Source organism: Silene latifolia, chromosome 11 (assembly GCF_048544455.1).
Source record: "Silene latifolia isolate original U9 population chromosome 11, ASM4854445v1, whole genome shotgun sequence".
Lineage (NCBI taxonomy): Eukaryota > Viridiplantae > Streptophyta > Magnoliopsida > Caryophyllales > Caryophyllaceae > Silene > Silene latifolia.
The window spans coordinates 7,754,020-7,826,108 of NC_133536.1; the positions used below are offsets into that span (position 1 = coordinate 7,754,020).

The following is a 72,089-nucleotide window of genomic DNA, read 5'->3' on the forward strand; positions in this document are numbered from 1 at the left end:
CCTTGCACTAACTGTTAAGGACACCAACCCCAACAAATACATCTCAAGCATTTACATTCGTAAGCATCGAAGATATTATTCATGCGAATGTCGAAAATGAATACTACATAGGTGAACAAACTCACTACTTTTTTTATTTATCGGAGTTTTAACTCAATTTCCCGAGTTTGAAGAAATTAAGGGATACAAGAAAATGTGCATTGACCTAATGGACAAGCAGTGAGTTTTTATACCATAATTCACTTTTTTAATCTTATAATCTTTAATTATTTAATCATTTCTCATTATTTAAATTACAAACATTTGAAAGAAAAAGGAGACTAAGGGTAACGGTTTGGAAACGATACTTTCCCGAGATAGCTAAACTACAAGAACAATGCAAGTACTTAGAAGAGAAACCAGTTTTGGTCCTCAAATGTGTCCAAAGGAAGGAATGACATGGTAAGTATCAATTAACCCAATTTCCAAACAAACAATCAGCATATATTTACATTTAAATTTATTTCCATATGTCTTATAAATTTCTTATTTACAAGAGGAAACGTGACGCTTTCAACAACAAGAGGGGCGACAAAATTTGAACTCAATCCAAACATTCCGCAAGTAGAGTTCAAAAACAGGTTTACTATTCTGTTTACAAAAAGCTTTACTTTTAAATTTTATCTCCATCCCGATGTGTAATAGTTAGTCGTTACGGATCTAAGGTAGCAAATAAGGACCACTAAACAAAATAAATAAGCTATGTTTTATGCATGTAGGTACCAACGGGTATGCATTTGCAATTTTACTTGCCCATATTTGATTCGCAATCTTTCTTTCTCTGATTTTATGAGAGTTTTTAAATCCCTACAATTTAACTTACTCATTTTGACTTAAAATTACTTTTCATATTTGTTTTGCGTATTTAAATATTAAATGTGTACTAGACTACGTTTTGAACAATTTTTACTCCGTTATTATAATGTTGTTTGTATGTTTGTTTTTACAAGTAGTGTGTGGTTTACGTTGAATTCAGAAAATATTAACGTATAAAGAAGTTTGTACTTATCTTAACAATCTTCAACCGAAGATATGAACTTGCTTTGGTTTAACAATTACGAACAATCTGTAAGAAAAAAACAAAGGACGGTATTAAATTAAAGGATCAATATTAAAAGCTAAACAACGAAAAATGACATACAAATATTGCAAACAACGAAAAAGTGACATAAAAAAGTTCATTAAAAATTCCAAACAAAAAAAACACTATCATTCATACAAGTACGAGTTTTACGGATCGATTTAAGACATGAATTTGTCATCGGTTTCACGGGTGTAAGACCATATTTAATAACTACTTGATTTGGAAGCTAAACAACGAAAAAATGACATAAAATTATTCAAATAACGAAAAAATGACATAAAAAATGGTAGATTTGTCGGTGTCCTGAATTTCAGTTTATGACAGATCAATTTATGACCTGAATTTGCTGTTAGTTACACGGGTTTAAGATCATATTTAATGACCAGATCCGACTTGGCAAGGAGAACACTAATTAAGAGTACCACGGATTGATTTATGACTTGAGTTTGCACGAGTTGCATGGTTTTAAGACCAGATTTAATGACCAGTTCACATATGACAAGGAGACCACGAATTACAAGCAGTTTATATTTTTTCCACGAGTTCAGAAACTGACAGCAGTCAACGTTACTTACTAATTTTGTTGATAAAATAAATAATGCAGTTAACATGATTTTTAAGATTAAAACTGACCACTACTAACAAAACTGACAGCAGTTAACAACATAAATATAAAACAGTATGCCTATTTAAGTTTTGACTGAAAATGTTGAGTGGACAAGACGATTGCGATTACAAAACAGGCTATATAAATTGTAGCATCACAACAAACTAAACATAATTTATAGATGCTAAAACTTCAACTACAAAATTTTTATTTATCCAATTTTAATGTTCATTTTATATTCATGTTACTCACTGCCTAAAACAGAAATCATCACCAAACAAAATTAAGATAGAACAAGGTTTAATAGGATGGAAAACAATGCAAGTCCGAGTTCAAACCACAAATGTAGAAGGCAGACAAGAAGAAGCAGAAGTACAAGCAAGTTATTCTAGATTGTTGTTTAACATTGTCAATATTAATGAAAGAGGAGATAAGGTACTCATCTGTATTGAGAAGAAATACCAGCTTTGAAGAATGGATCCAATTCATTTGGTTTATATAAAAAACCTGCACAACAACAATGTTTATTGTTAGAAAATACCAGCTTTGAAGAATTAATGAAATACTCTCGCAAAATGATTATTTTTCTCAAAAAATTAATAAAATACTTGAATTAATAAGAACAATTTGGAAACTCACATGTTTAGAGATGAATACATATCCAATATTCCATAAAATGAGTGCTTTTCCTGTGTAGTGAAATTTGATTAAAACCATTATTAACATATCGTAAACTTTATTCTTATATCCAAATCAGAAACTTTGACCTTATTAACAAATCAGAAACTTTGACCTTACCAATTTGTACTCTATTGATCTTATATTCAGTAGATCTATTAGTAGAAGATCAAATGAATATGAAAACCAAATGGGATCAAATGAATACATATGCAGTACTCCAAAAAAATGAGTACTTTTTCTGTGTAATCAAATGGGGTGAACACCCTTATTAACAAACAGAAACTTCGAGGTCTTTAAAACGCAAAAAATGAAAAAAAAATCGCCTCATATACCCGTATTTTTCTGAAATTCACTAGATCTAAGGGTATTTTTTAAAATCAATTGCATTTTTAAAATAAACTTTCACAAAATATAGCATTTTTTAAAATCAATTGTTGTCTTATCCACCAGATTAAAATGACAACAAATGAATAACTTATCAAAATTTCTGCACAACATAAAAAATTTAGTGTGATGTGTCGATATGAACTGATGAAAATCTCAGAAAAATGACTATTTTTTCGTTGTATGCGATTTTAAATCCACTAGATCTATAAGTATAAGATCAAATGAATATAAAACCCCATGTTGTATTGTATAAAAATAAAAATAAAAATATTAAAATCTCATAAAAATTAATGAAATAGAAGAATAAATACCGCATAAATAAGAAAACTCAATTAATTCGAGAAGAATACATATGCAATCCGACGAAAAATCAGTACTTTTTTAATGTAATCAAATTAAATAATCACAATTAAACAGATCTCAACATCTTTGACATAATTAAAACACAATTAAAGAAAAAAAAAAGACTCACCGAATCTATGCATGTTACTTTCTACTACTCAACATTGTTATTATCAAAAATACCAAAATATTGACGATGATCCGAATGAAATAGTAAGGTTTGGTTATGTTTGATGAGTAACTAAACCAGAAGATGGTGAGGATGATTGATATTGGTGAGGATGAGAGTAGAGGTAAGTGAGAGCGACGGTAAGGTTGAGTTTAGAGTGAGAGTTTATAAGTGAGGGTAGAGAATATAAGAGCGGCGGTGAGGGTGAGTTTAGAGTGAGAGTGATGAGTGGGTGAGAAATGTAATAGATTTAGGGTTTAGGATTAGGTTTATATATATGGTAGGTTTATTCAGTGTTGTTTGGGCCGGTTAATTGGACTATTTATTTGTCTTTTAAATTTTTGCATTATTGATGGACCATTCTAGCCTTTTAAAGTTTTGCATTACTTAATGGATCATTCAATTGGGCCGAATAAGAGGACGATTATTTCAGTAATTGATTAACCCGTTTCTTTTTATTTTGGGATTCATCTTATCTTTTTAGTGAGTCATTTATTTCGGCCTATTGGGTTTCTAATTTATTTGCGTCCAAACATGTAGCTAATAACAATCGGTCCGAACCTGTATCTAATTCAACGACGCAAGATTCGAGAAATAGAAATCATGTTCCATTGTCCGATATTACCAATGGTAATTTTCTTATTTACCATAATCGTATATTACCTTTTTGTATTTACTGGCTCAATATGAGATAATATGATTTTAATTACATTTGTATATTTCCCGGTACAGTTTGACAGAAGATAATTCCCTGTTGCGGTGTGTTTTGCAATGACAATAAATAAGAGCCAAGGACAGTCACTAGCACATGTTGGGCTTTATCTTCCAAGGTTGGTGTTTACGCATGGTCATCTCTATGTCGCTATTTCAAGAGTGACAAGCAAAAAGGGATTGAAGGTTCTGATTTGCGATAATGATAAACGCATGTCCAATAGAACAAATAGCGTAGTGTATAAAGAAGTTTTTGAGAAGTTATAGTTCAATTAACTTATGATTGTACCCCATAACACCTTTTTGTTGTACTTATTCCTTTCCAATTTGTTTACTTTTGTTAACTTTTAAAATTTCGAGAACTTATTTCTGCATTTCCAGAATTCCTAAATTAATATTACCGTGAAAGAGCATCTCTCCTATTAACAACTCTACTTCTCAACTTTAAACGGCAATCCCGTGCAATTTGCACGGGTATAAAACTAGTAATGTTTTAAAAGCAATCCCGCGCAAAATTGCGTGGGTTAAAAACTAGTGTTTTATGAATGGACAACAGTTGTGTAAGACTGTTTTTCTGTTGTCTCGATACCTCTTCTGTTAATGGTCCTAAACTTTCAACCACAAGATCAATTGACGGTTGTTTCATACTCATTCTCTACTTAGGGGTCGGTATTTTTGGGTGCCAATGTTTCCGACTAATGGCATTTAAGTACAATATTGGTACCCATTTTGTTGCTTGTTTACACCACAACTTCCACATTAGGTTAAGCAAACAGGAAATTATTTGGTTGTCCATACACTATGAGCTACTTGTGGGTAATCTCCCGGACAAGTAACCAATATATAGTGACTACTACTCTACCAACTCTGTTGTTGTCCACATCTTTTTAAAAACGTTAGTATTAGATGTAAAATTGTCGGAATTTTAAAATCGGGTTGATTTACACAAAGTCCCAAACATTTAGGGGTAAATTGCGCATATGAAAATGTTTTGAGGGGTAATTGGGCATAGGAAAATGTTTGATGGGTAAATTGCGCATATGAAAATGTTAAGAGAATTCTCGCATATGAAAATGTTTTGGGTAAATTTCGCATAAGAAAATGTTTGTGCATTTTCCAAGCCAATAATTAAGTACCTTATATTTCTTTGTTCGTTATTTTTTATTTTTTTTATTTTTTTGGTACGAATGAGGGGCAAAGCCCCGAAATTAATTGTTATTAGCTATTACACGGGAAATAGCTACCCCAAAGGTATCTTCCCGAAGGATAGGACGCAACTCATTTAAAGGGATGTCTAAATGTGTGGGAATCGTACAAGAATGAACTCCGTAATTTGCTAATAAATCGGCTGCTCTGTTGGCTTCTCGATAAGTGTGTACCAGCTATTAGCAATTGGAAATTTAGTACAATGCTATTAGCAAATGCCAAAGCATGAAATCTTATCTACTCTCTCTGTTCCAGTCAATACTATTTATTGGAACACTAGTAACCAAAATTTCCAGCATGCAACTATATATTTCTGCTCAGAACATTTTTCCACATGCTAAATTACATGCCGAAAAGAAAACTTTCCAAGCTTCTTTAACATGTTCAGTAACTTCGGTTTCATATACAGTGATTGCTTCAAGAATCATAACCGAAATAACCAGATGAAATACAACACTAAGAACAATGTCACGATGCACAGACTGACTGTGAAGTTCTCTAACATTATCGGAACAACAAGACATCTAACCAACTACTCCGTTATGTGCACAAAATTCCTTCAGAACTTGGGTACACTAGATGCTACACTGTTGTAAGCATCGTTTATTTCATCTTCTGTCATTTCGACTGTTTCATCACTGTCATAATCCCGTGACTCGCTAACTGTGTTCAGTTTATCTTTCCCTTTGTCAAGTCTGCTGGGCTTGGGCTCCTCGCTAATTGAACCATCAGAAAGGTCCCTGTATTTCTCCTCGTATATCTTCTTACAGGTTAATGCTTGTTTGTGAAGATCCTCGTTGGAAGTCGAAGTTCCAATTGCTTGAACTTTGATTATTTCATCCACCACTTGAGGGACCATATTCCATTGTTCAGTCAATAGCTGTAAATCCTGGTACAATAATGTATAGTTGTATTACAGATTTACAGAGAAAAGATGACTCACTAAACTCTATGCACTTCTTATATTTTGAAGCAGCAGCGGATCAATGCGATTACCGACAATTTTCGTTATAGGATGCATCAGAACATTCTATTCCGCTAACAAGAGCATCCGATGCTAGTACATGGTTTGATGTTCTTACTTAACCTCCGTACATATGATAAGAAGTACACCTTATCTTGGTCGAGCAAATCAACAGCATCCTGCAAACACGTTAAGATTCCTTCAGCAGCTACATTCCTTATCTCACAAGGCTCAGGCTGTAAAAAGCAAACACAGTTTTTTAGTTATTCAGAGAAGAATGCTTTTCAGTAAAGACAGCATTTCATTATGAGCTCTTTTCAGACAAGAAAATTTTTCCTGTCATACATCGGAAGGACACGACCAAAGTAAGTGATTCGAATTGAATCATTAGATTAAGGTAAGTTGCTGAGGAGCAGCCACGTAAACAAAATACAATCTGATGACTAGGGATGGCAGTCCCATCCTTACCCTGTGGATATCCATCCACCCGAAATTAAATGGGTGGGATATGGATGACGAAGTTTTTTCGAATTTAGGATAGGATATGGATATGGGTGAAATTAAGGTGGGATATGGATTATCATCTCTCACCCGCTTAACCACCCTGTGGATATCCGAAATTAATATTTATAATTAATTTTTTATTAAGTTAATAATTATTTAGGTCATTAATGATTTCCCTTCAAAAGTATATTTTTTTATCAGAAATTTTACTTAATTTTAATATCATATTGTTATTTAGGAAAAATAAAACTTGTATTTATGTGGATATTGTTATTTTCACTAATTAAAGTAACTTACTTTTGTTAGTTTAATCAATAATATAATGCGTTGGTGGTTTCTTTGTAGTTGGCGTGGAGTATTTGTATGGTCACTTGCTTTGCAAAGACACTTGTTGTTGGATATATACTAGGTTGCTATTTGCTAACGCATATTGTTATTTGAATTATGTATGCCTTTTAGTTTTATCGCCACAATTTTTTACGATATATTATCTTTAAATTTTATACGCTGTGAAAATATCCAACGGGTACCCGCTCCACCCGCTTCACCCGGTGGACATGGATATGGATGGATGAAAAAATATTAAATGGATGAGGGTGGGATATGGATGACCATAAATTAAATGGATATGGATATGGATATGGCTCCACCCCATCCATATCCCACCCATTGCCATCCCTACTGATGACTAGGTTAAAAAAGTGTGAAATCAGGAAATGACAATTAACGGAGTATTTTGCAGCAAATAATCATTCCCATGAATTTTCACAAACACTTATAGCTTCATTAATAATACTCCCTCCGTCCCGGTCATTTGTTGTCCTTTGGTTTTGGCACAAAGACCAAGGAAAGGGGAAAGGGCCAATTACTAAATGACAAGTGGAATAAATTGAGTGTTCTTAAAATAGAAAGGACAACAAATGACTGAGACATCCCAAAATGGAAAAGGACAACAAAGGACCGGGACAGAGGGAGTACCTCTTAGGCAATTAAAGGGTGTACAACATGGAAACAGGGAAATGGGAAGGCAGGGAACCAATGGGAAAGATAAGGCAACCACAGTACCAAACAACTCATAGATTAATTAGTGCCCAATTTCTCTCCATTTCCTAAAAAGAAATGGAGAGACAAGTTCCTATTAATGGTCCGGATCGCATCTTGGCAACATCTAACGGTTCTCAATTTACGCATAAAAGTAAAGGAAAAATGGGAGTGTAAGGGATAATTATTATTAAAATAGATTGTGAGAGGAAATGGAGAGGATCCAAATCCCGAAAATTTTCTTCCCGGGGTCCTTTTAGAAGCTATTTTTACATAAAAATATAAATTTACCTAAAAATTGGACAGAATACACACACAAAATCACATTTCCGGTATCCGGCGAACCCGGAACCTTGTATGTGCATCCGCCAGTATACATACAAGGTTATGAAAATTGCTTCAAGAATCACATAGAATGATTGCTAGTTTGCTACGGAGTACTTCACAATAAAAGGAAAGACAGACAGTTTGGTGAGCCATTTTGCTTTATTCCATCATGATCCAAAAGAAGGATAGCGAGTCCCATCAGTACTCTAATTTAAAGAAATTTAAGCTGTAGAATTTTATTTCTTATGAAAAACTATACCTTCTCTTCCTGACTCTCAAGCCATGCAAGGGTTTTGTTCAAATCATCCATTGCCCATTTTTTCACTTTTGAAGGTGAGAATTTCTCTTTGAGGCCCTTCGCTTTCTCAATACTCATTTCCTGCAGACGTATATCCATTTCACGTATCAGTGGAAATGCAAGAGTCCTACTCACAGGAACTCCAACTTATATGCCATGTAAAATAGGCATTTACATGACGGTCATTTCACAAGTTATGAGGAAACTGTTAAGTCTCACAAAGAATTGTTCGATTAAAGCGATTGACTAAAAATTGACAGAGAATGACTAACCTTTGCTGAACTAGGAGCATTAGATTGCCGTCCAGAACGTTTAACTTCATGCTTGTGAGAAATATTTGGTTGGGGTGTTTCACAAGCTGCAAGCATTCGTAGAGTAAGCATTGTAGCCAAGGAATGAGGGGCAGGACATTACCACCATGTAATTCATGCGAGTTCACAAATATATATATAGATGAGGGGTTTGCGCAACAAATCATAGAAATGCCAGCACAAAAATATCAACACGCCATTTTGGAAAACTAATGCGGAGTATAATCAACATTCAATAAGGAAGAATAGTAGTAGTATTGTACAGAACAATAGAGCCAATGTACAATCCCAACCCTTGAAACTTGAAAGTATGAATACAAAACAAAACACCTGCATATTGCGTATTGGCAACAAGAAAGTATAGGCAGGTATTTCTCTATGACAAACAATCCCATACATGAAAATAACCATAGACTTTTGTAAGCAACATAACTATATCACAAAAAAATTCCATAGAATGATGAAAATAGTTATAGAGCTGCCATAACATTGGAATTAACATTTCAGATTTGGAAATTAGTAAGCTTGAAGTATGAAAGGTGTAAGCAGAAGATTTATGAATCCCATTGAGTTACTTGCTTCTTAATTCCAGTTTCAAATGGGTTAACAAATAAATGGATAGTTTTTTTTTATTAAACAGGCTGATCTAGTATTATATTACAATGAGAGCATCTCTGACTAAGTGTATTTTGTGCAAATTCAACAAAATTCAGTAAGTCAATATACAGGGCCTTTTTCTAACATCCATAATAAACCATTTTATACAAACTAACTAACTAGCTAACGCAAAGACACCCAATATATACATCCACTAACTCAGAAGTCAAATTCCTCAATGAAGATACCTCAACAAGAAAGCAGGGGAAGAGAAGTGGATATATCAGCATAGCAGAAAAACGGTGGCATGTGAACTATGATGATATAAACCAAGTTTGCAACTACACTCTTCGATACTGAGCTATCCATGCCTAAAAAAAAGCACGTGGACAGAGGAGAACTTGAAGAGATAGTGAATGATGTACCTTGGTTTTCTTCAAGAGACACGGAGCTTTTCCTCCAAGGTTTTCCAATGTGCATGAGATAAGTTTCAATATCAACAAGCTTCTTCTGGGTGTAACACTCTTTTATCCAGTCCTAAAAGAAGTACACTGAAAATGTAAGATTAATTTGGGGCTTGATCAATGTGTACATGGCTAACAAGGTAAACTATTAAAGCAACTGTGAGAGTGAAAGAGTTGCAGTTGTTAGACCAATGATTTGGCAAAGCCTGGGCGAAAAATTGCAACAAGAAATAATCTGAATACAGTTTAGGTCATTAAATCATACTCGTAACAAACAATGGACACTGTAACTCAACAGATGCAGCAAGTTGAAACTCAATGGAGAAAACTGTTACTCCTACATAGTACATACAAAAGGGACACACCTTTGAAACAATTGTGCCACCATCTGCTTCAACTTGCCGAAACTTTGGGGTATTTGGAAACGCGCAAACCAAAAGAGTGCAGTCTGGATTCCAGTCTTGTTTATATTCTGCTCCCATTTCTAGGGCTTGGGACCTCAAGTTACCACGCTCAGGGTTTACAAAACCTGACAGAGCGAAAACTACTCCATCCTGATCAAGTTAGCACTGAAATATTATTTTCTATTACTGAATAAGTGAATAGTATATAGAATTTAAGAGCTGAAAGCACGGATTACCAATAACTTTGAAAAATTAAAACTACTGGGGCCAGCTGAAGAGGCTTTCTTCTTGCCTCCAGATCCCTCGCCAATATCCTTCACTTCTTTACCTTGCTCTCTCATTTTTTTATGCACATTCTCCACATGGCTATCATCACCCGTACTTGGTTCATTGCCATCTTTATCATCTCTTGCACTCATCCAAGAAGGTAAAGCACGCTTTGGAGCCTTACCAGCCCTATCATTAGCACTTCCTTTTGAGGCTGACATATTAAACACTTTTCCCCACTGTATGTAGACTTTCTTGCCGGAATCCCTTCTCAAGTGTCGCTAATCAACCAACATGGGCACTAACAAAACCGCAAACCATCACAATAGAGCTACATGCAATGTGAAACAAATTCTTGATCTCATATATAAGAAGCATTTTACACCATCCTTAGTGGGTGAGAGGCGCATTATTTTTCTTGCACAAATTTGGATTGACAATATAATTAATTGTGCAACAATAACTTCTTTATCCATTGTAAGGAGTGCTACCATGTATGATAGGGATAGTTCATAGTGGGATAAAAGGAAGGACAACATGGCAATCAGAAGAAACAAATATGGAATTTGATTAGTATTGCACATCGGTGACTACACCCTAAAAATAAGGCGCACCACCGCGCACCTAAGGCAACATGAGACTTTTTGTGTTTTCAGCTATCAGTTCTTTTCAAAAACAAAAAATGCCCGTTCCAAGATCAGCCTACATGTCAGCTGCGACATATAACAGTCTTGTTTCAACTTACACTGTCACTCAACAAGTACTCAACAGATTCACATAATGTGAATAAAATGTAGGCCTTCGCTAAATCGCCATTCACTAGAGGTATTTATACAAGAGTCTAATCTTTCTAATCAACATCTCTAGCTTGCCTACCTTTACAAAATCCTTACATCAACAAAAGAATAACCTAAATGGGCGAATTTCAACACAGATAAAACCATACAAAACCATTTTAGACACGGGTTTTTGTCTTCAATATTACGACATTAAACCAAAGGCTTAAGCTAATGATTGACCTCCTCCAATTAATTGTTTAATATACTACTCCCTTCGTCTCAATCAGCTATTTACCTTTAACTAAAAATACTCATCGGCATCCCACAGCGGAGGTGAGGTGTCTGGTAAACGGCGGATTGTTAAATTTTCAGCATATTCAAGGCTTTTAGCAATTAGCATGTTTGACTTACCAATCTACTAATTTGAGTGTTTGGTAAACGGCATATTGAAACACTAGATTGAAGCTCAATCTACTATTTTCCAATATGCTGCTCCCCCGCATATTCACATTAGTAGATTGTGAAAAATGAATCCGCCAACCATTTACACATAAATACAACAATCTATTAACCTAAACCCGCTAACTACCAAACACTTCTATTAAATCTGCTAATTGAAATATACTAGTCAAACCTGTCAATCAAATCTGTCATTTATAATCTGCTTCCGCTAATATTAATGTGCTGAGTAGAATAAAAGAGGTAAATAAATGACTGAGACGAGTGAATAATATTTAGTAACCCAACATTGAATTAATCAATTAGGTCCAAAATTCATTAACATCCCACAAAACCCAGTATTTGCAGCAAGAAATACATGCAAAAAAAGTCAAAAATCGTAGATTATAAAAACGTATTCCTATATTACACTACTACAACAACATACGTAATCAAGTAATAATCTATGAATGCTAAAATCACATCATTTGATCAAAAGTTATACAGTATTATCACATTTTCACGAAATTAAATGCATCGATCAACAACATATAAGGTGAATTTAGCAAAGTGGGAAGAAAACCCATTGAAAGAGCAGAAAATCGAGTAAGTTTGTACCTAATTATTTGACGGAGTTAGATGATGCCGTTTCTTTGCTCACGTCGGAGTTAAAACGTGGAAATTTGGTCTAACTTTTGCCGTTTTGGTGGGTGTGTCTATTGTATTCGAGTTTGATTCTAGTCGTTAGAGTTTGCCAGCCGGACGGGTCCGGTCCGGTCAGCCCGTCACTCGACTAGTAAAAACGATTAGATGTGTGTACATTATTCTTTGGATCTGAATTATGATGGAACAAGTCAATAAACCAAATGGGCTACTAAGTTACCGTGTTTCTTCCTATTGTGTGTATTAGGCTCGGCTCATTTGGACTTTCAGCTCATTTCAATTCAGCTTCATTAAGGTTATTTCCGTTCAGTTCAGCTCCATTAAGTTAAGTTCTGCCCTCGGTCATTCAATATAATTTGCGACGCAATTTTCATATTAGGTCATTTTGAAATAGAGTCTTTGTGTTACTAACACAAGGGTAAGACTACATACATCTGATAGACTGATACCCCCCCTCCACAATTCGCGGGAGCCGTTAAGAAAGTTGTTGATGTCTTTAGCAAATCCTTAGCAAAAAAAACCCTTAAAAATAAGAAAAAAAATTGGGTTTTTAATGTCCTTGGTTTCTTACCCATCTATTTCTTCATCTCTTTCTTTATAGAATTTCATTAGTTCTTGATTTTTGTACCTTCTTTAATATTTAACTTTATTCATTCTCCATTTTAACATAGGAGAGTTATATTTAGCCATAAATCGTAAGTATGCAGGTTTAAATTAAGAATTATAAGAGAAACTTTTTTTAGTCTTAATTTCGTTTATTGGCTATAACAGAGCAATGTTAGCCATTGTGTTGAGAGAGTTTGATTTGATGTTTGATTTTTCTTTCTTAAAGATTTTCTCCTAAGTCTAGATCTGTTTCTTGGAAGAGTAGGTCTCCTGAGAGACGGTCTCTTAATAAGCTTTATTGAGAGACCATTGTACAATTTTAAGAAAAGGTGGTACTAAAGGTAATAAAATAGGTACAAATCATGATTAATGATTAAATGAGTACATTTATTATGTAAATAGGTTACGAAATTACTATGTCACGGTCAACAATAAAAGAGGTACGAAATACAAATAAAAGGGTACGAAATATTGGTCTCTCAATAACTTAGTGAGAGACCGTCTCTCCCAAGTTTTAGTGTTCTTGGAATATTAGAGGTGTAAATTATCTTGTTTTTATATGAGAGATTTCTAGTGCAAGTGTAGCAGTGTACATATCATTCTTACATTTCTATTAAGTTTGAATCCGACTTTTGTTTCCTTCCGTCTTTGTATGTGTTATTCTTTTTCTTCTTCTTTTTTGGGTTGTTTTGTTTTAGACTTTTTTTAGAGTCTTTTCTTTGCCCTTGGTTATCAATATTTATTTTGGTAATTTGAAAGTTCTTCGACTTTCTTTTCTTTTACTTATTCCATCCGCGAGAATGTTATAGGTTAATTTCGATTAACCTAGTTTTCTTTCCTTATAAAAAAAAGGTCCGTTAAGAGACCTAATACTCGTTCAATGGCCGACCCATTGTTATCCATTTCAGAATGGTCCAGCTCGTCCGCCTCCGCTCCCCACACCTCATACCATAATATGCACATGATTATCTTACATAGTTACATGGACTCCAAAGCCTTAAAAATACATTAGCATTTTAATGACAATAGTTCAAACTCAAGTTAAACCTCATAATATGCGCAAAATGAATAATGGTCACACCTTGGATAAACCGACTCAAGTAGTTGAAACAAAAAGACAACCACAAAACTTAATCTTAAAAGTAGATTAATTGAGTTAGGTATAAGACTATGCTTATCAGCTTATGAAACCACATTGTACCATTGAAAAACATTTACAAATTTATTTCTCGACTTTAAATGGGTGCTAAATAGATTGGTAACATTTATGTGCATATTATGTAAGTATTATGTGCATATTATGTAAGTTTACACAATTAGAGACCTGATAGATTGAAACAGGTAAAATATATTGGGAGTCTGTGTAGGAATAATGTTATAACTAGTTTAGACCCCGTAAATTATATGCACCGTACTTAAAGTTTAATATTTTTATAAAACTACTTAAGTAATATTGGTACCTTATAATTGTTTACATTTCTCATCATTGTATTTGCTTTGTTAAATAAAAGCTATAATCGAAAATTAGTTAAAAGAATTGATTAATGAGTTGAAATATATTTTAATTAAAATATTTTGATAGCATAGAGTTAATGAGTTTCAATTTTTTCAATATTTTTTGTCACGAAAGTAATAACAACGCTTTCTAGTTTTGGTTTTATATAGAATATGGGTAAACTCTTCATCTAATAATAGGATTAATAATAGATTTAGCAATTTATAATTTTATATCAATATTATTTTATTTTAATTAAAATATTATAATTTAGAGTTTAGTGAAAATAATATAATTTGATGAAAAGATTAATTTTAATGAAAATATAATAGATGAATTAAATTGTAATTGTTAGTTTCCTTATTTAGTGAATGAACATAATTATCATTAGTTTCCTTTTTTGACAATATGTCTTTTGGCGGGAAAATGATAGAAATCATCTATTCATTTAGTAAATAGGGGATGGAAAAAGGTACTTATAAGAAAAAAAGATGATTATAGAAAAACAAAAGTCCACAAAACAAATAAAATAACGTCAACATGGAAGGAAATATTGGCTGTGCAACAACTGAATTAACAACGATCAAACGTGCTCGTTCGAGTAACGTGTGATGTGACAAGGTTCATATGTGTATAGGAGATTAACTTTGATTAGGTTGCAACATCCTATCGAATTTTGGCGATGTTGTCGGGGAGCACGGTTTTGTTTGCTATTAGTTGTTGAATTCTATCTGGTTTTATTTTTGTCTCGGGAAACACTTGTTCCTCGGGATCTTTTCACGGGTTCCTTGTAGTTTTAGTGCCTATTTTGTAGGTAATAAAGTTTGGCCTTTCATAATGAATTACGAATTCGCCCCACAACTCAAAGATGAGTCTTTTCATGACTATCTCGCCCGATTCTACTATTTTTGCGATGGTCTCATCTCCCTTGGGCATGTTCTTGATGGGGATTACTTGGGTCATTTCGTGCTTGGTAGCATGGATTTTGAGACCCTTGAATTGGCTCTAAACTTGAGTAATGGGAGTGTCTACTACAAGATTGGGCCGGAACTTTGGAATTTTTTAGATTTCATGGCTTCCGAAAATCGGGAGTTAGCACGCCAATTCAATGTGTGGCGTATGCAAGAGGAGCTCAAACTAGTGTCTAAGCTCGTTTGGAACAACTTTCTCAAAAGGAAGCGAGCCAATGTGAGCCTATTACCTCTTCTTATGCTCTCCCAACCTCCCAATGTGAGTATTTTTCTCCTAACAATTTTGAATTATTGGATGACGATGACGATAGTTCGACTTTCTTGGTTGAAATCTCCCCTATTGTCGTTCCAATTAACCATTTCGTGGAGGAGGTAGTTAACACACGTGCCATGGATGTGGTTGAGCCCGATTATCATGAAAAGGATAAGGTTTTGGCCGAGTCATTTGACACCTTTAAAAATCCTTTCATTGAGAATGTGGTTGACCCTTTTGATGTTGAGTGGGATGGACCCCTCATTTTTGATGAGTCCTACTACTTAGAGTTTTTATACCACCAATTTGAGACCGTTCATGATTATAATATTTGCACTAACGGTTTATTTTATGGTCTTAAGCATGATACTCCATCTCCTGCTAATGAGTGGAGTACGGTGGTTCTATATGAAATCTCTCATGGGCATTTTGATAAGATTAATCTTTTCTTGCCTTTGATCTTTCATACTTATATATTATCAATTGCTTACATATGCTTGTGTATTGCTCATGCACAGGATTATGATCAACTTCTAAGGGCGTTGACATGCTTTTTAAGGGACGATGGATATTCATTTAGGACAATTTGTTTCATTTATGCTTTTTAAGACAATTTATAGTTTTTGGACATTGCGATTTCCATTTGGTTTTGATGTAATAGTTAGGACAATAAGAAATTTAGCTTGCTTTCGTATGTAGTAGCTTGTCTTTTGCAGGTACTTTGCTACTTGGATTGGACTTTACCCCGTTTTCAAGCTAGCTTGAGGGAACTTCTACGCGCTTGTATGCTTTCTTTCCTTTATTTATTTCCGCATGTGTCATCCCATCTCTCTTGTTGGATGTCCTTCTTTGTTTTACACATTGAGGATAATGTGTTGTTTTAGCTTGGGGGAGAGATTTAGTGAGTCTAGTTATGAGAAATCTGCTAAACTAAAAATTTGAAAAAATTGAAAAATTGCATGAAAAGTGTTTGTTGTGTCCACCTTTTTGTCTTATGCATAATGTATTTCCTCTTTGCATTTTCCATATTGTAGCTTTTTAAAGCTAATGAGTCGCGCTTTTGACGGGTTTTGCATACATGGGGATGTCTTGACATAGTGGGTGGAAGATGAAATTTGAACCGAATATACTTGATCTTGAGTTTTGGCAAGCCACCAGATGGTAAGGTAGAGCCTTCTTGGACCGATTCATCCATTTTCGGTCTCCTTAGACCGATTCATCATCGAAAATAAAAAAGTTAAGGGGCACCCGTGAGGCCTTGACCGTGATAATATTTTTTTTCGCGAAAGTGGTAATTAGGCCCCTTAACTCTGATCAATTGTGAAATTAGGCCCCATAACTTTTATTTGGAGCAATCAAGCGGGGAAGTGGCAAATAAGCCCCAAACGTTTGCCACTATGTGCAAATTAGCCCCATAACATTTTTCTAGTGCGAATTAGCCCCATTAGTTATACCCGACGTGCAAATCAACCCAAGTAGAGATATCCGAGTAAAATTCTCGCCGGAAAATTGTGACTTGGCACCGGAAAAATGACTAGGATGGATTAAATTAAATAATAATTAAAAAAAAACATATTACCAGAATTTAGGTTTTCCATCTAGTTTTATTTCTTACGTCTGTTTATCTTCTTCCCATCTCCTTCATTACTATCTTCATTCTACAATAGTTCTCCTGTAGCAGCTATGGTTATCCCCATGCCAAAAGGTAATTTTTCCAATTGATGTATCGTTGCGAAATTTGTTTAATTTCCAAGCTTAGATCGTGTAAAATTTCGTTTAATTTAATCACAACAACTCCGTTTAATGTATCACAACAATATCAACCTCAACCATCACCATTGTTACAGAACTTCGTTTAATTTCCGAGCTCAAATCGTGTAAAAATGACGGTATATAGTTGTAGTGTGTATAAATTCAGTTTCCCCCCAATTTCATTTTTTTTCGAGTTTTTGTGAATCTTAGTAAATTTTTAATCACAAAGATGGTGATTTACAGGGATAAATGTCGATTACATCAAACAAAATTGAGGTGGAAAAAAATAGAGAAATGGCTAGAGATGTGAGAATTGAAGGAGCTCAAAAACAGTATAAGAGTGAAAGAGATAAGGGAGGACGTAACAGGTGTTTGAGTAGCAACATAATTAGATAGTGACAATTCATCAATATGTTTTTTCTAATTATTATTTAATTTAATCCATCCTAATCATTTTTCCGGTGCCATGTCACAATTTTCCGTCGAGAATTTTACTCGGATATCTCTACTTGGGTTGATTTGCACGTCGGGTATAACTAATGGGGCTAATTCGCACTAGAAAAATGTTATGGGGCTAATTTGCACGTAGTGGCAAACGTTTGGGGGTTATTTGCCACTTCCCCGAGCAATCAAGTCCCTTAAATTTCATCAAAAGTGAAATTCAACCCCATTTTTCAAATTTACACAAGAATTTTAATTAAAAACAATTTATATTGGTATTAAATAATTTATTAAATAACTAAAAATTACTAATTGCAACTTTACGAATTTTTACATAATTTATTAATCATTGAAGAACATTTTTACATACATATTTAGTAAATTATTTATAATTTATATAACATTCATACATATATAATAAATTGTCTATATATTATAAAATTTAAAATAAAATAATTCTCAATATTTAATATAAATATAAAAGTTCTAAAATTATAAAAAATATATTTTATATTTGATAAATTGTATTAAAAGTGATATTAATATAAGAATTTGGTGAAAATTATGAAAATGGGGTTGAATTTCACTTTTGGTGAAACTTAAGGGGTTTGATTGCTCCAAATAAAACTTATGGGGCCTAATTTCACAATTGAACAGAGTTAAGGGACCTAATTACCACTTTCACGGATTTTTTTTTAGGAAAAATAAAGGGAAAAAAACGGTTACTATTAACATACTAACACAGTAACACGTCTCTCCACACTAGTAGCCTAGTACACTCCCCCGCTCTCCCAAAAATTGAAACTCAAATTTCATTGAAATCTCCCAATTAACCGCCGAAAACTGAAACAATCGTACAATCTAGGGTTTCCTTCCACCGGAAAACTCTCTTTCTCCGGCGAAAAATCGCCGGAATTACGTCCCATAGCTACTAACACTATGTCAAATGCTGAAAGCGCCGTCGATAATGATCCACTCGCCGATTACTCATTTTATACCCTCGGTACAACTTCTCTATTTCGTTCAGTTCCAAACACTAATTTCGGATCTCCGCTCTCTCTCTTCAAACATCTGGTAAATTCCTTAATTATAACCATGTATTGTTGTTCATTTTAATTTTTGATTTTTTGGTACTTTTTTTAGGTAATTTGAGGTGAGGTATAAATGTATAATTCAAGTTTGCAAGTATTTTAGAGCTGTAATTATGTTAATTTGATTTGATTTTTCGTTGATAAAACGCTTGTATTAGGCCCCGTTCTTTTGGATTGAAACTGTATAGACTGAACTTAAGTTCGAAAGAATAGGGCCTTCGCAATGCTACCGAGTTTTTCCTGTGATATTGTATTAGGGCTGAATTTTCAAATATAGGAGTTTTGTTACGACTTACGAGTGATTGAAAAGTTAGTTGTTGGATTGATTTAGAGGTCCGTCATTGTGGTAGAGATAATATGAGTTAGTGATGTTTGATAATAAGCGGCTTGGCTTACCATTGACTTTGGCGGACTTGCTTGCAGTTTCTTAGGAATCCCGATTCGCTGTTGGATCAGGTAAAAACGATTCTAGAGAGTGTGGATCATGTAGAGAGTGATAAATCAATGGGTCCTGTTTCTGAAGATAATAGTAATGCGCCTGGTGAAGATAATAGTAAAGCGCCTGGTGTTGTAAATGATAAAAAACCGCGAGAGAGGAGACCTGGACTTGGTCTTACGCCAGCTAAGTTTAAAATGAAGCCAATGACTAGGTATGATCGTTGGTTGTAATTTGCGTCTCTCTACATTGTTCTAGGTATGATCGTCTATAGTATTGTTATCAACTTTGTTACGACTTACCATTTCGCTCTTTCTGTTTTCATGTATTACAGCCAACCTGATCCGTGCCCGGAACCTACTTTAGACATTACTAAAATTACGGACGCAGAGGAATTGTTTGCAGCCTTTGAAAGAATGGAGAGTAAGCTACAGCATTTTTAGGATTTTACTATCTAGTTTACATTTTTATAATAAAGGGAATTTATGGCTCATATGTTTTCTTTCTTGAGTTGTTTTCAGATGCAAAAAGGGAAATTCGAAGACTAAAAGGGCTACCACTTGAAGACATAGATCAAAACAGTGCATTTTTGGAACGAAGGCAGCGAAGGGCTAACCGTGTTGGGTTAGTTCATATCATGTTTTTTTCCAGTGATTAAGAGTGTGAGATGGCTATATCAGCATTTTATTTTTCATCGCATGATAAATATCCATTGACAAAACTAAATTTCTTTGCCTAGGAGAAAAGCCGTCTACAAGCATCGTACGTACTCGTTAACAGGAGTTCCTGACAATGACGAGTCTCTCAAGTCAACCCAAGAGGCGAATGATCACAACATTATACGCCCAACTCTAGAGGATACAATACCAGAAACTAATGCTGTGATTTTTTCTCCACAAACAAGAGTATCTGGTTAGTGATTGTTTTATCTAAAATTTATAAAATTAACGTGGAGCTTACTATATATTGTTCTATATCCGGTAGAAGTTTCAATGCTTCTTACCGTGCCCACATGTGATCTTTTATTATTTTTACAGACGACAAACCGGCAATGAGTAGCAAAGTTAGTGAGCTCGATGAGCTCCTTTCTTATGATTATGAAGGGCTTGATGAGGATGGAGTACAAAATTTCCTGGCAGAGAAACTTAATGTTAAACTCGTAGATATCAGTGAACCTTCTCTTCCTGACATGCCTGCTGTTCGTCGACGTGAATATGCAAGTTTCCTTAAACCCTTACCGGATGTGGAGGATTCTCTGTTACGTGTAACTGACAGCAGTAAAGCCGGTGGCAGCAAGCCTCTTAATTTCAGTACTCAGTATTGGAAGAGCAAGAGCTTGAATATTCAAGTATCTCCGCCTCTTAGTAAAAGTCCTTTGGCTTCCATATCGACACTAAATAAACGCATCTCGAGACTCACCCCATTGAAGGATCCATTTTCACCTGAAGACATTGTATCATCACCAGATGAATGTTATTTCCCACAGCCTCAGAACAAGAAGCAGGATGATCAAATTATCACAAGTTCTCCTGCGAAAGAAGTGATCAATGAATGTGTTACGTCTCCTTGCTCGCCAGTAAACAGTACAAACCCCAATATTGAATATGATGAACGGTTGGATGGGGTTGGTCATAGTGATCAGCTTATGACAAGTAAGGATTCACATGTGTTTGAGAAAGCTTCAGTATGTGGAGAAGAAGATATTGGTGTTTCTGGTGAAAAGCTACTTTTTGAAGAACGGATAGATGAGACAAGAGAAACTTCTCATAGTGGTATAGGGGAGAACTTGTTTGACTTAACATCTCCTACAGATGGAGAAGATAATCCTGCAGTTTTTGGTGAGGCTTCACTGGCTAGTGCAAGAAAGGATGTCGATATGACTACTGCGCCTATAGAGGAGGATCAGGTTTGCCCCACTCTTTAACTTATTGATGTTTTATATTAGGTTTTTATAATGAATCTGGCAGTCTGATTTTGAAGTATTTTAAAATCATGTAGATGGCTGCAAGCCCCAAGTCTGGCGGCAAAGAAGCTTTCAACGAAGTCTCTGCCGTGGAGGTCAATGTTAATGAAGGTAACTGGAAAGCTTTAGTTGCCCTATTGAATCATCAATAGGATTATCTATTCTATGACTAAAAACACTTATCTCATCCTCTTGTATCAATTAACATCCTGAAAATGTCTAGTATTCATGCATACTTAGATATTTCTGTTCAGGCAGTGTTGTCAGCTTCTTCTAGGTGGATATTATAATATTATATGTAGTGGGAACTTATTTGCTTGGTAGCACACACTAGCTTGTACGTGCGTCACTAGTATGACTGTTAGAACTCTTTACACATTTTTCCCATTCTCTGGTTTTGTCTTTCATGTTCTTGAGTCGCATTATGCACTCTTTCTTATTTTGTAGTTACACAAACAAAATCACATTGCAGGTGACGTTGAGATGGCCGAAGCTCTGAATACCCAGTACATTTCAATGATAAAGCCTAGCAAGGTATTTGCTTTCTCATGAGACTATCTTATGCTCATTTTGCTGTTGAAAATTCTCATAGCACATCAATTCTTTTCTTTGTCTGTTCTCATCACGATAGAATCCAATAGCTTTTAGTATGGCTGTATAATATTTTCTGTCAGTTTGCTCTTAAAGCTGTAGGCGTACTTGAGTCTTAATGTAATTGTCGTGGACAAAGCTCAGTTATTGTTTGTTTTGTTGTCGTTCTGTATGCGTTTTCTTTGAATGTTGCAATGTTTTTCTTTTATTGGCTAGTGTTCACGGGTTTTATTGGCAGGTACAACTGGTTTTACTCTCTCTATCCTTATTATTTTTTGTACTTAAAAGTGTTAAGTGATAACTCAAAACACACCATCAAATGCACCTGATCAATTGCTCTCTGATGCAATAGTTTTCTGAATAAGGCATCCTGATTCCTGAGGTACTCCTTGTTACAGAGTATTTATTTAAGGTCTGTTTGAATACCATGTAATTGCACAAGGCTCCTGTGTTCCTTTTCTTCTTTCCTTTTTCGTCAGTATGAGATGTTTTCACCCTTTATCTTGAGATATCTTTGTATAACTAGATTATTCTCTTCCGTTTTCGTGGATAATTTTTGTATGTTTGGCATGCTACATGAGTGATCTTGATTAATTCAGTACCTTACGAGCATCAAGGGCAGCACTTGTATGGTTTTGAAAATGTCTTTTAGACAGTTGGGCTGCTCTCTGCCCAGTGTTCGTGAAGTACTTTAGACAACAATAGTATATGATGAATATTCCTGTCACTTCTCATTTCAGTCTAATAATTTAAAAAATATTCTGCTACAGGAAACAGTTGGATCGCTCAACAGTAAACTTAAAGAGACAGAAAAATCAACTTCTGTATCCCAAGAAAATATTAATGTGGAAACAGTGAACAAAGCAAGGAAAGGGAAGGCAAAATCAAAGGCCACTGTTTTAAAGGATAAACACGAAGAGACAGAAAAAACAGCGCTAGAAACTATCATTGAGGAAACAGTGAACAAATCAAGGACAGGAAAGGCAAGATCGAACGCAACTGATTTAATGGAACCTAAAAACAAGAAGAAGAAAGTGGAAGGCAAGATTGATAGGCAGCTACTTATTTTAAATGGTGATTGCTTATTCCTTCAAATTTTCACGTCTCCTTTGGCCATTGCTTTCTAGTATGCTGTTACATGGTTACTGTACCACTTGTGTTTTTAATTAGTGCTTATATTCCATACAGAGGCTGGTACAAAGTGGGAAGAGGGAGTCAGGCGAAGTACCCGGATAAGGATGAGACCGTTGGAATTTTGGAGAGGCGAACGATTCCTATATGGACGTGTTCATGAAAGTAATTATCTTACCTCTCCCTTAATTTTGCAGAATTTTTTCTTGCTTTATAAAAGGTCATCTAGTAGCGGAACTGTGGAAATCTATGGAACTGGCAGACTGAAAAGAAGTTGATATTCATTCTCTTTTAATTGCGGGAGTTTTTTGAGACCCACAACACCATTTGAAACGTCCTTTCTTAAACTTTAAGATTTAGTTTAAAAACGAGGCATACCTAAGTTCAATGCTTAAGTGAGGCGCTAGTCAGAAGAAGTCGAGGTGCCTTGTAATTAAGGCCAAGCAATTCGCATTGCTATGCGAAATCCATTTTTCATTTATTTCTATTTCTTTTTTGGAAAATGACACACACATTAAAAGACACTGATATGCGCGTGAATTTGTCATAAATTCCTAATTTAATTCCACTTTTGGAAAAGCATTTAGTTCTTATTCACAACCCTAATTCCTTAAGGGTTGTATTTATCAGTACCCTTCTTTTATTCTACCTTCCCTTTAGACCTTTTCTTCCATATTCTTCTTCTTTAAAGTCCAAACAAAGACATTCTTTTTGAGGGAACCAAACAAAGATATTCTTGCATTTTACGGAGTATTTTACTAAGAAATACAATGATTGCAAATCATGCACCTTCTCTTGATGCCTAGCAGCTTAAATTAAATTTTCTGATATAGCTAGTATTTTACTAAGAAATACAGACTTTCCAAGATGTCAATATCGACCCCCTTATGCTTCTATATGCTGGTTAACGTTCAATGTTTGTTTAAAAATATACTATTACAGTTTTAGCTCAAAACTTATGTAAATTGGTTATGCAGGCGTGGTGTCAGTGATAGGAGTTAAATATGCCTCTCCAGCAAAGAACTCAGAAGAGCGATTTGTGAAGGTTAAGTCTTTCGTTCCTGATGAATACAAAAACCTAGTTGACCTAGCCTCATCTTATTGACGTGCTCTCTAGGCTGCCACGGAAAATCTTTTCAGTTTCTATGCCTTGGATCACGTCCTGCAAGACTAAACGGCAGCCAAGCCGATTTTCACAAGCCCGGCCAATGAGGTCATGGCTGAATCTGTAAATTTCTTTGCATCTCTACTTAAATGGTGATTGTGAAATCAAAAACTGGTTATCTCCGTTAAATCTGCTTCTATTTCCGAACTTCTTCCGCCTCAAACTTCATATTGTTATTTAAGAGTGGCTGGCACTTTTCATTGTTCAGGACAGTTGCTCTGCCATGATTTACCCTATCCCATATACTCAATAGTTACTGGCAATACTAACAGTTTCCATTTAATATTAATTTTGTGTTTAGAAGATGCCTTAGATATTGTTCACAAAATAAAATACTCGCTCCATCTCATTCATTTGTTTACCTATTATTAAAATAGCCTTCACAAAGAACAAAAAAAAGGTAAACTAATGAATGAAACGGAATTGTACTAGTCTTGGCCGACTTTTACATCAGACCCTTGTCTTTAATTTCTTCTAGAACCTCATCTTCTCATCTCTGTTTATAAAAAGTTGGAACCATTTAGTTTATGTTCCGTTGTTTATTATACTCCCGAATCCCGATAGCCTAGTTTGATATCATGCTTCCTTAATTTATACGTTTCTTCCTTTAAAACTAGAGAATACTAACACCCTCTAGTTTCACTTTTCTGATTTCCAACTTTGTATCAAAATTATAATTAGTCAAGAAAATTATGAGTCTGATAATTCCAGGATTGATAGACGACTTAGGTCGCGAGGTCTTGATTAGGTTGCTTATCAAGACCTCCCGACAGGGTCGTTGGTGTGGAAGTCATGGAGGGTTGAGATTACGTGCCCTCGGTTCAGCCTGTTACGGAAGGCCATGGGTGTGGCAAGGCCTCTTCTGGTATTAGCACAGGCCCGGACGGATACCACGGTATGTGATTCGGGTGATGGAAGGAAGCAAAATCCAACCCAACCGGCGTACTGTGTACAGCTTAACGTACATGATCCAAGAACTCAGACTTGGACTCGTTTGCCTGTGAACCCTCGTATGCTTTATGGCTTACCTTTGTATTGTGGGTTGGTTGGATTTGGGTCGGATTTATTGGTATTAGGCGGGTTGGATCCAGTGACGTGGCGGCAGCAAGTGCTGTGTATATTTATAGCTTTTTAACTGGGAAACGGAGGAAGGGTGCTGATATGCCAGGTGTACGACGATCCTTTTTCGGATGTACGTCGTCAGATCACCATTGGACGGTTCTTGTTGCAGGTGGACATGACGAGGACAAGAACGCCTTGGGATCAGCTATGTTATACTACTTGGACAAAGACGAGTGGGCCATACTTCCCGATATGGCAGTAGCACGTGATGAGTGTAAGGCCGTCTTCCACCGTGGCAAGTTCCACATCATCAGTGGTTACCCTACCGACAAGCAAGGGTGTTTTGAGAGGACTGCTGAAATGTTCGATACGTCCACGTGGCAGTGGGGTCCGGTGGTCGAGAATTTTCTTGAAACAAGCGCGAGCCCAAGTTCATGTGTGGTGGCTTCTAATGGGATGATTTATGCTTGTCTGGGTCGTCGTAGTAGTGATGCGGCGGTTCAGCTTGGCGATAAGTGGCAGGTGCTCGTAAAAGTCCCTGCTGACGTGTGAAGCTCTCGTTGGGTATCGGCTTACGAAGCTGAGAAGTTGATGGTTATAGGGTCATCAAAAATTGGAGAAGCTAAGAGAGGTTACACTTGGGATTTGAAGAGTTATGAATGGAACAAAGTTGATGTACCGAAGGAGTTTTGTGGACATGTTCTAAGTGGTTGTGTTTTAGATATTTGAGTTTTGATGCCGAACAAGCCGCGACGGAGCCAAGAATTGCCACCAGTGGAGCTAGGTTGCACGGACACTCCTCCTAATCGGCGTTCCCGTGTCGGACACCCGTGTCGGACACGACACTCGTCGGACACGACACTCGTCGGACACATGTCAAAACGTGTCGGACACTTGTAAAGCCGTGTCTAACATTCATCTTTTATTTCGGGACGTGTCCGACACGTGTCCATGATATTTTGAGCCGTGTCCTTGGTATTTGGACACACCTGGCCTCCAAATGGAATCACGTGGAATTTAAGTTAAATGGCGAGAATTGTTATATGGTTAAATTTGGTGGGGAAATAAGTTGAATTGAAGACAAATGATGTTATTTAGACTAGTAATGAGATGTCGAAATAGATTGATTATAAATTTAATATTCAATACTTTTTCAAAAATAAAATCACACATATATAACTATAGAATATATATTTTATTAAATTTAAATGTCGTGTCCCGTGTCCTAAATTTCATGGGATGCCGTATCACGTGTCCGTGTCGTGTCCGTGTCCGTTTTGGTGCAACCTAGCAGTGGAGGCGATCTCAACGAGGGTGAATGGGTGATAGTATAAGGGAAACTCGAAAAAAGTTAGAAAATTTTAACTAGAAACGTTGAAAAGGGCGAGCGTCCCAGCTAGCCCCCTAAATTCACCAATGCAAACAAGGGAATTAAGGAAAAGACGTGAAAATACCTCCTCTATTCAACCGATTTTTTATGTTTCATAAAAATACTTCTCATTGCTCTAAAAAGAATAAAAAGTACACTAATTGTTAGATAAGACGGTCTCTTACCATGAGACAAACCCAACAACTAAAAGCCCAACTAATTTTAAAAAAAAGAAAAAGAAAATTCATGTAAAACAAAAGAAACCAACTACGAGTATATCGTGCTACCATTGTACTACATTCTACATTTTTCTTCTTTCAGCCACTGAACTTGTTTTCCCTTCTACTGCACCCTTACTCTGGCCTCATAGTCTCATACATTGACTATACTATTCCTCCACAGACGGCAGCCCACATAAATATCTGTTGGAAGGCCATGAATTTGTTAGTTAAAACACTTGGTTTCCAAACTAAAATTGACAGTCATTACTCTAAAAACCTTACTTGACAAAAATAAAGCAATTTCCTAATTTTATAACAGAAAAAAAGCAATATAGAAACTTAAGTTTTCAACATAGTTATATACTTCAACATAGTTATATACTTAAGTTTTCAACATAGTTATATACTTCTATGGGGTTTTCAAGTAAAAATTGGGAGTATTGAAGTTAAAACCTTTAAATGCTTAACTATGTACGTGAGTCAGTTAAAATGGTGAGTTAACTATATTTTATGTAAAGGCTTTAAGTTAACTTGAGAACTGATAATTTTCAACTTAAAATTCAAAGTTTTTGTTAGAACACATTTGTTGATGATGACATGCCTATGTTTAACCATGTTTTAAGATGTTCCATTTCAGGATTTAGTCCTCTTTCCCAATCAAGAATTAATCAATGTTCAAGGTCAAGAAGTGTTGATGAAGCTACCCAAGAATTGTGTTGTAATTATGAGTCACTTATGTAAGGGTAAGAGAGTATAGTACTAAGGCAACGATAAGCAAGACCGTTGTTGAAAACGATTTGCTTACTAAGGCAACAATGATCAGTTGGACTGTTGCTTCAACTCGTGTCACTTGGAAGAGGTCTTCATTTTCAAAATATTCATATTTCGAAAATACTAACTTCTATTTTGAAATACAAATTTCTGATATTTGAATCTTGTAAAAGGTTATTGTTTAAGAAAAGGATATTCTATTGGCATCTTTCAAAAGGTCTTAACTCAAAGTGGCAATATTTTTTATCATGACTTTTAGAAAGAAGAACTTGTTTCTTTCCAAATTTGTTTCTCTAAAATGTCCTCACTTGATTGTCCATCTTACCTTGACTGATTTTCAAAGGCCCTTTCAAGATAGTAACAAAGCTCCTTTTCTTATTTAACCTTTGGAAGAATGCTCCATTTTGTGCAAACTTGGTTAAGTCAAAATTATTTGTTTTCTACCTCATGTCTTGACCTCTAAACCCTAGTTTGCTTCTCTATAAAAGGAGCACTCCTCTTCTACATTTCCTTAAGACTTTTCCGAAGAGAATTTCAAAGTGTTTTGCAAACTTGTTTTTAAGAACTCGAGTTTTTACTTCCTTTGCAAAATAATTCTAAGTCTTCCAGTGGCAACAGTCTTCACTACCGTTGCCTTAAGTATTACTTTCTCTTGCCTAGAATCGATTGATCTATAAGTTGTCCTTATCAATTCTTTCATAGAATCAGTTTGAGGAAGCTTGATCTTTGTAATCATTCTGTAAGAGTCTTAAGTTTCTAGACGGAGTAGTCTTGAGACTTGTGTCGCAACCGGAGTAGGTTGTTGGTCCTTTTATTGTAAGTGTTTAAGTAGTCGGAGTAGATCACTTCACTTATTAATAAAAGAAGATTGGACGTAGGCCCTTAGAGTGTTGGCCGAACCAATTCAAAAATATCGTGTTGATCTCTCGTTACTTTTATTTCCGCTGCATTTTCATTACTCGATTGTTAATCCACGTTTTATTTAACAACGATGATATCGTTGCTTTTGGTGATAGCCTTCTCTTATGAGCTAAGACATACAAGCAACAATCAGATCAACCGTTGCCTTCTTCGCAATCTTCTTAAACATCGTGATACACTCTTAATGAATCAATATTACTTGATGTATCCTTTTGTTCTTCACATTATCAACCAACTTGCTTTAATTCAATAAAGATTAAGTTGAAATTTTTAAAATAGTACCTAATTCACCCCCTCCCCCTCTTAGGTACTTGAATCCTAAACTCTTCAATTGGTATCAGAGCCTCGTGCTCTTGATCAAGGATAATCTCCTTAGAGTTTAAATCTTGGGAAATGGATTCCTCAAAACACTCCAAGATCCCGGTCTTTACCGGAGAGAATTTTGGGTGGTGGAAGCTCAAAATGGAGCACTACATCAAAAGTATTGATTATCAATGTTGGAAAATCATCGAGAACGGACCTCTTACTATTGAGGAAACCGACATCCTTACGGGTTTTACTAAGGTCAAAGATGAGAAAGATTACAATGAAAACGATTTTAAATTGGCCGAGAAAAACTCGAAAGCTATGTCGATTCTTCAACGGTGTGTTGGTGAGGCCGAAGTGAGTCGAATTTCTGGATGTCCTACGGCTAAATTAATTTGGGATTCCCTTGTTCTTGCCTATGAAGGGACGTCTCAAGTTAGAAAACACCGTATTGACCTTCTCATGCAACAATATGAGATGTTTCACATGTCAAAGGACGAGTCCATAAATAGTTTTTCATCTCGCTTTTCGTGTATTATAAATGAACTAAAAAGCCTAGGAAGAAATTTCGAGTCCGAGGACACCATTCGAAAAATTCTTCGTAGTCTTACCACTAAATGGCAACCTAAGGTTACCGCCATAGAGGAAGCCAAAGATCTATCCACTCTATCTCTTCATGAACTAATGGGATCACTAATGGCTCACGAGTTCAATCTCGATAAGCACTCTAGTGAATCCTCAAGGGGAAAGAGTCTTGCTTTAGCATCCTCTTCAATTGATGATGAGGATGAAGAAGAAGATGAGTTTGCTTTGTTCTCTAGGAACTTAGTTGGAATGGTGAATGGCCATGGACATAAAAAGTTCAACAATAACTACACGAAAAAACGCTTTCCAAAGAAAAGACCCTCCACCACTATTGGATGCTTTAAATGTGGTGACAAATCACATCAAATTAAAGAATGTCCTAAGTGGGATGAGATTAAGTCCAAAGATAAGCGAGATAAGGCTAAAATGGACTACAAAAACCGAGTCATGTCCGCCATATGGGGAATGTCCGACTCCGAGGACGATGAGATCATCGAGGAGGAATTAGAGGCCAAAATGTGTCTTACAAGTCGTCTCAAAGAAAAAGTCTCAAAATCTTCCAAAACCGAGCATCTTAGATGTCTCATGGCTCACCCCGACGATTCCGACTCCGATTCCGACAATGAGGTAAAACTTCTAAAGGCCAAAGCTAGGACTTACTCCAAAGAAAAAGTATGTAAGCTTCTTGACAAACTCTTTGATAAGTGTCGTTCACAAACTGAAAAGTTGGATCTCATGCAAGATGAAATAGAGGAAATTGCTCAAGAAAACTTTCATCTTAAAAGTGAACTTAAGGCAAAGACACGGTCTGTTGTTGCCTCTGATGAGGTAAAAAGAGTAAATAAATTGAACAAGGAGTTGTCAAACGAACTAAGGTGTCTTAGGTCGAACCCCAATGATGTTTCTGATCTTGAAAATGTCAATACAACTCTGATTTTACAAATGTCTATGATAACTAAGGAACGTGATGAACTTCTAAATGAACAATCCATATCTAAAGGTGTAATTGATGACTTAGTTGATGAGATAAAAGAACTTAAAACAACAGTGTCTCAGACTGTTGCCTCTGACAATGTCAAGGAAGTGTCAAATGAACTAGTCACTAATTTATCTAAAGAGAATGAATGTCTTAAAGTCAACTTAGATGCCTACAAAAGGGAGATTAGAATGCTTCATGAAAAATTTGTCAAATTTCAAAATGAATCTCCCGAATGTAGCTCATCTAGATCCAAAATTGTTCATTTAGAAAATTGCATTTCTAGTCTTAAGCTTAATGTTCAAGATAAGATGGAAAATCTCATGGAATTGAATGAAAGATTTGTCAAAATGAGATCCAAGTACGAAGAGTCAAAGGAGAAAATGGGTTATCTTGTGTCTAAACTCAATGACCAAACCCGTGACATCATAGTTGAGAAAAGAATGTCCATTGAAAGTGAAAACAATGATGATCTTAAAAGAGAAAAGGAGAAGATTGTACATCTCACCACTAGAGTCAATGATTTAACCAAGGAACTTGTTGAGGCTAAGAATGTGTCTAAGAATTGGGAAGGAAGTCAAAAGGTCTTAAATTTCCTCACTAATCAGTCCAAGAGATGTGACAAAACTATCGGTCTTGGTTTCAAATGGAACAGTCAGTCCGACTGTTGCCTCGTAGGATCCAACTCAAACCGACTTTAGAAGAAGGAAATATGTTGGTCTTCCCGAGTACATCATTTGCAACTATTGTGGTAAAACCGGTCATGTCTTCAATGCTTGCAAGAAAAGACATAATGACATTAACAAAAATATTAAGGTTGTAAAACAAGTTTGGATTAGAAAAGATTTGTTGCGAAATGCGAAGGATAAAAAGGGACCCAAATTTATTTGGGTTCCTAAACTCAAAGTCTAATCTTGTGTAGGGCTTGGTGAGAGGCGGCCGCAATTGGTACTTGGATAGTGGATGTTCTCGTCATATGACGGGAGATAGAAGCCAATTCCTCTCACTAGAAGCTTATGATGGTGGCAAGGTAACTTTTGGCGATTTACAAGAAAGGTGAAATAATAGGCATGGGAAAGGTCGGTAAGTCATCGTTACTTTGTGTCGACAATGTGCGGCTTGTCAAAGGTTTGAAACATAATCTCCTTAGCATTTCTCAACTTTGTGATAAAGGTAATATTGTGGAATTTAGTGCTAATTTGTGTCGAATAATTGATGCCACGACTCATGAAATTATTCTCGAAGGGAGACGTGTCAAAGATGTTTACTTAACCGACTTAAACACGTTATCCGGTCATACCATGTCATGCATGAGTGTAATGAAAAATGATCCTTGGTTGTGGCACAAAAGGTTTGGACATGTTAGTGCTAAAACTCTTAATACTCTTAAAAGACTTGACTTGGTAGAAGGATTTCCTAACATGAAATTTGACTTTGATAAAGTATGTGATGAATGTGCTAGATGTAAACATGTTAGAAGTTCCTTTAAGTCTAAAAGAATTGTGAGTACTCTTCGCCCATTACAACTTTTGCATATTGACTTATGTGGACCAATGAGAACTAGAAGTAGAGGAGGTAGTCGTTATGTGTGTGTCATTGTTGATGATTATTCTAGGTTTGTTTGGGCACTTTTCTTGAGTTCAAAGAGTGAGGCATTTGATAAATTTTTAATTTGGTTGAGAAAGATTCAAAACAAACTTGATCTCAAACTTGTTTCCATAAGAACCGATCATGGAACCGAATTCGAAAATTCATCATTTAGCGCTTATTGTAATGACAATGGTGTAGACCACAATTTTTCGGCTCCTAGAACACCACAACAAAATGGAGTGGTTGAACGAATGAATAGGACCCTTGAAAGTATGGCTAGAACCATGTTGTTGTGTAGTAAATTGCCTAAAGATTTTTGGGCCGAAGCGGTAAACACCGCTTGCTATATTCATAATCGAGTCATGATAAGAAGCATAATCAATAAAACACCCTATGAAATTTTACGTGGTAGAAAACCCAATATCTCATATTTTAGATGCTTTGGGAGCAAATGTTTTGTTCACAACAATGGTAAAGACAACTTGGGTAAATTTGATCCACGTAGTGATGAAGCGGTTTTTATTGGTTATTCCGACCATAGCAAGGCTTATAAAGTTTATAACAAACGAACCATGCTAATTGAAGAAAGTGTCCATGTCATATTTGATGAATCTAGCATTCTTGGACAGGTACAAAACGACGGAGAAGATGATGAAGATGATGAAGATGACGAATTTGAGATAGGTCTTGTGAGAAAAGACTTTGTGTTTGAGGATGAGGAGGCTCCAATCAATGACGTTAGGCAACGATCCACATACATCTTGTTGCCTTACGGTGAAAGCAAAGCAATCCGGGGGAACAAACAGAGACACTGTTGCCCCCGATTCCACACCCCATTCAAGCAACGGTTCACACACGTTGCCTCCACTTCGAATCGTAATTGATCCCGGACACCGTTGCCTCAGAAGAATCCTCAAACACCAATCCAGTGCATGCCTCTAATCAACAGACAACAGTCACGGAGACTGTTGCCTCTGAGGGGGAACAAAACGCCTTTGTTCCTAAAAATGGAAACATCAAAGCTCTCATCCACTCTCGAATCTCACTAGTGACTTGAACTCCGGTATTAAGACAAGGGCCTCTCTCAACAACTTTGCATCTCTTGATGAATTTTGTGCTCATAGCGCATTTCTTTCTCAAATTGAGTAGGCCAATATAACGATTGCATTAACGGATCCCGATTGGATGCTAGCCATGCAAGATGAGCTCAATCAATTTAAAAGAAATGAGGTATGGCATCTTGTCCCTAGACCATCTAATCGTACCGTCATTGGTACTAGATGGGTCTTTCGCAATAAGCTTGATGATTCCGGCGAAATCGTAAGGAATAAAGCTAGACTAGTGGTGCAAGGTTACAACCAACAAGAAGGAATTGATTATGATGAAACCTATGCACCGGTAGCTAGGCTTGAGGCCATACGATTATTGATAGCTTTTGCGGCTCACAAAGGCATTAAGCTTTTCCAAATGGATGTCAAAACCGCCTTTTTAAATGGATATTTGGAAGAGGATGTCTTTGTAGAGCAACCACCGGGCTTTTTAGACAATGATTTTCCTAAACATGTTTTCAAATTAGACAAAGCTCTTTATGGTTTAAAACAAGCACCAAGGTGTTGGTATGATAGGTTGTCTAAATTTCTCATTGAAAATGGTTTTAGAAGAGGTTCAATTGACAAAACATTGTTTCTAAAGCAACGATCAAAGTGAACTGTTGGTTGTCCAAGTATATGTCGATGACATCATATTTGGAGCAACAAATGAGATTCTTTATACTTATTTTTCGGAACTAATGAAATCGGAATTCGAAATGAGTATGATGGGAGAGCTAAGATTCTTCCTTGGACTCCAAATCAAGCAATCCAAAGATGGAATCATGATCCATCAACAAAAGTACATTAAAGAGATGCTTAAGAAATTTGGGATGACTAATGGCAACCCTCACTCCACACCTATGGTATCTAAGTCCAAATTGGACAAAGATGAGAAAGGTAAGAGCGTTAGCGAAAAGGTATATCGAGGTATGATTGGATCGCTTCTCTATTTGACCGCAAGTCGTCCCGACATTCTTTTTAGTGTTTGTTTATGTGCTAGATTCCAATCAAATCCGAAAGAATCTCATTTTAAAGCCGTTAAACGCATTCTTCGATATTTGATTGGAACACAAGATCTTTATTTGTGGTACCCCTTACATTGTCCCTTTGATCTTATAGGATATTCCGACGCGGACTATGCGGGTTGTAGCGTCGATCGAAAGAGTACATCCGGAATTGCAACATTTTTGGGTCCGTGCTTAATCTCATGGGGCTCAAAGAAACAAAACACGGTTGCTCTTTCAACGGCCGAAAGTGAATACGTTAGTGCCGCTCATTGTTGCTCACAACTTCTATGGGTAAAACAACAACTTCTCGACTTTGGTATTATTTATGACTCCGTTCCCATTTTATGTGATAATACGAGTGCGATAAATATATCAAAAAATCCTATTCAACATTCTAAGACCAAACACATTGAAATTCGTCACCATTTTATTCGTGATCATGTAGAAAAAGGACATGTTGAACTTATTTTTTGCAAAACCGAAGATCAAATTGCCGACATATTTACTAAACCACTTGCAAGAGAACAATTTGAAAAACTTAGGTTACAAATTGGCTTAATTAATTGCATGTAATTTTTATGTGAATTAAACTAATCCCTCATATGATTGACTAGAACGGGTTTGCTATCTTTTATTCTAGTTTATTCATTCCATGTTATGTCCGTAATCGATAAACCGTGTGTGTGCTTAATAATCACTCAACCGCATGTCTAGTCTTGTGTTTAATGGTACCTACCCTATTGAATGAGGACACCTCCCCTCTCAAATCAACCCGAAAACCAACCATTTCACTCACCTTCAAATAGATGTCTCTTACTCTTCAAATCGCTCAAAATCCTTCATTTTTAATACCCAAAGACCTCACCCTTTCACATTCAATTCACTTATGTTGCAAAGGTCTATGTGAAACAAAGAATCAAACAATTACATGTTCTACATATGCATCAAAAGATGATTGAGAAGTTGGTTGGAAAAATGGAAAAAAAAAAAAAAAAAAGGTGGAAAGAAATGGGAAGATAATATGGGGATGTCAAAGTGATTGTAATTATTGGAAAACATATAGAAGCATTGAGGATGAATTTCTTGAAGAAAGTAGTAGGGAGAAAAATTGGGGGAAGTAGAAAGGAAAGCAACGCAGTGTATGCATTTGTTGCTATGCTCAAAGGTCAAAATAGAAAGAAAAGCAACAGTGTATACAACTGTTGCTATGCTCAAAGGTCGAGATCAAATTTGTCAAAAGATTTCATGCTATGAAAGCAAAATACAAGAAGTTGATGATTCTCTTTTCACAAAGTTCAATGCAACAAGAGAGGTCATCGTAACTCAAGCCCTCATTGTCAAACCTCAACCATTTTGAAATCCTCTTCGTTATTTAAAAAAAAAAAAAAAAAAAAAAAAAAAAAAAAAAACTTCCACACCCTAAATTTCTCATACTCAAACTTGTCTTTTGCCTTAAACCTCTTGTCCCTCTCTCATTATCATTCGGTGGTGTACTATTTAAACTATGGTTTAGCCTTGTTGTACCTTGTGTTTAAACTCATGTTTAAACCATTGCTTTGTGTTGACCTTGTTATTATGATGCAACTATGGTTGTCTTTCATGTGACGTCTCATGCATGATTATTCTGTGTCCGGGGGTAGCCTCTTTTCGGTTTGATGATGTCAAGAGGGGGAAAAGGGAAATTCATGTTCTTATTACTTGTTTGTTGATTAATCTCTTGTTTTGTGGTAGACTAAGTATGTTAATGATATTGCTCTAGGATTTGTGACCTCATAAGTTTAACTCCCTAATTCTACCTTCATGATTATTTTTTGGACTAACCATTTGAGGGGGAACTTTTTGGAACATTCATTTTATAAGGCTTGTCATCATCAAAGGGGGAATTTGTTAGAACACATTTGTTGATGATGACATGCCTATGTTTAACCATGTTTTAAGATGTTCCATTTCAGGATTTAGTCCTCTTCCCCAATCAAGAATTAATCAATGTTCAAGGTCAAGAAGTGTTGATGAAGCTACCCAAGAATTGTGTTGTAATTATGAGTCACTTATGTAAGGGTAAGAGAGTATAGTACTAAGGCAACAGTAAGCAAGACTGTTGTTGAAAAACAGTTTGCTTACTAAGGCAACAGTTAGCCAGACCGTTGCTTCAACTCGTGTCACTTGGAAGAGGTCTTCATTTTCAAAATATTCATATTTCGAAAATACTAACTTCTATTTTGAAATACAAATTTCTGATATTTGAATCTTGTAAAAGGTTATTGTTTAAGAAAAGGATATTCTATTGGCATCTTTCAAAAGGTCTTAACTCAAAGTGGCAATATTTTTTATCATGACTTTTAGAAAGAAGAACTTGTTTCTTTCCAAATTTGTTTCTCTAAAATGTCCTCACTTGATTGTCCATCTTACCTTGACTGATTTTCAAAGGCCCTTTCAAGATAGTAACAAAGCTCCTTTTCTTATTTAACCTTTGGAAGAATGCTCCATTTTGTGCAAACTTGGTTAAGTCAAAATTATTTGTTTTCTACCTCATGTCTTGACCTCTAAACCCTAGTTTGCTTCTCTATAAAAGGAGCACTCCTCTTCTACATTTCCTTAAGACTTTTCCCAGAGAATTTCAAAGTGTTTTGCAAACTTGTTTTTAAGAACTCAAAGTTTTTTACTTCCTTTGCAAAATAATTCTAAGTCTTCCAGTGCAAATGATCTTCACTACCGTTGCCTTAAGTATTACTTTCTCTTGCCTAGAATCGATTGATCTATAAGTTGTCCTTATCAATTCTTTCATAGAATCAGTTTGAGGAAGCTTGATCTTTGTAATCATTCTGTAAGAGTCTTAAGTTTCTAGACGGAGTAGTCTTGAGACTTGTGTCGCAACCGGAGTAGGTTGTTGGTCCTTTTATTGTAAGTGTTTAAGTAGTCGGAGTAGATCACTTCACTTATTAATAAAAGAAGATTGGACGTAGGCCCTTAGAGTATTGGCCGAACCAATTCAAAAATATCGTGTTGATCTCTCGTTACTTTTATTTGTTGCATTTTCATTACTCGATTGTTAATCCACGTTTTATTTAACAACGATCACCGACATCTTTGTTGCTTTTGGTCGATAGCCTTCTCTTATGAGCTAAGACATACAAGCAACATCGGATCGGATCAACCGTTGCCTTACTGCAATCTTCTTAAACATCGTGATACACTCTTAATGAATCAATATTACTTGATGTATCCTTTTGTTCTTCACATTATCAACCAACTTGCTTTAATTCAATAAAGATTAAGTTGAAATTTTTAAAATAGTACCTAATTCACCCCCTCCCCCTCTTAGGTACTTGAATCCTAAACTCTTCAGTTTTCAATATAAAAACTTGAGTATTTAAGTTTAAACAATTAGTCAAAATTTACAAGGATTGAATTTTAGTTTACAAACCTGGGTAGTTGTTGTTGGAACTTGGCAGTAACTATCAACATAATTTATTTAGTTTTAATTGATTGGTGAATGGTAAGAAAGAGTTGAACACTGGTGATGATTGATGAGAACTACGACAATTGCGAAGGTCGTGAGGACTTGGACGACAGAAGCGGCGGAGTAGGTGGCAAAGATGAGGACGTGCACTGCCGAGTCGGTGTAGTAGTTGGCGGTGATTACGACATGGACAAAAGCTATGGTGGAGGGGTGGATAGCAGGGATGGTGTGCGAATGATTTAACGGTTTAACCTCTTTTCGTTTGTGGGAGTGTTAAAGTGTTGTGTGGTTTTCATTTTTATTGGGCTACTTCTCTTATTGGGCCCGTCCTATGCTATAGGACGGTCCTATAGGAGAGTTGCTGTAAAAAGTAAATAAATCTTTTAAATGAAAAGAGTTTTAATAATTTTTTTTTTAAAAAAAAATTTCAAATCTACCATTCTATGATTTACCTATAATCAAGCATTAGCCCAATTGTGATTTCTTTTGTTTGTAGCATTCTCAATTGTATGTATAAATACCAAGTAGGTGAACTTGCACAAAACACATTTTAAATTAATAAATTTAATCAAATAAATAAGAAATTATGGAAAGGAAAACCATGACTAAAATCATATTATTTGCTCTTTTGTTTGTAATGATTGCGGATCAATCTATGGGAAACAAGGCAGAAAAAATGTTTGAATATTGCTTACAAGGGTGTTATGCAACTAAGCATTGTCGTTTCTGGAAAGTGTGGGATCGTTCTTGTTATCGAAAATGTGCAGCCAAGTGCACTGCTGTTCGTCACCGGGTCAAGAATATGGACCACCCGGGCAAGAATATGGTCCCGGTTCTGGATATCAGCCACCTTCGGGTGGGCTACCTGAAGGTGGAAGTCCTTCCGATGGTGGAGATTCTTCGGAGCCTCCAGTTCTCATAAAACAAAACTGAAAAAAATTATCTATTAATTAATATTATCATTAATAACAGCTATTGTGTGCGACTGATAAAAATTGATCATGTTAAATTAAAGAATGACCAATTTTAAAAAAGTGGTTATTTTATAAAAATTTAAAGCGGTGGCATTATAACATAAATAGTCACTTTTTAAGTAATCACAATATATAATACATATTGTATATTTTGTGTATTATTAATGGCGAAATAAAGTTCATTTAAGAGAGAATAATTATCAGAATTTTTTGGGTGTGAATTAAACACTAATGTGAATTGTGAAATAATATGGGACTTGTTATTAACTGTGATCATGTAATGTTTGTGAATTAAAGTATTGAATGAATGTTATACGGAGTAACTTTTTTTTTTGGGTCATGCTAAATTTCATACACAACTTTACTAAATCTCGCAAAATTTTATGCCTTACTCCGAGTTTACCCCCTTATTTCTCACACCCAGCTAGGTAAAAACAAAAAAAAAAAGCAAATTTAAAAAATACAAGTAAAAAATAAACCTTAACTAACTATTTCTTTTCCCCTCATACCCCTCCCCGCCCCGCCCAACGCTAGCAAAGCCTTCCCTACGCCCCTCCCGATGCCAACCACCCCTTCCCGTCTCCCTCACCCCAGTCGAGGACCGAATATCCCTTCCCCAACCGCCCTAGACCAACATCCAGAACTGGTAGCCACCGCGTCTCACTCCCACCGCCTCAACTGCATAAGGCCATCCACCCTGCTACTCTGGCCAAATCAACGACCAACAATAATCAACCTCTTCAACAACAAAAAATCAAAACCCAAATTTTAAAAACCTTTTTAAAAAGGTCATTCAATCGATTACGAGTGTATTATTAAAATTGTTGATAAAGAAGCTAAATTACTTGCGATATGTACGAATTAAGATCCATAGTTGTCGAACTATTAACGAACTATTAGCGAATTAAAATCAAAACCCAAATTTTAGAAACCGTGTATTACACACTTAAAATTGAACCCTTTGGGAGATCGTACCGGTTCATGTTTCTTTTCCACCCAGTTTTTCTACCACGTGTCAGGGGTCGCTTCATGAGTTACCGACTTACCGTATTCGATTTTCTGCCCAAAATAAGAAGTATTCATCTATTTTTAAGCAGTACCTGATTTTTGTCCAAGACAAATTTATCGCATAGCGGCATTATCAAATGTTCCCTGTTTTTTCTTAAACTTTGTGTGGCTACTTTACCTAACCCGAGAAACCCCTCCGTGTGATTTACAGACATTTTTGTTCCGGGACCCTGAAATCCCGAAAATCGTGTATTATACACTTAAATTTGAGCCGTTTGGGAGCTCATACCGGCTCATGTATCGTTTCCTCCCATTTTTTCCACCATGTCTCTGGGCTCGCTTCATGAGTTGCAGTATTCGATTTAACCCCTAAATAACAAGTTATCATCTATTTTTAAGAAGTCTTTGAATTTCGTCCGAGACAAGCTAATCGCATACCGGTACACAATAATGTCCTCTGTTTCTCGTCAAATTTGCGTGCCTGCTTTATCTGAACCGAGAAACCGTCCCTTTGATTTACAGATGTTTTTGTCCCGGAACCCTGAAATCCCGAAAAACGTGTATTCTACACTTAAATTTGAGCTGTTTATGAGATCATACCGGGTCATGTTTCTTTTCCTCACATTTTATTCCACCACGTGTCTAGGGTCAATTAATGAGTTACCGTATTCGATTTCAGACCTAGATAACAAGTTACCATCTATTTTTAAAGAGTATCCGATTTTCGTCTAAGACTAGCTAATCGCATACCGGTACACACTAATGTCCTATGTTTTTTTCTCAAAATTTGCGTGACAGCTTTATTTGACCCGAGAAATTGTCCGTGTGATTTACGGACGTTTTTGTCCCTTGACCCTGAAATCTCGAAAACCGTGTATTATGCACTTAATTTTGAGCCGTTTGAGTGGTCGTACCGGGTTATGTTTCTTTTCCTCCCATTTTTTCTACCACTTGTCACGGGTCGCTTCATGAGTTAACGTATTCGATTTTCAGCCCTACATTGGAAGTATTTATCTATTTTTAAGGAGTACCTGATTTTCGTCCAAGACTAATTTATCGCATATCGGTACCCGCAAATGTCCTATGTTGCTTTTTAATCTTTGTGTGGCTGCTTTATCTTACCAGAGAACCGTACGTGTGATTTACGGACATTTTTGTCACTTGACCCTGAAATCCCATAAACCGTATATTATACACTTAAATTTGAGCCGTTTGGGAGGTCGTACCGGGTCATGTTTCTTTTCCTCCCGGTTTATCTACCACATGTCAGGGATCGTTTCATGAGTTACCGTATTTGATTTTCAGCCCTAAATAATAAGTATTCAACTATTTTTAAGGAGTATCTCATTTTCGTCCGAGACTAATTTATCGCACACCGGCACCCTCAAGTGTCTCTTGTTGCTTCTTAAACTTTGTGTGGCTGCTTTATTCGACCCGAGAAGCCGCTTGTGTGATTCACAGACATTTTTGTTATATTATTGATTTTATCTGGACCAACCCGAATGGACCGCGAACCAGACCATGGACCGAAGTTATGTAATAAAAGAATTTTTAAATTTGTAATATTATTGATTTTATTTTCTACGTTGTTTACACGTATTATAAGATGTGTAATTATGTAGTTAAATCTCGTAAGAAAATAATGTTGTTTATTTTGATCATTACGAACTTCTCGAGTTCTAGTTTTATATGGTCAAACATGTCAATGACAATAATATTTGGTCCACTTTGATCCATTTGGTCCGGTCCAATATTAATATGGTCCGGTCCTCGGTCCATCTCTTAACCCTTATTTGGTGTTCGGTCCAGAGAGTTTGGTCCGGTCCGGTCCGGTCCCGGACCAATGAACACCCCTATTTTTAAGGAGTACCTGATTTTCGTCCGAGACTAATTTATTGCATACCGGCCCCCTCAGATGTCCTCTGATGCTTCTTAATCTTTGTGTGGCTACTTTATCTTACCAGAGAAACCGTCCGTGTGATTTACAAATATTTTTGATCCGGGACCCTGAAATCACGAAAATCATGTATTATACACTAAAATTTGAGCCGTTTAGGAGCTCGTACCGGGTCATCCCATTTTTTCCACCACGTTTCTGGGCTGATTCATGAGTTACCGTATTCGATTTCAACCCGGAATAACAAGTTATCAACTATTTTTAAGGAGTATCTGATTTTCATCTGAGACTAGCTAATCGCATACCGGTACATTAATGTCCTATGTTCTTCTCAAAATTTGTGTGACCGCTTTATCTAACCCGGGAAACCGTCCGTGTGATTTACAGACATTTTTGTCCCTTGACCCAACAATCACGAAAACCGTTTATTATACACTTAAATTTGAGGCGTTTGAGAGGTCGTACCGGGTCATGTTTATTTTCCTCCTAGTTTATCTACCACGTGGGAGGGGTCGTTTCATGATTTAAACCCTAAATAAGAAGTATTCATCTATTTTTAAGGAGTACCTGATTTTCGTCCGAGACCAACTTATCGCATACCGGCACCCTCAAATATCCCCTGTTGCTTCTTATACTTTGTGTGGTTGTTTTATCTGATCCGAGAAACCGCTAGTGTGATTTATAGACCCTTTTTTTCGGGACGCTGAATCCTGAAAATCGTGTATTATTATACACGTAAATTTGAGCCGTTTGCGGGCTCGTACCGGGTCATGTTTAATTTCCTCTCATTATTTCCAGCACGTGTCTGGGGTCGCTTTATGAGTTACAGTATTCGATTTCAGCCTTAAATAACAAGTTATCATCTATTTTTAAGGAGTATCCGATTTTCCTCCGAGAGTAGCTAATCATATATCGGTAGTCCGGTACACTCTAATGTCCTCTGTTTTTTCTAAAAATTCTTGTGGCTGCTTTATCTGGCCCGAGAAACCATTCGTGTAATTTACGGACGTTTTAGTCCCGGGACCCTGAAATCTTGAGAACCGTGTATTATACACTTAAATTTGAGCCGTTTGGGAGGTCGTATCGGTTCATACTTCTTTTCCTTTAAAATTTTCTAGAACGTGTCAGGGGTCCCTTCATGAGTTACCGTATTCGATTGTCAACCCTAAATAAGAAGTATTCATCTATTTTTAGAAGTACCTGATTTTCGTCTGAAACTAATTTATCGCATACTGGCACCCTCAAATGTCCTTTGTTGCTTCTTAAACTTCGTATGGTTGTTTTATCTGACCCGATAAACTGGCCGTGTGATTTACCGACATTTTTGTTCCGGGACCTGAAATCCCGAAAATCGTGTATTATACATTTAAGTTTGAGCCATGTGGTAGCTCTTATCGGGTCATACTTCTTTTCCTCCAATTTTTTCCACCACGTGTCTGGGGTCGCTTCATGAGTTACAGTATTTGATTCCAGCCCTAAATGGACTAAAACGTCAAGGACTTGATTTTTGGACAAATAAGGCTCGAAAACAGAAATTAAATTGGATGAAAATAGGCTAAACAAATGGACTGATTTGAATACAAACAAATGGTAACTAATTGATTTAAGGATTAAGATGATAAAAGACTTAAACTTGAACAATTTAAGACACAAAACAACATGCTTTGAACGTTACAAACATCTCAAATGAACCGAGTAATGTGGCTGAAAACAGTGAAAGTAGGATTGCAACTTAAATGCTTATGATTTAAACATTCAAATGACAATTTCCTTGGTAGTAATTAATAGGACTCGAAAACAGTTTGTAAAGAGTGGAAATCAATGAAAGTAACACAAGACACAAGGATATGACTTAGACGAGATCACGAAGCAAGTATAAGACTAGGAATCTCATCCAAGATCACGAAGTAAGGACTAAATTCCGCCCCAAAGCACTAATCAAATGAAGGGTTTCCGCACTAAGAAGAAATAAAGTAGAAAACACAATTTTCAAACTCATAATTTTAATTCAACTCAATCTGATTTTTACACAAGATAAGAGCGCCTTATATAGAGTCTCTAATATAATCCTAACCATACATCTAATGTAGCATCTATGGGCTCACAACAGTCTTCTAAGAAGACAATAAAAACGGCTAAAAAGCCTTACAAGGCTTACACAAACTGAAATGCATAAAGTAAAAGCATAAAGAAATGAGCTTAATAGTACAACCATCCTTTGTTTGTTAGATTTGGCATATTTAAATAATATGTGGACTCCTTGTGTAGCTTGGGGACCGTGTGGTAAGGTGTAAGAGCCTCAAGAGAATTCCATAAAGCTTGCTTGATCAAAAGAGGAAGGTTGAAAGCGATGTTTGTCCTAGTCTCTAAAACCGTGTCCATGAGGACCGCTCGGTTTGTCCTCTCTTTTTACCTATGATAGATTCATTTCCAAGACAAAAGTCCCTAGACAAAAAGGCTCTAAACTCATCATAGAAGAGTCTTAGGCCAGAAAATACCACGTGTTTTGATACCCGTCGTAAGGTGTCAAAAATAATATTTATAATTCCAACTACAACTATAGATAGCGGTAGCAGGGTCGAACCACAGAGAGGCGGATGCAATTAATAGCTGTCTTAATTTTAGTCTAAAAGTAACAAAAGTGAGGGTTTGTTTGAATTGGTCTATAACTAAAGGCAATAAAAATAAAGTAAACTAAGCTGATAGATGAAAACAGATATTAAAAGGGTGCTAAGATGGTCGGTTCACTATAGTTTCGGCGGCAGCATACTAAGTAAGTCTAAAACAATCACGTGAGACGGGAAAATAAGAAGTCCTCTCGGTCCATTCTTAACAGGTAGCATCTTTCGATCTCGCTACAGGTCCCTAATATCACTAATGCTAACTTTCGTCCTGAAAAGTGACTCAAACATCTAAATTAACTTATCTTTTGACCTCATTAATCTAGTCGTCTTAATTAGGTAGTCTATTTCCCTCCCCTATCTTTCGATCTTATTGGGTCGGTCAAATACTAAGCATTTAACTGATCGCATGCATTCGATTCGTCAAATATAACAATTTAATTAATTAAAACGAAGGTAATCTCACGAGGCCAGTCGATCGACCGACACGCGATTTCAGCTCTACATATTTCTAATGCCGCCTACACTACAAATTCCCTACATCCTAGCACAGGGTATTTAGCTACTCGTACTGGGAATAATAACGACAATAAAATTGACTAATAAAACAGTAGAATTCATGATTTAAACAACTAAACAAACGATTAACATAAAACGATAAATTTGGCTTTCGGGAAACTATTCTAGCAATTCTATACTACGAATGAACTAAAGCAATAAAACTGAAATTCGGAACAGAGAATACCGTATGTAAACAGGAGAGACCGAAGGTACGAACGAAAGTAAAGCAATAAAAACGATTGTATTCAATAATTAAACTTAAATGCAAACCCTAATAATTCCCTAAAGTTTTCTGATAAAAGACTTGATAAAAACTGAATAACATCAGGTTACGTTATATAGGAATATAACGTAACACTTATTCCTAAACCTAATATACAATGGGCTTCTAATTTTCGATCTTTTTATTTGCGTCAGATTAGCGGCTTGGTCGATCGACCACTGGGACCGGTCGATCGACTGGTCTGCAATGCACAGGAGTTCCTGTAAGTCGTGCTCTGGTCGATCGACCAAAGGCATCGGTCGATCGACCGGAGTAGCTGGTAGTCCGCTTCTAAATTCTCCATAAAGTTGTCTTTCAGGCCTCGAAATGCGCACCAAGCTCGTTTCCCGAGTAAATACTTCATATCAAATGCAATGCCTGGTACTCGGGGACAGATTTAGCTCAATATCTACTCATTTCCGCATAAATCTGCAATATTACATAAAAATACGAAAGTAGACTAAATGGGGCAAATAGTAGCATAAACTACATAAATGAGCTCTGAAATGCGTGTAAAATAGGGCGTAAAACAACATATTTAGGACACGCATCATGTTTCCAGACATATTTGGAGTTGGCCCTCAAGTTTGGTGAAGGTCCAAAACCGGGTAAAATTGTAATTGTTGTTGTTGCAATTTTTGTTCCACTAAATAACAAGATCATCTATTTTTGTGGAGTATTCGATTTTCGTTCGAGACTAGCTAATCGTATACAGGTACACTCTAATACCCTGTGTTTCTTCTCAAAATTCTTGTGGCTTCTTTTTCTGACCCGAGAAACCGTCCGTGTGATTTACGGACGTTTTTGTCCCTTGACTCTGAAATCCCGAAAACCGTGTATTATACACTTATATTTGAGCCGATTGGGAGCTCGTACAAGGTCATGTTTCTTGTCCTCCCATTTTTTCCACCACGTGTCTGGGCTCGCTTCATGAGTTACAGTATTCGATTTCAACCCTAAATAACAAGTTATCATCTATTTTTAAGGAGTATCCGATTTTCGTCTGAGACTAGTTAATCGTATACCGGTACACTCTAATGTCCTTTTTTTCTTCTCAAAATTCTTATGGCTGATTTATCATATTTGAGAAACCGTCCATGTGATTTACGGACATTTTGTGCGGCCGGGGCCCATGAAATCCTGAGAACCATGTATTATCCACTTAAATTTGAGCCGTTTGGGAGGTCGTACCGAGTCATAATTTTTTTTTCTCGAAGTTTTTCTACCACGTGTCAGGAGTTGCTTCATGAGTTACCGTACTCGATTTTCAGCCTTAGATAAGAAGTATTCATCTATTTTTAAGGAGTACCTGATTTTCGTCCGAGACTAATTTATTGCATACCGGCACCCTCAGATGCCCTCTGATGCTTCTTAATCTTTGTGTGGCTGATGAGTAGAAAATAGATTTTTTTTTTTTTTTTTGGTGAAAGGTAAGATTTCATTAAGCACATAACAAACTATTACAAACTAATACAATTTTCAACCAACATCAGAAATCACCCATATGGAGATTTCAATTCAAGAAACTAACCCTACTCAACCAATCAACATCTCTACGATCATAAACATGAGTAAGTCTAGTTTTAAGCCTATTTTTAAGCATCTGCCTGATCTGATGTAGCAGAACTTCAGGCCTAAGCAGACTGCCTTCAACACGAACCCTGTTCCTCTGCATCCAGATGAAGTATACTGCTGCGATAAAAGCACACATCACTACCTTCTGCTGGACAACAGACTTCACCTGATTCCATATTCCTGCAAATAATGTCCCAGCAGGGAATGCTACTTGGACATCATCATCAATCCCCTTGAGAATACGCTGGCTGTAGGGACACTGCTGAAACAAATGTTCATGGGTCTCACCAGCAATCCCACAGAGTAGACATTGATCATCCTGAGAAATCCCTAAGGCAAACAATTTAGCCTTTACCTGTAGAGCTTCCCTGGCAATCAGCCAACCAACAAAGCTATGTTTAGGAACATTCCAGTCACTCCACACATATTTATCCCAAGAAACAACCTGGAACTTGTTCCTTAACAACTCATAGCCACTACTCACTGTGTAACCCTTATTATCAAGCATCCAATGACCATCCTGGTATCCTGCATTCAACTTGTCTCTCACCCTGCAGACTGATTTCCATCCCCAACTAATATCACCAGAGAATGTATAATCAGACCAGGGTGTACCTTTTAAGTAGACTTGGTGAACCCACTTAACCCACAACTTATCAGGGTTACAATAAATCCACCACACCAGCTTACCCATGACTGCAACATTCCATGGGTAACTATCCCTAATACCCAGTCCACCATCATTTTTAGGAGCACACACCTTTTCCCAGCTCACAAGAGGAACTCTCATCAAATCACTACTACCATCCTAAAGATAACTTCTACAAATGGCATTCAGTCTATTAAGCACACCTTTTGGAATGATAAAAATGTTGACCCAATAATTATATAATGTTGTTAACACTGAGTTAACAAGCACCAACCTGCCAGCATATGAGAGTTTCTTTGAGCCAAAGCTTCTGATTCTACTTATAAGTTTCTCAACAAGAATCTGACCTTCTGCTTTTTTCATTCTCCCTGCAGTGATGGGAACTCCCAAGTATGAAAATGGAAGTCTACCCTCAGAAAACCCAGCCACTTGCAAGATATCCTGCTTCACCCCAGCATCCACTCCATTGAAATAGGCACTAGTCTTAGAAGGACTCATGAGCAAGCCTGAGGCTTTAGAGAACGTAGCAAAGGCCCTTAGCAACACCATTATAGAAGCAACATCCCCTCTACTAAATAATAACAAGTCATCCGCAAACATGAGATGGGATAGCTTAAGAGGAGTACATAAGGGATGATACTTGAATTTCATAGTGTCTGTAACATAGGTCAGAACCCTACTCAAATATTCCATTGCAATAGTAAATAGGAGAGGAGACAAAGGATCACCTTGCCTCAATCCCTTTTTCCCTTTGAAAAACCCAAACATATCTCCATTAAGCACCAAAGAGTAGGTTGCAGTTCTTACACTCTCCATTATCAGGCCAATGAACTGTCCAGGAAAGTTCAAAGCAATCATCATCTCCTCCAAGAAGCTCCAACTCACAGAATCATAAGCCTTCTTTAAATCAACCTTGAGTAGGAATCTAGGGGAGACAGATTTCCTATTATACATTCTGATAATATCCTGACAAATTAGAATATTTTCAACAATACTCCTTCCTTTTATAAACCCTCCCTGATTATCACTTATAATATGAGGGAGCACCTCTGAAAATCTCTTGCACAACAGTTTGGAGATGCACTTGTATACCACATCACAACAAGAAATAGGTCTAAATTGGGTAACATTCTGTGGTATTTCACATTTAGGAATAAGTGTAATAAGGGTATGGTTAAGTTGTTTAAGCATTTTCCCAGAGTGGAAAAAATCCTTAATAGCAGCACACACAGTCCCTCCCACAATATCCCAAGAGTCTCTAAAAAAGGCACTGGTGTATCCATCAGGCCCTGCAGCCTTATGGACAGGGATAGAGAACATAACCTCTTTGATTTCCTGATCAGTGACAGGAGACATCAGCATAATCTGGTGATCAGAAGTACATCATCTACCCATTTGAACAACAGCCTGGCTAATAGGAATAACAGCATCAGAGGATCCAAGAAGGGAAGTATAGAATTCCAGGAAAGCACCCTGGATTGCAGCAGGTTCATCACAAATTTTACCAGCAAGGCCCTCAACTCTCAAAACTTTATTTCTTACTTGCCTACCCTTGATTATACTATGGAAGTACTTTGTATTATTGTCCCTCATATCCACCCAAGTAGCTTTTGATTTTTGCAAAAGAAATTCATGGCAGGCTTTCTCCATCCACCTCACACTGCTAGATGCTTCAAGCTCTTGTTGTACCAGGTCAGGATTAAAAGGGTCACCCCTAATTTGCTCCTGGATATACTCTAAATGCATTCTTGCCCTAGCAGAGTTATTCTCAATGTCATTGAAATTGACACTTTTGAGCTGCTTTAAAGGTCTCTTAAGATCCTTTAATTTGCAGACAAGCTGATACATTCGGGTACCATACCAATGCTTATTCCAAACACTCAGCACACAACTTTTAAACTCATCTGCCTGGCTCCACATATTAAAATATTTAAAGCTTCTTCTCTTCCTATCCCAATTCCTATGTGTCTGCACCACACAAGGAGTATGATCAAAGATACCTTCAGGATAGAAGTGTGCATACATCTCATTATTATCATCAGGCCAGGTCTTGTTTACCAAAACCCTATCCAACTTGCTATACACCCTTGAGGAGACATCCTGCTTATTACTCCAAGTATATAAAGAACCCACAGCAGGACTGTCAGTTATCCCACACTCAGCAATACAAGCATTAAAATCATCCATTTCCTCAGGTGTGCTATAACCACCTAATCTCTCAGAGGCCACTAAAACTGTGTTAAAATCACCACAAACCACCCAAGCCCCTTTAATACTTCTTCTAAACCCAGTTAAGTTTGCCCACAACTCTTTCCTCTCACCGACATCATTCATAGCATAAACCATAGTAAGATGAAAGCCATACCCAGTCCCTATATCAGTGATATGTAAATGAATAAACTGAGCATGATAGGCAAGAATTTGGACTTTAAACAGGGCAGGATTCCATAGAACCCAAATCCTCCCACCTTTATGAAGATGAGAATTAGTAGTAATACACCACTGAGCACAAAGATTAGTCCTAACAGTATTTAGAGACAAAGGTTTCACCTTTGTCTCAAGGAGACCAAATAGACCTATCTGATTATGATGAAGGAACCATTTAATGTTATTTTGCTTAGATAGGCTATTCATTCCCCTGACATTCCAGAAACCGAAATTATGCATTACCCCCAGAAGGAGGTAATACACTACCAATTATTCCAATTCCTACTTTAGGTGTCGCAGTATTAAGATTTTCCATAAACGAATCATGACCAATCTTACTCTGACCCTTATCCAACAGTTCTTGCCTACTCAGCCTGATGACATTCCTTGTAGGAGTGTGAGCCATGTGGTATTGCCCATTCCTACTCCAAGAAACTTGAAACGCATTAGGTTTCTCAACAGGCGTGACCAATTCCTCTGGGGGGTTGACAACAGAGGGAGTCACTGGTAAAGGAGCCACATTTGCATCTGGTTTCACTTTTGGCCTCCACTCTTGTTTCTTCCCATTACCCTTACTTGCTTGCGGAACAGAGCCAGTCTGAGATTTCCTACACTTACTGGTTTCATGACCAATCCCATTACATTTCTTACACAGGATTGGTTTCCATTCAAAATCCACCTTCAGACTAACCACCATCCCATCTTCATCCAAGAACTTGACTTTCTCAGGGATAGCCTTGCCAAATGGCACTTCAACCATCACACGAGCAAACCCAAGCCTAGTCTTCTCCTCAGTCGCAGCGTCACTCCGAATAAACTTCCCCAACAACCCGGCAATCTTAGGTAAGCATTTTCCCCAAAATTTGAGCGGGAGGTTGTGAATCTTAACCCAAACAGGAACTTCCTTGACCTCTTCTTTCACCAGATTAACATTAGCACTCCAAGGACGAACAATAAGGGGCTTATTGTCGAACAAGAAATGCCCCTGCTTCAAGACAAGATCTTTAGCAGCACTGGTAGAGAACCGAACCAGGAAAACCCCATTCGGGAGGAAAGAGACTTTGTCAATAGGATATTTAGCCCAAATCCTCCGAATGAAACCATCCAACACCTCAACCGGAGGATTCGCACCCAAAACAAAGCAAAAGACAGAGTCTTTCCAATATTCAAGTTCTTCCTTAACATCTTCCTCTGTAAATTGGAGTAGATCCGCAGGTTCTTCTTCAATAGGAAACAGTTGCTTCTTCCCCTTCCTTTTCCGCTGAACTTCCCATTCCGCTTCCTCAGGAATCAGAGAATCCAGGTCATAAGGTGGAATCCCAACCACTTCATTAACACTCTTCGTTTTTGTAACCTCAGAACTACTTGGACCACCCACAACCACCGTAGGAACAGGATCAACAGTGGCAGGGACAGTCTCCTTATTTGTTGTTTTTGTATTTTTATTTAATCCAGAGACTAGAGGGGGAAATTGCTCCACATTAGAGCAGTCAATCGACATTTTTAGGGTTTTTTTCAAGGTTTAAGAATCGCTTTTCTTTTCTTTTTGTTTCTCACTCTATCTCTTCATTTTTCAACCCATACAATATTCATTTTTCTACATTATGAGTAGAAAATAGTTTGCCGTCGTTTCTTATCATCAACAAAATTTGTAAACCCAATTTAAGTAGTATAAATCGGGGTCGAACCACGAGAATGGTGGGGTTTATATTCAATTTAATACTAGTCTAGTTTAGTCGGAAAAAAAAGGGAGTTGATTCGAAACCAAACAACTAAATATAAATTAAAACAATGATTGACAAGGTGTGTTAATGATTAATTTAAAATCTAGGGTTTTCGGGTTCATCTAAATGGATAAAGGTAAACATGGGTGAATTAATTTGTCAAGGGTGAGAATTAGTCTAGGAAAAAGGGTCAATATCTTGACCTCCCTAAAGATGACACAAAACTTTCGTTAAGCATGAAATCCTCTCCTAAACATACAACAAGACCCTATATAAACTCTCATGAATAGGGGAATTAAGCAAATAATGAAGAAAGGCAAGCACTCTCACAATTCATCAAACACCTTGTGTGCATGCATAAGAGGACTAAGCAATTCACCCAAAACCCAAATATTAATAACCCAATCATAACCATAGTTCCCATTTAGACCCCCCCTAAACCCTAGGAGGGTTTCTACTCACACAAATTAGAAGGGCAATTGCAAACAATTGGAGACAAGTATTCAAAATAGAAAGCATGGTGTAATTTGTAACAATGATAAATGACAAATTGAAATGTAAACTATTGATTAAACAAATAAATAAGAAGAGAATTGTACCAATAACTAGGATAGATTGCTACTTTGATTGAATTAAGGAAGAAATTCTTCAATGTCTCCAAAATACAACCCAATAATCCAAATATAAACAATTGAAACAAAGTATCTCTATAATAATTAAGTAAATGATTATGGTTTAATTAGGGAAAGATTAATACTTGCTTAATAATTGTGCATAAACTTAGAAGAATTCTGAATCTAGAGTATGGTGTCTAAAATGATTAAGGAAGGGGGTATTTATAGGTTGCATACAATTAGGGTGGAAATTACAAAGTAGGGGTACAATGCGGAAAAGGGGCTCTCAGCCGCGGCCGGCTGCCGGTGCAATCCCCGGCTGGGAGTTCACTGGAAGAAATGAGTTGGAAAATATCATCAGGTCCCCCCGGCCGGTGGTCCACCGGCTGGGAGTGCATTTGACTTTTTCCTCTTCTTATGTTGACTTTGTGATTGGCCTGCACTCCCAGCCGGCCGCCCGGCTGCCGGTGGCCTGCCCGGCTTGGAGTTCGTTGTAACTTTTTCAACTTCCTTGCTTCTCCTTGTTCTCCCAGCCGGGTGGTCGGCTGCCGGTGGCCTTCCCGGCTGGGAGTTCGCTGTAACTTCCATCCAAAAACCAACTATGCCAAGTATATGGGTAGTCCCAGCCGGTAGGCCGGCTAGGAGTTCCCCTCAGCATTTCTTCCTCCTTCTTCATGCTAAGTCTATCCAATGGTCTTGATTGCTCCGATTCTTCCATTTCCGCTCCAAAACCTGCAAGACGGACATAATATCATAGAGTAGGGAATCGGGCCACAAAATGCAATGCAAGACGCATAAAACCGACTCAAATTGAGTCGGAAATCATGAAAATAGAGAGGAAAATTGGTGCATTTAAACACTATATCAGTGGCTGATTTGTCTTACCAGAGAAACCGTCCGTGTGATTTACAGACATTTTTGATCCGGGACCCTGAAATCACGAAAATCGTGTATTACAATTTACACACTTAAATTTGAGCCGTTTGCAGGCTCGTACCGGGTCATGTTTCATTTCCTCCCATTTTTTCCACCACGTGTCTTGGGTCGATTCATGAGTTACAATATTCGATTTCAGCCTCAAATAACAATTTATCATTTATTTTTAAGGAGTATCCGATTTTCGTCCGAGACTAGTTAATCGCATACCGGTACACACTAATGTCCTCTGTTTCTTCTCAAAATTTGTGTGGTTGCTTTATCTGACTCGAGAAACCGTCCGTGTGATTTACAGACGTTTTTGTCCGGGACCCTGAAATCCCGAAAACCGTGTATTATCCACTTAAATCTGGCCCGTTTGGGAGTTTTGAGGGCAACTTTAGAACGATTTTTTAAAATAATGCTCAAATATTAAGTATTTGTCGTTTTGGGTTGGTTTTGATAGTATTTGTCAAAATGGTATTCACATATGCTCGAATTTTCAAAACCTGGAACACGGAATAAACACGCCACCTAAGATAAACCCTGTTTCCTAGCTGATAGTTTCTCGTGGAAATAGGTTTCTCGAGTGTATATCATGTTTCGTAGATAAACCATAGTTTATCGTGGATATAGTCTTCTCGAGTAAGTCTCCTGGCTGGTAGTAGCTCTTTCACGAACACATTTTACTCTATGATACACTCTTTTTCATAATATTTTCATACACTACCCTTTTCTTCTTAAAAAAAAGCTTTCTTAATTATCTTTTCCTGAAACCGTGAAACATATAATTACTCTCAATAATTTGCAATTAGGGATATCAATAATCATATTAAACAAGAAATCATTCGTTTAACAATATATGCATTAATTTTGTTTGGATTAAACAAGAAAAGGGGCAGAGGGTAAGTGTGAGTTAAAAAAAATAAGAGGGGTAATTGTGAAAAATACATCTATAATTAAGTAAATCGCGTCCATAAATGAGCATAACCCTAACTTTATTATCAGATTATTTTATAACTCGATTAATAACAATATCATGTGTAACAAAATAGGTACACATGCATCACACTAAAAAATAAAATGAGAACGTCTATTATCAATGGCGGAGCCAGGATTTATAATCAGGGGTGAAAAATTTCAGCGCGAGGAAAACATAATGCCTTAAGCGAAATTTGAAAGAAATTTGAAACTAGATATTGCTTACGAAATTAAAGAGAAGTTTCGGAGCACGATCAATAATAAAAGGTACAAAAAAATCACGTAAAAGTATACAGAAAAACGCTTTATCAATAACTAAGTACAATACCGACTCACTCAAGTTTTTGTAAATCTACGCAATGTTCATTTTATTTTTAAGGAAGACTGAAAATAATATTTGAATCTACCATTTACTTTTAACTAGGAAACATCAACCCATTTGTGATTTATTTTTTGATTCCAAATTGTGTATAAATACATTATTATAGCACTTGAACTTGCACGCACAAAACATTTTTCATATATAATAAATAAATTAAATAATAACAGCAAACAATGGAAAGCAAAACCATGATGAAAATCATATTTGTTGCTTTTTTGTTAGCAATGCTCGTTGATCAATCTAAGGGGGGAAATGTATTTGTGAAGCTGAGAGCCTATTGCAATCAAGGGTGCTTTAAAATTAAGAAATGTGGTACTTTTATAAGTGTTGATCGTAATTGTGAAGCAATGTGTAACGGATGGTGCAAGGAAACCATTAAGCAACTCGAGCGAGGCTCTGACCAACCCGGGCCAGGGTCTAGGTCGCCCTCAGGATTCGGTCCTGGGGGACGTGGAGATGATGGAGATTATTCAGGGCCTCCTTATGGAAAACAAATGGTGAATAATTAAATTAACTACAATGATAATGATAATGATAATAATAATAATAATATATGAATAAAGAGACTTGTTTTTTTAATAAATCATTGTTGTAGTTCAATGAAAGGAAAAGGCTTGGGATTTATCCCCTCTATTGTATCAAAAAAAATATAATAAAAGAATTGGTCGTTTAACTAAGATAAGATTGTGATGTTTGTACTCTTAATTTCGTGTGTTCAGAAAAACGCTATTTAAATTTTGGGTGATTTCCTTATATAAGGCCAGATGACACATTAATTCCTACTCCGTATTATATACGAGTAGCATTTGAACCATAATTTCCACCAGTAGTTAAATTGTATAACCACCGCGAAAGATACCGAAACAAATTAAAATTGAATTTTCCCTGATTAAGGTCTTGTGAAAATTTTGAGGACTAGGTTCACATTAGCTTCGAGGAGATATGGGTGTGAAGAAACGATTAGAGGAGCTTGGCAGCTGGATGGTGATGACTTGATTGATACCATAAGTAGATGCGCAAAGGACCTAATGAAGTGGAAGGGTGTGAGTATTGGGTGTTAGAATTAATCCGAATAGAGACCATAAACTTCATACTAAATTACTCGGTATAAACTGAAGAGCGGAAGCGTACCTGATTACATGACGAGAGAGATTGGAATAAACCGTCTGAAGGGACGGTCTTCAGGATTAGGTCTTCTAGTAGACACACAAACCATGAGGATCTCTCTACTGATGGGATGCGGGGAGATTAGGTTATTGTGAGCTACCAGGGACCATAACCCAGGTGACTTATATATAGTCTCCTTAATCTAATGCGCCCATCATGCATTAGTAACCTAATGGGTATCTACACAATTAAGATATCCGGCCCATACTTTATAAGACGTAATTAATATGCCCGTATTCTATTATCCAGATGGATCACTATATTGGGCTAAACTTAAACGATAGCAAACAAATACAATCTGTATATAGTGTGTCCACATAAATAGTATTAGACCCAATATTCTTACAATCTCCCACTTGGGTCAAATACAGATAGTGTGTGACACCTAAAGAATTGTATTCATTTTATAACCTTACGCGCTCAACAGTGCTATCAACATTCCAACCGTCTTATGCAATTCGGTCCATCAATCATACTAACATAGGATCAAAGCGGCCTTTGCTACAGTTTATCGTAACAGGACCCTCAATGGTCACGTATGCTAATATAACCAACGACATGAATCTAATATAGGTGCGTAGCATGGAAACAACATCCAAATGTGATCCAAAATATGTATATTTCCAACTGGTCCACCTTAGTGAGATCAACCAAAATAACACAGAGTGAAACCGTAAACCGAAAACCTTATTTCTGCAGAACTTAATAACCGTAAACTTTAATGTGTCTAACATGACAAACTCCCACTTAAACTGAATTTCCTTAAAACTGAAACACCCATTTGAGCAATTAGCTCAAGAAAGACCGTGGGTGGTAATTCCTTAGTAAGCGGATCCGCAAAATGGAGTTTGTATCAACATGTATAATTGACACCTTTTCACTCTGAATTGTTTCTTAAACAGTACATCACTTGTAATGTTATTAGAAACTATAATAACTGCACATTTGTCATGAATTACTTAAGTGGTCTTTCAATACCGTATCGAATTTGCAGCCTCATGACAAATGTTCATAACAAACTAGGAGTCGAAATACCAAATGATCTCAACCTGAATCGATCTCCTATAAATAATGTTTTGTTCCAAATATAAATGACCGACAATATATTTGGCTGCCCTTAGTGGATCCAAGATCCTAATCCGTATTGCCTTATTATCTGTCCAACAAACTTTAGAATGTACGCAATATTCAAACGCATACAAGCTAAATATATACCAAAATACTTAAACACATTAAATATTTCCTGAGACACATGAATTTAAGCATTAATGAATTTTTCCGAATATTTTCCTTAGGGCATTTGAGACTCATTTGTCTCCTTAACTAAAAGGGTATTAACTAGAAATATTTACTTACTCCCACTGAATCTTGAGTATCTACAATCATCTACCCATTCATCTAAAACAAATAAGATGACAGCAAGGCAGATTTGTAATCTTTATGACGGAAAACCTTACTTGAGTTTTATTGGATGAATTCCCTTATTGCAGAAATTCTACTTTGAATCTATGAATCCAAGTTCTAGTTACTGCACTGAATAGTTTCGTCAATGTCACCATTGCAAAACAAACCTTTAACATTCATCCAATATAACCAAAAAATCGAATATGCCTAAAAGTCCTTATAGTCAATACCGACACGATGATCCTGATTGTCACATTACATTTTACACCCTTCTTGGTAACAAATGAATATTTGAAATCAATATATTTCACAACTTTAGGTAATGGAACAAAGTACAAATATCATCATTCATCAAATGACTTATTTTCTTTATGGCATCAATCCACTTATATGAGTTAGGACCTTCAATGGTTTGGCAAAAGGAGATTAAATCATCTTTACCATTCCATTATCTAACTCTTATTACAACTAGTTAGTCCGTCACTACATTGTTGTCCATTTTTATCCATATAGGAAAACAATGTAATTAATGTAGTTGTATTTACCTTATTATGTGGATCTTCTAATGAATTGGTTATTGAGATATTTGAGTTTGTTTAACCAAATTGATCTTATAATCATGTATAAGGAGACTTAAAACAATGTTAATTACCTTTTCTCCCACTCAAACTCAATATTCTCAATGAACTCCTTAATTTCCGTCTTAAATAGCTTTATTGTGGGATCATTACTTTATTACCCTTAAAACTTTAAATACTATCCAACAAAATAGTCATTGACTATCCTTAAATCCAACTATTAATCTTATGACTTTTAACCCTCAACCTTAATTAGTTGGACATACCGGATGTGTACATTATTTACACTATGATTAAATAGTCAATGGTATTGTTAGAAACTTATCCAGAGATAGCTGCAATCTTAAGAATTTATAACTAGAGTAATATGGAAAAGAGTATGATAATCACACTCTTTACCAGGCCTTAGGATCTTGTTTGTATACATACTACACCATCCATATTAAGAATCCTCATATGGTGTAATATAATATCAAATACAAGATCAAACTTATCTAGAAATTCTTTAAAAATGACCTTTACGTTGTGATCCTTAATAGTCATTTGCCAAAGTATTAACACTTAGATCAAAGATGACATAATTATTCCTTTACCGAGTAAAATAACTCAGTCAAACATCACTAAAAACGTCAAGAACTTAAAACTTCTCACAAATGAGATTTAGATATCCATGCCTAAATTCCGTCTACAAACTAACATAATAATATAAACCATTAATACTTAAGTATAAAATGGTTCACCTTTCCGTATATGTTAATAATAAGACATCGAAAAATAACTGATATCTAATCTCCCTTAGTTTATCTTTATCCCCTCAAATTTGAATATCCGAAGTAAAGGGGTTCAACAATTTCATTTTGACACAAAACTTTAATTTCCCTTTTAATGTGTCATACCGAAGAGAAATTATAGTTTCATAATTCTTCTTTATATCCATTGAACTTTAGTGCAAGTTTACTTGAAAGAGATTCCAATCTAAACTATATAAAGTTATCAAAAATGATAGGTTCACCCTTATTTGAATTAGGAAAACACAAAATTAATTATTTCTCAATAGACAAGAAACCAAATTTGTCCATACGAAAAATAACCCTTTTCACCTAAAGGCGGTACCGAAAGTATTTTCCACATACAAATAAAAGAATAAGTCATTAATGATAACTAAATTAGTTGACTGTCTCAAACTCAGATGATGACTTGCCCCAAATAGATGAATCTTTCATCATCACTTGGCTTGTCATATTTAGTTATACTTGCATCAATATACTTATGTGGGTAAAAAAAAAACCAAATTCACCCACCAAACATGATTGGATATAAAAATTAACCTTAGACAAAACGAATGAGAAGTTTAACTTTACCGACACGCCAAGCGTTAAAACTGGTACTAGATTTTCCTTATGTGTCCAAACTCTTAACAAACTAACGACTAAAAGAGTCTAACCTTATGTTTGTTGTTATTTCTTTGAGTCTGACTTTTGCAGCTGAATTAACTTAACTGAATTAACTGAAACAATGCCCTTAAATATTTCCCTAAATTCGAATAATCACTAAACTCATGCATTTTGAATGTAATACTTCTCAATGTTACATACCTTAGTCCTTACGATAATTTTTACCTTATGAAAAGCAGAATTATACATTCTTAAAGCAAGGTAAGATCAAAGCAACCAGAGATAAAATTCACATCCTCTTACCATTCATTTAATAAATAGTTTCATCCGAATTGAGAATGTAACTGAAATGACAGATATAATAACCATAAATGTCAAACTGAATGAACAAAACAACATCGTTATATTTTGAATAAATTCAAATAATTAAAGTGTCTTTCCGAAATTAAATATTTAGTCTTTGGACATAAATACTAACTAGTTAAAGACGCTACTCTTTAGTAATTGTAATCAAATATTGGCGATAAACTCACGTCGAACACTAAGCCTTCCTTTGGGCCGACTCAATATTCACATGAAAATCCGAATAATCGTCACATATTTATTACCCTACGTGTATATAATTCTGCCAAATAATGGCCTTCCTTTGGGCCGACCATTATTCGCATGAATTACACACATTAAACTGAAAATTTGAATTTATTCACCCTAACAAACTGTATGGGCATAATCCTTATGAGTGTCATAAACATAATGACACTCCCTTAACTTGATTTTCAGATTCAAATATTGGCATCCCCATCAACACAAGACACCTAACACAACATTAAGTTTAGTCTTTGGACATAAACTTAACTTGTAAGTGGTCATCTTGGTGTAGTGATCAAGTATTAACAATAAATTCCTGTCAAACATTAAGCCTTCCTTTGGGCCGACTTAATATTCACATGGAAACCTTACAATTGTTACATACTTACCACCACAAGTATGACTGAATTTCGGCCAAATAATAGCCTTCCTTTGGGCCGACCATTATCCGCATGAAACTCAATCACACACTGTAGTCATAATATTCTAAATCATTCAACTTACACAATAGAGGTTACTTTGGCAACTTATTGTGTCGATCAAACAACCTAAAATATTAGACCCGTTATTATAAATCCGATTGGCCAATTATTAAATCTGAAAACACAAGTCCTTAATTGACAAGTGACTTAACCTTTTAATGATAGATGAAACTATCAAAATAGTTCCTTAAACGTCCCAAGTCTTTAAAAAAAAAAAACCATCGACCGTGAAAGTACGGACCTTAGATTTCACTTGTCAATACCTTAAACATTAGCTTATCAAAAATGGACATGATCTAATCGTTCCCTATTAACATGGATCAATATCAAATAATCACAAAATAGTGCTAATCTAAAATCCAACAGAAAAGCAAAGTCTTATTGATAGAAGTCACACTTCAGGGTTACGATTAGCATGCAAAGCTAATGCACCAAATAAACCGGATATTCCACATGTCCTAAAAAAAAGTGAGATCTTAATACCAAATACCCTTGCCCCAGTTCATTCCGTATCTCATCAATCCTTGATTGCCAGGCCAAATCAATATCGTCACAAATTAGACACTGAACCCAACTTTTCATAACTGAACAGGGAGTAACATGGTGGTCGAAATTATTAGACCCGCCCGCCAAAACCTACTATAATCAATATCCTCGAATATACACGCATGTTATATTCAAAACAACTTTATACCCATATTGGCCACGTATCTAAAGTCTCTTATAAGTAAACTGATATGCACAACAAATGTAATTGTCATGCCCTAAGTATGATGCATGCCCATCATCAAAGCAATATGGCCGACATAAGTTTCTTTTGTTTCTTTAGTGGGTTTAAGGCCTACTCCCTCCATTCCATCAAAAAACGGTTGGCAAAGAATACGCAGTAATCATGCTATAAAACTAAATTAACTTAATTACCAAAGTAACAATAAACATGATAGCTGTAAATAACTATAATTCATATCAAGTGCAGAGCAAACATGGAAATCGATGCACATGATCAAGCAACATACCAATTCTGCATAGTAGTATTAACAGAACAGCAGACCACAAATATATTCATCCCAAATAAAATTAATCACTGATATGATTAATAATGATCCGAAAGCCTCAATTGGCTTGTGAACTAATAATGAAAATCGCCAAATTAAAAGCCACGTTGTATTCGCACAAAATTTAATGACGAACACCACATGACATAACCAAAAAAATACCAAATAACTTAATATGAAGGTGGCTCTGATACCAATTGTTAGAATTAATCCGAATAGAGACCATAAACTTCATACTAAATTACTCGGTATAAACTGAAGAGCGGAAGCGTACCTGATTACATGACGAGAGAGATTGGAATAAACCGTCTGAAGGGACGGTCTTCAGGATTAGGTCTTCTAGTAGACACACAAACCATGAGGATCTCTCTACTGATGGGATGCGGGGAGATTAGGTTATTGTGAGCTACCAGGGACCATAACCCAGGTGACTTATATATAGTCTCCTTAATCTAATGCGCCCATCATGCATTAGTAACCTAATGGGTATCTACACAATTAAGATATCCGGCCCATACTTTATAAGACGTAATTAATATGCCCGTATTCTATTATCCAGATGGATCACTATATTGGGCTAAACTTAAACGATAGCAAACAAATACAATCTGTATATAGTGTGTCCACATAAATAGTATTAGACCCAATATTCTTACATTGGGAAGATTATGAGGGACATTCAGACGAAACGTCGTAAACTGACCCGGCTGGATGAAGGAGACGGTACCAGGGATGCGTCCAGGAGAGGAAAAGGTTGGTGACTGAGATTGCGCGTCTCCTCTGGCAAGAAGAGACTTTTTGGAGACAGAGATCACGAGCTCTGTGGTTAAAACACGGGGACAGGAATACGAAATTTTTTCATAGAAAAGCACAGCAGAGAAAGCAAAAGAATTTCATTCACTACCTTATTGATGAAGAAGGGCGAAAGGCTATGAATGGGAGTGATATTAAGGCTATGGCAATCCGGTACTTTGAGGATTTATTCGCTACTGATAAACCCTAGGATTTTGACGAGCTGCTCTGGGTGTGGAGGACCGTGTTAATGTCGAGATGAATACGGAATTGGAGCAACCTTATAGTGCGGAGGAAATCATTGAAGCGTTAAACCAGATGCACCCCCTCAAAGCTCCGGGCCCCAATGGTATGAATGCTTTATTCTTCCAAACATACTGGCATATTGTTGGACCGTCTGTTATTCGTACTGTTTTGCGCGTCCTTAATGGAGCTCCCTTTCCGTCAAATTTAAATAGTACTCATATCGTCTTAATTCCGAAAAAGAAGTCCCCGGACAAAATGAGTGACTTTCGCCTTATAAGTTTATGTAATGTGCTATACAAAATCATTTCGAAGGTTCTTGTAAATCGATTGAAGAGGTTCCTGGGTGAGATTGTGTCGGAAAATCAAAGCATGACAAAATCATCTACTTTTAAGGAGTATCCGATTTTCGTTTGAAACTTGCTAATCGTATACCGGTAGTCCGGTACACTCTAATTGTCCTCCGTTTCTTCTCAAAATTCTTGTGGCTGCTTTATCTGACCCGAGAAACCGTTCGTGTGCTTTACGGACGTTTTTGTCCCAGGACCGTGAAATCCTGAGAACCATGTATTATACGCTTAAATTTGAGCTGTTTGGGAGGTCGTATCAGATCATACTTCTTTTCGTCCAAAATTTTATTCCACGTGCCAGGGATTGCTTCATGAGTTACCGTATTCGATTTTCAGCCCTAAATAAAAAGTATTCATTTATTTTTAGAAGTACCTGATTTTCATCCGAAACCACCTTATCGCATACCGCCATACCGACACCCTCGAATGTCTTTTGTTGATTCTTAAACTTTGTGTGGCTGTTTTCCCTGACCCGAGAAACTCTCCATGTGATTTACCGACATTTTTGTTCCGGGACCCTGAAATCCCGAAAATCATGTATTATACATTTAAGTTTGAGCCGTTTGGTAGCTCATATCGGGTCATACTTTTCTTCCTCTCATTTTTTCCACCACGTGGCTAGGGTCGCTTCATGAGTTAGAATATTCGATTCCATCCCAAATAAAAAGATCATCTATTTTTATGGAGTATCCGATTTTCGTCCAAGACTAGCTAATCGTATACCGGTACACTCTAATGTCCTGTGTTTCTTCTCAAAATTCTTGTAGCTGCTTTATCTGACCCGAAAAACCGTCTGTGGGATTTATGGACATTTTTGTCCCTTGACCCTGAAATTCCGAAAACAGTGTATTATACACTTAAATTTGAGCCGTTTGGGAGGTCGTACCGGGTCATGTTTCTTTTCCTCCCATTTTTTCCACCACTTGTCTGGGTCGCTTCATGAGTTACAGTATTCGATTTCAGCCCTAAATAACAAGTTATCATCTATTTTTAAGGAGTATCCGTTTTTCGTCTGAGACTAGCTAATCGTATACCGGTAGTCCGGTACACTCTAATGTCCTCTGTTTCTTCTCAAAATTCTTGTGGATGCTTTATCTAACCCGAGAAACCGTTCGTGTGAATTACGGACGTTTTTGTCCAAGGACACTGAAATCCTGAGAACCGTGTATTATACACTTAAATTTGAGGCGTTTGAGAGGTCGGATCGAGTAATACTTCTTTTCCTCCAAAATTTCTACCATGTGTCAGCGGTCGCTTCATGAGTTACCGTATTCGATATCCAGCCTTAAATAAGAAGTATTCATCTATTTTTAAGGAGTACCTGATTTTCGTCCGAGACTAATTTATTGCGTACCGGCACCCTCAGATGTCCTCTGGTGCTTCTTAATCTTTGTGTGACTGCTTTATCTTATGAGAGAAACCGTCTGTGTAATTTACATACATTTTTGTTCCGAGACCCTGAAATCACGAAAATTGTGTATTACAATTTAGACACTTAAATTTGAGCCGTTTCCAGGCTCGTACCGGGTCATGTTTCATTTCCTCCCATTTTTTCCACCACGTGTGTTGGGTTGATTCATGAGTTAGAGTATTGATTCCAGCCTTACATAACAATTTATCATCTATTTTTAAGGAGAATCCGATTTTCGTCCGAGACTAGCTAATCGCATATCGGTACACACTACTAATGTCCTCTGTTTCTTCTCAAAATTTGTGTGGTTGCTTTATCTGACTCGAGAAACCTTCCGTGTGATTTACGGACGTTTTTTCCCGGGACCCTGAAATTCCAAAAACCGAGTACTATACCGTTTGGGAGTTTTAAGGACAAATTTAGAACGATTTTTTAAATAATACTCAAATACAAAGTTTTTGACATTTTGAGTTAGTTTTGATAGTATTTGTCAAAATGGTATCTACGTATGCTCGGGTTTCAAAACCTGGAACACAGAATAAACACGCCACTTAGGATAAACCCTATTTCCTAGCTGGTAGTTTCTCGTGGATATAGGTTTCTCGAGTGTATATCATGTTTTGTAGACAAACCATAGTTTCTCGTGGATATAATATGCTCGAGTAAGTCTCCTGGCTGATAATTGCTCTTTCACGAAAGCATTTTACTCTATGATACACTCTTTTTCATATATTTTCATACACAACCCTTTTCTTCTTACAAAAAAAAAAGCTTTCTCAATTTTCTTTCCTTGAAATCGTGAACATATAATTAAACTCTCCCAAATTTGCAATTAGGGATATCAATAATCATATTAAACAAGAAATCATTCGTTCACTAATATATGCATTAATTTTATTTGGATTAACCAAGAAAAGGGGCGGAGGGTAAGGGTGAGTTAAAAAAATAAGAGGGGAAATTGTGAAAAATGCATCTATAATTAAGTAAATCGCATGCATAAATGAGCATAACTCCTAAATCTATTATGAGATTATTTTATAACTCGATTAAAAACAATATCATGTGTAACAAAATAGGTACACATGCATCACACTAAAAGATAAAATGAGTACGTTTATTATCAATGGCGGAGCTAGTATTTCTAGTCAGGGGTTGCAAAATTTCAGCGGGACGAAAACATAATGCCATAACTGAAATTTGAAAGAATTTTTTTTTTTTGGTGCTCAAGAGGGGCAAAGCCCCGAGATAAAATAAAACTAAATAGCGACTAGACGAGGGAAAGCAACTCCCAACAAGTCTTCACGTAGAATTGATCGAAGACCATCCGGTGGATCATCGAGGATAGTAGCAGCTGTAGGAGCATGGACACCCGCGTTAGCTAGCCAATCCGCTGTTTACGAAATTAAAGGGCAGTTTTGGAGCACGATCAATAATAAAAGGTATAAAAAATCACGTAAAAGTATATATTAGGAATATTACGTAAATAATCTCATATATATTATTCAGTATATTTTAGCACATAATTTTTGCAAATTTTTTTGTATTATCATAAGATGATTCTTTCCTTATTGTAAACATAGTTTACGGCTACAACAGTGCATTAGGTTAGGTATTTGATAATTGTATAGCACTATATATCTGTATCTTGATCTATTATGTAATTATGCAATTCTCAATGATAAAAACCGTTCTCTCATATTTTCTCTAAACTCTATCATGGTATCAGAGCCAGTGTGACCGAAGGTCACGGGTTCAAATCCTGGCAACCTCAAAACTCCTCAAAAACTCGAAGTGGAAACCCAAAGACACAGTGCACGGGGAGCGGTGCACAACTAACCACTCTTCAAGCCCAATGGGCATTTGAGTGAGGGAGCGTAATAGGAATATTTATAATAGTTGGGCCTCAACCATCACCTTAGGGTTTTGGTTGAGTTGGTTCATCTATCATGGTATCAGAGCCTCGTGCTCTTGATAAAGGTTAACGTCTTAAGAGTTGATCCTCTTCCACTACCACCACCCACCACTCTTACCCCAAGAATTGCATCAAACCCTCATCTATACTTTGGCTACCACACTTTCAGCCACACACTCCGAAAACTATGGCCACTACCTTTTTCCGCCACCGTTAAACCGTTAAAATAACAACCTTGCTCACAGCCACGGCCAAAACCTCGGCATTCTATTGTCATCATCACTAACATCCTCTTGGTACAAACCATCACCACAACAAAAATACCCGTATGAAGCTTTACTTGTTCAAACTCATACTATTTCTCTTTCTTTTTGCATGATGTTCACGTAAAAGAACAACCCCACTCCTATTTTTTTTCTTGCTAAGTTAATCTCAAAGAAGGGATCCACCTCATATCACATCCCCTCAACTAGGCCCGAAATACACCAATATCACCATGGTCACAACCGTCTTGACCACTTTCAAAACTCAGCAACACTTTCTCGGCCATCAAAAAACTGCAAAATCTTAATATCCCACTGCCAAATGCTTATTATGGTGGTGGTTCATATTCATCCAAACAAAAACACTTATTATTTACATTGGTGTCTTGCAAATTCGTACTGTGTTTCAGTGCTCACCTTTTTTTGTTTGAGACTCCTTTGGCTAGCAGCACCGTCCTCACCAGTTAGTCACATCAAACCATTACCTTAGGCCCAACGGCGTCCACTTTGTGCTGGTGTGTTGAAACCACTACCCTTAACACACCCAACAAGGCACCAACTAGCCGTCTGGGAATCTAATGGAGCTGTCTCCTGGCCTTTCTTTCTCACCATCCTCAGTTGCTCTAACATGACACTAACCTAAATTGTCATGAAACCTCTCACCAAACCTATTTTTATTTAATAATAATAATAATAAAAAAAAAAAAACTCGAACCACCCTCATCATATCACAAAAATTATATCTTACCGACCACATTCCGCACCAACCAAACCAAAATTTTTATTCTTAATTCTTAATATTATTATTATGATCGTATAAACTCCATGTCTCTCATGCATCTTGCCATTGTGGCACACCCAAACCCATGGCTTACAAACCTTCACTCCATCTTCACTCCATCATGCTGGACCAACCCTATGGAAATCCCTAAGACCAAGGATGATTAACACCTGCCTTCCAACCCCGCAAATATCAGAATATCTCGGACACACCCACAAGCTTTGTCGCATCATGTTGTCATATTTGGTGTTATGACCACCAGTGAAACCCGTGCTTCCCCACCCTGCCCACTGCATATTTGCCGCTGCCAACTTCATTCGGAACATCCAGTCCCTCCGAGCAAACTTTTCAAGACTGAACTCTCGTTCTGGCCGTTCGTCTTGCGGGGGAATATTAGGAATATTACGTAAATAATCTCATATATATTATTCAGTATATTTTAGCACATAATTTTTGCAAATCTTTTTGTATTATCATAAGATGATTCTTTCCTTATTGTAAACATAGTTTACGGCTACAACAGTGCATTAGGTTAGGTATTTGATAATTGTATAGCACTATATATCTGTATCTTGATCTATTATGTAATTATGCAATTCTCAATGATAAAAACCGTTCTGTCATATTTTCTCTAAACTCTATCAGTATACAGAAAAATGCTTTCTCAATAACTAAGTACAATACCTGCTCACTCAAGTTATTGTAAATCTACCCAATGTTCATTTTATTTTTAAAGAAGACTGAAAATAATATTTGAATCTACCATTTACTTTTAACTAGGAAACATCAACCCATTTGTGATTTATTTTTTGATTCCAAATTGTGTATAAATACATTATTATAGCACTTGAACTTGCACGCACAAAACATTTTTCATATATAATAAATAAATTAAATAATAACAGCAAACAATGGAAAGCAAAACCATGATGAAAATCATATTTGTTGCTTTTTTGTTAGCAATGCTCGTTGATCAATCTAAGGGGGGAAATGTATTTGTGAAGCTGAGAGCCTATTGCAATCAAGGGTGCTTTAAAATTAAGAAATGTGGTACTTTTATAAGTGTTGATCGTAATTGTGAAGCAATGTGTAACGGATGGTGCAAGGAAACCATTAAGCAACTCGAGCGAGGCTCTGACCAACCCGGGCCAGGGTCTAGGTCGCCCTCAGGATTCGGTCCTGGGGGACGTGGAGATGATGGAGATTATTCAGGGCCTCCTTACGGAAAACAAATGGTGAATAATAATTAAATTAACTAAAATGATGTTATTAACAATATTATTATTATTAATAAAATAATAAAATAATAAAACAACAACAACAACAATAATAATAATAATAATAATAATATATGAATAAAGAGACTTGTTTTTTTAATAAATCATTGTTGTACTTCAATAGGAGAAAAAGCCTCGGGATTTATTCTCTTTATTGTATCAAAAAAATATAATAAAAGAATTGGTCGTCTAAATATTGCGATGTTTGTGCTCTTAATTTCAGGTGTTCAGAAAAACGCTATTTAAATTTCGGGTCATTTCCTTATATAAGGCCAGAAGAGCATAACCACTGCGAAGCATACCAAAACAAATTAAAATTGAGTTTTCCCTGATTAAGGGATTGTGAAAATTTAAAGCACCAAGTTCACTTTAGCGCTATTGTTAAATAGTTGTTCCTGCTAATAATAAACACATGATATCAATCTTTTGCTTCACAAATAAACACAAATTCTCATTTGTGACGGACACTTTGTCACAAGATGCAAGTGGGAGAGAAAGTGGAATTGCAAGTGGCAGAAGAGTTGTAAGATATCACAAACTTGTTACCGTCACAAGTGAGACCTGCAAGTAAATATATAGGTTTGGCAAAAGTGCAAAACCCAACTATTATCATGATCTTTAGTCTTTTACAAGCTTACTTAGTCATGTTTTGAGAAGTGATGCGCAAAATGAAAGCTAGCTTAGTTAGTAATATCAGAGAGGCGGTACTCATAACCTAGGTTAAAATCCCGCCAATTTGTCCTTGTTGCCCCTTTTATACCCAAAAAAACCATGATCTCAGCTGCAAGAACCTGAACAATGAAAAGCGTGCACGGTGCACCCCAATAGGAGCCACCAATTTGATCCTCATAACAAGTACGCTATTCACAACTCACCAGCACGCGGATCATAAAAACTTACCGGTTCAATCTCAATTTCTATTCTACGGCTGGGAATCGGGATATCATATTTTGCGAGATACCAGAAATTCAGAACTACCGGGATTTCAAGTATAAGGTGAGGGACAAACTAACATATATTCATCATCCAAGATTAACAGCTGGGGTAAACTACCACAGAAAACTACGTTTACAAAGTGGAGATGTCTTACTTCGTTCTTAGTTTCAGAAAGGACTCAGACTTAAAAATTCCAGAGCACCCCTATCTTTGTCTCACCAACAAAAGGTAGCGGGATTACAGCATTCACGAATGAAGGTTTTCTTTCAGTCTTCTGTGGCCTTCGGAGAATTTTCAGGCGTTTTCAGTTCTGCAGAAGGTTTACCTTTGTGAACAGAGACAGCTGAAGAGAATTCTTCCACAATTGAACTATCTTTGAACTTTAGGGCAAATGTCGAAAGGCCATCTTTCTTCTCAGTAGCTGAGTTCAGACAAGCAAATGTGACGCCTTTCTTCTCCATCTTTGTAAGCTTCAGATCCGGGTATAAACTTGCATTTAGGATCAACCTCAAATTCCCCTTTGCTCGCATGAGTAACCTAGCTTTCCGGGTCTCACCCTTTAACACATTGATCTTCAACTCTCCTTTACCACGTTCTTTCCAACCACCTTCGAAAAACTCAAAAAGAGCAGAATCAGCAGAAAATACTGTTTCTTCATTCTCTTCTCCTGTTTCCCTTGGTACATCCTGTGAAAGGTTAAATGCACTATTGACACCTTCGGTCTTACCCGCAATTGATGACCCTGTCCCAATTATACCAAAAAGGGGTGTACTACCATTGGTAGAGGTACCGAAACTGAAGGAGGGTAGTGATTGTGAAGGAGACCCATCTTTATTAGCTGACCCAAACGAGAATGCTGAGCTGGAAAATCCGGTCCCACCAAGACCTGTGAATGCATTTTGGCTGCTCGAAAGTTGTTGGAATGAGTTCAATGGAGTACCATTACTATCCGCAGTTTTCTCAGTCTCATTCTTGTCATCCTTCTCAGTCGTATCAGCCACATCTTGTTTTTCATTAGCAGGTGCATCGCCATTGGTACTTTTCTCACCTACCTCTTCAACTGTCTTTACCTCAGCCACATTTTCAGGGACGTCTCCAGCAGCCTGCTCAGGTTGACTGACTTCAAGTGGTAGCTTGGGTTGATTGACTTCAGCTGGTAGCTCCTTCGATTCTGCAATTTTCTCTTCCGGATCTGTGGTTGCATCATCTTTGGTTTCTGGATCATCAGCAGCTGCTTTATCTTCAACAGCTTGTGCTTCAGCTGAGGAAGGGACAGGGGCAGGTGCAGGTGGTGGGGGGACCAAGCGAATCCCGGCAAAAGGATTTACTGTGGGTGCAGAAGGCGTGGTAGAAGTTTGCTGGCGACGAACTTTCACTATTTTTCTAGTGGCCAGCACTTCATCACTTGCTTTCTTAAAAGTCCCAATCTCCTGTTCTCCAACGTCTTCTTCGTCATCAAGACCAGGATCGTCTCGAGATAACTCTCTACCAGCAGCTCTCTTCTTAGAAGGCTGATTCTCGTCCCCCATTGAGTGAAACGAAATAAATTCCACTTGAATACTGCCCAAGTCAAGAACAAGAAGACAGACAGCTGAAAATCGTTCAAGAAAGGGGGTTAGCTATATCTGCCTCAACCGAAAAACTCAGAAAACAGACAGATAAGACATAATAAGTAATATCTGTCCAGTGGGCTAATAACTATTAGTCTATTACACAAGGGTCAGTCCATACGTAGCCTACTGGCCGACATTTAAAACCATGACATATATATCCAACAAACCACCCAATACTGACAAGTGACAGTATACTACCTAAAGCTCATAAGTCAAGGACCCACTAACCAAGACCATGTCAACTTTATATCCAAAGAACTAGTCCCAAACACTGAAATCATCAGGCAACCGTAAAACATTGATGCTCGGCACACATAGAGACGCGTTACAAAAATAACTAAGGATAATGCATAGATAGTGCTAGATGAAGTACATAATATTCTATAGTCAGCAATAGTTTTAGATGTTGCAATCACTTGCACAAACGACACATTGTGTAACAAAGATGCCACCTTCTAGAAAAAAGAGGCATATTTTCCAATCGAACATGTCCAAACATAGCCCAAGAGGTGGCGTAGCCCACAAGAAAACTGCACTATACTATTTTAAAGAATGGAGATATACACACCCCACTTATGGCAATACACCCACCCACACACCCATCATGTCGTCACTCATCACTGACAATAAAAACAAGTACAAGGAGGTGCCGTTGCAAATTTGAGAAGCATAAATCGATAAACTCATTTGCAGGTCTATCTCAACTATTCTAAGCAATAAATCTTACTAATGTCACTTAACTCATGCGCCGTATACCATCCAAAGCTTTTAAACTCGTCACCATATGGACTACTATACCGACTCATCTAACCTTACAGGGATAACATGTAGAAAGTAGTCAAAGTACACTCCATTTTATATAGCGATCAAAACTCATTCAACCACTGCTTAATTTCATTCACGCTTCTCCTATAAATTCCTAACAATAAGAATCTCTCTTCACAGCCATATAAACTCTATTGGCACGATATATACAAGTCACGAGTCCCAATTCTACAGATCACTATCATTTCAATTCTACCAATACTTTAAATTTCCTGACCAATATCTGTATCTTCCACACTTCTCTGATTATCTAATATCATGAAATCTAACGTATCCTGCCTTATAGTCCCTCCCACCATAAATTGTTTACGTTTCATTAAAATACTCCGCATAAAAGAATAAAACCGTAATTTCTCAATCTGAACTGGTTTTCATTACGTTTGATTAAAATACTCCTCAGTCCTCCCAAACAAATTAAAATCAAAAGAATCAGTTGAGACGGAGAGAGTACTTGTTAAATCGAACAAATAAACTTACCTAGCAACCAATAAAACCCTAACTAGGGCGAAAACATCGTCGCCTAATTTTCCCCCAAAACTAAAACTAATCCTAATCAAATTAACTAACAGTAACTTATAAACCCTAAATTAACGATTAATTTGCAGAATTTAAATAACAATACTGATGAATTCAAAACAAGCTAAAATGAAAAGGTAAGTAAGATTGACAACAAAGAGAGAAATACATACATAGAAACACGAACGAAGAACTATGCGATCGATTGAAGAATCGGAGCTCAGAAATGAGGAGAGATAGAAGAAGGAGAGGTAGCGTCGGCGTGATTGGAAAACCTAATCAATTAACATTTTTTGTTGGTGTGATTCGTCAAATCCAATTAAATCATGGGCTTAAGAGCCATATAACAAAATTCACAATTTTGGTGGTCTATGC

General features: G+C 36.6%; 5 protein-coding genes, 1 long non-coding RNA gene and 1 pseudogene across 7 annotated transcripts; 2 read left to right on the forward strand and 5 right to left on the reverse strand.

Moving 5' to 3' along the window:
* Window positions 1–1,934: 1,934 nt before the first annotated feature.
* Window positions 1,935–3,531, reverse strand: LOC141612674 (uncharacterized). The gene is made up of 3 exons (XR_012529136.1): window positions 3,271–3,531; window positions 2,370–2,419; window positions 1,935–2,237 (listed from the first exon to the last, which is right to left on the reverse strand). It is a non-coding gene; the product is annotated as an uncharacterized LOC141612674 (long non-coding RNA).
* Window positions 3,532–5,562: 2,031 nt separating this feature from the next.
* LOC141610885 (DNA-repair protein XRCC1) lies at window positions 5,563–12,461 on the reverse strand. Its single transcript, XM_074429184.1, has 8 exons — window positions 12,239–12,461; window positions 10,373–10,704; window positions 10,098–10,286; window positions 9,694–9,805; window positions 8,633–8,718; window positions 8,322–8,441; window positions 6,340–6,426; window positions 5,563–6,115 (listed from the first exon to the last, which is right to left on the reverse strand). The coding sequence occupies exons 2-8, from the start codon at window positions 10,622–10,624 to the stop codon at window positions 5,786–5,788; spliced, it is 1,176 nt and encodes a 391-aa protein (XP_074285285.1). The 5' UTR covers window positions 10,625–10,704; window positions 12,239–12,461; the 3' UTR covers window positions 5,563–5,785.
* Window positions 12,462–18,549: 6,088 nt separating this feature from the next.
* On the forward strand, window positions 18,550–24,385 carry LOC141610886 (centromere protein C). The gene is made up of 11 exons (XM_074429185.1): window positions 18,550–18,875; window positions 19,316–19,542; window positions 19,663–19,751; window positions 19,850–19,952; window positions 20,068–20,240; window positions 20,366–21,234; window positions 21,327–21,402; window positions 21,764–21,825; window positions 22,653–22,956; window positions 23,071–23,178; window positions 23,991–24,385. Exons 1-11 carry the CDS (start codon window positions 18,741–18,743, stop codon window positions 24,116–24,118), a joined length of 2,274 nt encoding a protein of 757 aa, XP_074285286.1. The 5' UTR covers window positions 18,550–18,740; the 3' UTR covers window positions 24,119–24,385.
* A 398-nt stretch (window positions 24,386–24,783) lies between these two features.
* On the forward strand, window positions 24,784–26,045 carry LOC141610887 (F-box/kelch-repeat protein At1g80440-like; annotated as a pseudogene).
* A 20,328-nt stretch (window positions 26,046–46,373) lies between these two features.
* On the reverse strand, window positions 46,374–47,225 carry LOC141612821 (uncharacterized). The gene has a single exon (XM_074431569.1). It carries the CDS (start codon window positions 47,223–47,225, stop codon window positions 46,374–46,376), a length of 852 nt encoding a protein of 283 aa, XP_074287670.1.
* A 1,242-nt stretch (window positions 47,226–48,467) lies between these two features.
* LOC141612823 (uncharacterized) lies at window positions 48,468–49,718 on the reverse strand. Its single transcript, XM_074431571.1, has one exon. The coding sequence runs from the start codon at window positions 49,716–49,718 to the stop codon at window positions 48,468–48,470; it is 1,251 nt and encodes a 416-aa protein (XP_074287672.1).
* Window positions 49,719–68,791: 19,073 nt separating this feature from the next.
* On the reverse strand, window positions 68,792–72,047 carry LOC141610888 (nuclear pore complex protein NUP50A-like). Of its 2 annotated transcripts, none has more exons than XM_074429186.1 (2): window positions 71,888–72,047; window positions 68,792–70,351 (listed from the first exon to the last, which is right to left on the reverse strand). In XM_074429186.1, exon 2 carries the CDS (start codon window positions 70,287–70,289, stop codon window positions 69,027–69,029), a length of 1,263 nt encoding a protein of 420 aa, XP_074285287.1. In that variant the 5' UTR covers window positions 70,290–70,351; window positions 71,888–72,047; the 3' UTR covers window positions 68,792–69,026. The 2 variants fall into 2 exon arrangements, with proteins under 2 accessions (XP_074285287.1, XP_074285288.1); XM_074429187.1 differs by having other exon boundaries at window positions 68,792–70,320; window positions 71,888–72,017.
* Between the last annotated feature and the right edge of the window lie 42 nt (window positions 72,048–72,089).

Bases quoted from the DNA above. Each gene is read 5' to 3' on its own strand.
- LOC141612823 (XM_074431571.1), bottom strand. From the start codon at position 49,718: ATGAATAGCCTATCTAAGCAAAATAACATTAAATGGTTCCTTCATCAT.
- LOC141612821 (XM_074431569.1), bottom strand. From the start codon at position 47,225: ATGAGAGTTCCTCTTGTGAGCTGGGAAAAGGTGTGTGCTCCTAAAAAT.
- LOC141610886 (XM_074429185.1), top strand. From the start codon at position 18,741: ATGTCAAATGCTGAAAGCGCCGTCGATAATGATCCACTCGCCGATTAC. The intron at 21,235-21,326 runs GTTTGCCCCACT...AAAATCATGTAG, and splicing joins CGCCTATAGAGGAGGATCAG to ATGGCTGCAAGCCCCAAGTC. The intron at 23,179-23,990 runs GTAATTATCTTA...TTGGTTATGCAG, and splicing joins ATATGGACGTGTTCATGAAA to GCGTGGTGTCAGTGATAGGA.
- LOC141610888 (XM_074429186.1), bottom strand. From the start codon at position 70,289: ATGGGGGACGAGAATCAGCCTTCTAAGAAGAGAGCTGCTGGTAGAGAG.
- LOC141610885 (XM_074429184.1), bottom strand. From the start codon at position 10,624: ATGTCAGCCTCAAAAGGAAGTGCTAATGATAGGGCTGGTAAGGCTCCA. The intron at 8,719-9,693 runs GTACATCATTCA...GAATGCTTGCAG, and splicing joins GTCTCTTGAAGAAAACCAAG to CTTGTGAAACACCCCAACCA. The intron at 6,427-8,321 runs GTATAGTTTTTC...TGCTTTTTACAG, and splicing joins TTGAGAGTCAGGAAGAGAAG to CCTGAGCCTTGTGAGATAAG.